At 50.6% G+C, this 70902-nt stretch overlaps 1 protein-coding gene across 1 annotated transcript; it reads left to right on the top strand.

Annotated features, from left to right (window-relative positions):
- The first annotated feature begins 10581 nt into the window (after nt 1-10581).
- On the top strand, nt 10582-54866 carry GALNT15 (polypeptide N-acetylgalactosaminyltransferase 15). The gene is made up of 10 exons (XM_052648452.1): nt 10582-11710; nt 31838-32007; nt 33887-34091; nt 38301-38468; nt 43121-43238; nt 45352-45546; nt 46258-46389; nt 46754-46858; nt 50636-50779; nt 52733-54866. Exons 1-10 carry the CDS (start codon nt 11184-11186, stop codon nt 52877-52879), a joined length of 1911 nt encoding a protein of 636 aa, XP_052504412.1. The 5' UTR covers nt 10582-11183; the 3' UTR covers nt 52880-54866.
- The last annotated feature ends 16036 nt before the right edge of the window (nt 54867-70902 follow it).

The raw sequence follows: 70902 nt of genomic DNA on the forward strand, positions 1-70902 counted from the left end.
TTTCGGGAATGCTTTTGTTCAGAAAGCAGGGAGGCTGGGTAGGATATCCAAGATTTCTTCACTTTCTTCCAGCTGTGTGACTATTGGGAGATTCTGTGTAAATGGCTCAGGCACAATCTCCATTTTATAACGCATGTCCAGTTTCCATCATAGACTCTTCGTGCTGAAAAATCTCTGGGGAATGTTTAACCCAGCCCTTCCTTCCATGAACACATAGAAATTTGTCCAGGTTCACACAGAGGATAAGCCACAGACTTTGGATTACAATTCAATCTGCGTCACACCTGTGGCCAACCGAGAACCAGGCAAACTGAATTCAGTTCTAAGGGGCAAGGGAGGGATAAATTAGGGGTTTGGGATCAAAATATACACTCTGGTATATATAAAATAGATAATCAAAAAGGACCTACAGTACGGCCCAGGGAACTATACTCAATGTTTTATGATAACCTATAACAGAAATGAATGTGAAAAAGGAATATATCTATTTACATATATGTGTATAATTGAGCTTTGATGTACATCTGAAACTAATACAATTTTAAGTCAATCATACTTCAATAAACATTCAACAAAATGAAATACTAAAAAAATTAGTTCTAACTTAAGACAAACTTTCAGAGACTTCCTCCAAGCCCTTTCCAACCTCCTCAATGCATTCATTCAAGGGACATTCACAATGCCGTCCATCCTCCAAGCATCGCAGAGTTGCCCAAGGCATCTATGCCCCAAACCATCTGGATGAACAGCCTTCTGAACACATAAAGGAACACAAGTCCTAACGGAAAGTCCCGCAGGCAATGAGAATTCTCTGTTTGGGAATCCAGCTCTGCCTTCTCTCTATGGGCAGCCTTCCCATTTCTGCCTGCCCCATTCTTGCATATTAGCAGAACACTTCTGTCAAGAGCTGTCTCCAGCTTTGTACACACACTCTCTCTCGAGGATCATCTCGTATTTGCTAAAGCCTCCTTTAGAGACAGTCTCACTCCTGTAAATTGGGACTCTGTGCAAGGCACATCCAAGGGGTGAAATCCAGCTGCCATCTGAGGAACGGTTGTCCCTATGGTCTTCCTCCACCCACGTGTCCTACCGTGGGCCACCATCCCCTGCCAGGTCTTGCATAGTATTTGGGGAGAGTTGGGTGCTAAACTGATGGCATCTGGATCATATCAGATTTTTAAATGTCAGACTAAATGTATTTTCTCATCTTTTCCCAAAGGCTAAGATTGGACTGCTCATAAATCTGTCTCCTCTCTCTCTGCATGGATTTTACACTGTAGATGTTCACAGATCAGCTGTTTCCAATGCCTTCCTATCTCAAATGGCAGATAAAAATGGAAAAGCTGAGGCTCAGCCAACATGCCAAGAAGACACGAGCTGCAGGCGTGTGACCCATTGTTTGGGTGTTCAAGATGACAGTAATGCTGCCTGGAGTTTATTTCACATAGACACCCTGCTGTCTCCAGCTCTGATCCAGCCTACAGAAGGGAGAGAGAAGCTTTAAAAAAAATGATAATAAACAATGAGGTCACAGCCCAGAACATCCCAGCCTTCCGGGACCCAGCCAAACCAAAACAATCTGAGTGGCAAGAGAAGCCGTGTGGGTCCGTTGAGTCAAGGGATCATGGCTGGTAGAGCCAAGTGGGACGGGACTCACAAATAGGGGAGCTAATTAAGAACCACGGCTTAGAGCTGAAGAATCTCAGCACCAGTCCCAGACTGACGTCTATGCTAGGTTCTAAACTCCAGCGACTCAAGCAGTGTCCACAACTACCCTCTCTGCTGAGCTGTGATTGCAGAGCCCAACACAGCACGTGGAATATCATGTTCAATAATTGTTGACAGACTGATTGCATCCATAGAAAATAACTGAGTGTTCAGACTCACTGAAGGAATGAAAGAAGGGGGAAGGAAGGAAGGGAGAAGGGAAAGGAGGGAAGGAAGGAGGAAGGAAGGAAATTATTAAATCTCTGCCTAAAGCTAACAAGTCAAAAAGCTGGACTCTGTTTCTCACAAGTCAATCCCTTCAGCTGCTGTACACGTTGCTCTCAACATTATAAAGCCCTCCCGTTGATGGAGCCAAAATCCGCCATGTTGTAACTCCCTCTTGGCAGGCCTAGTTTTCTCATCTATGTCTTCCTGGCTCTTTCTAGAGGGTCCTTCCCAGAAGGAAGCAGACCTTCTGCATTCTCTGTCTGTTAGTGTTGGAAGCTTGCAGGAAACCACAGGGTTTTTAGCCACAGAATCACAGGAAGGGAGAGTCTGAAGAAATCAACAAGTCTGTTTCGTCTAAGAATTCATTTGCTCTGGTTTCCCCAGGCATCTGTGGAATGATGTCTTTACAAAGACCTAGGTCCGCCATCCTTGTTACCAATGCCAAGAGCAAGCCTTCCTCTACCAAGATGGTGGCCACAGAGCAATGAGGCCCATGGACGCTTTGGTGACCTCATCACATGTCAGTTAAGCTGACCCACGTTTCCCAGATTGATCTTTCTTGCATGTTTTTAGCAAGACTGGTTACACTGTTTTCCTCAGTTCAGATATCAGAAAGGATTCCCTAGACTCCACAGAATATACTCATGTTCCGTTCAGTTCAGTTCCGTTCAGTTCAGTTCAGTTCAGTCCAGCCACTCAGTCGTGTCCAACTCTCTGCGACCCCATGGACTGCAGCACACCAGGCCTCCCTGTCCATCACCAACCTCTCGAGCTTGCTCAAACTCATGCCCATTGAGTCGGTGATGCCATCCACCCATCTCATCCTCTGTTGTCCCCTTCTCCTCCTGCCTCATGTTAAGGCTTTTATTTAAAGCCAGAAGATCCAGTCCAAGGAAAGAAAGAGAACGCAGGGCAACAGTGTGGCTCTGAGACACAGGATCTGTACACCGAGGCCCAGACTTTGTCCACACAGACTGCACCGAGTCTCTGGATTGGACTGCTGACCTGTGTGAGGAAACTTGGCTTCAGGAGAACTCACTGAAAGGGGCTGTGGCTATGCCAGCCAGGCTTCTCAAAACTGTTGCCATCCACCAGCAAAGAAGAGATCCCTGAGGCTTGCCAGGAGAGTTTCAGACCTCAGACAGGGCATCACACACCTCATTGCCTTCACCTTGATCTTAAGTCAAAAACCAGATGTTCAGGTGTCCCCAGAAGTGAAGGGAGGGCTGTTCCGATCTCTCCGCAGGGGGGCACAGGGGAGGTTTTTGGACAGAAGGGAAGAAACAGACGTGTAGGACATGCAAGTTGTTACTGATCTGCTGACTCGTCTGCCCAAAGTAGTAGGATTTTCCCTGAATCCTCCTTCAGCATCTCTGCTCTGATTTCTGGGCCAGGGATCGGCATTTAGATTCATGACAAAGGGCCCGGCTTCTGCAGGATACCCACACGGCCCACGTAGAGACAGCAAAGACGTCAGTGCCTCTGCGTGGGGGTCCAGCTCATGCTTATGGGTTCCAGCTTGTTCTTGATATTCTTGTTCTTCCCCCCATTTGGTATTATCTTTCCTTCATAGCTGCCTGTCCTGACTTCAAGCTTCAGCATCAGGTGTGAAGACAGCAGCCTTGCAGAGACCACCTGCCAGCTCCCGGAGCAGAGATACGTGAGGCCATATCTCTGTGACAAATCCTGCATCCCCCGTTTTTGCCTCTCGGTGGATCTGTTTCTCCGGCTGACTCCTGACCGCTGGCTGATGGTCTCTGGGAGCACAGTCCTCGTCCTCCCCTCTCCCTCTGTGTTGCAGGATAATGCCACGTGGTGGCCAATTCCCTGGGCTCTGCCTCCACACACAGGACCACTCAATTTGCAAGCACCTCTGACCATCTCTGGTTGGCGTGCAGGTGGGAGGCTGGGAGGGCAGCCCTGTTCTCAAAGATGGAGGAGGCTGACTGTCTATGCAGACCAGCAGGTCCCAGGCGAAGAGCCCAGGAGGCTCAGCTAATTTCTCACAAGAAGAAAAATGCCAGTGACGAGAAACGGCTGGAGAACTCCACCAGCCACAGGGAATGGTGATCCTTAGGTCTCTCAGAAGCCTCAAGGCAAGAGAGCAAGATGAGCCCACTGCACAGACATGAGGGTGCCTTGTCACGTGGGTGTCGGGACAGACGCTTAGGCCCTCTGCACTCCGGGAGGCTCGGTGTGCTCAGGACATGATGATACGCTTTCTCCAGGCCCATACCCAGCAGCTGGGATCTCGGGCACCTTCCATCCGAGAGGCTGCAGACCTTAGAGCTGCTGCTGGCTTGCTGCCACATTTTGTTCGGCTTTAATAGTATAGTTAGAAGTTTTTTAATTTGTTGCCAGCTTTTACAAATTTGGGATTTCACATTTTTTTAAAAAATCTGCATTTCCCACTTTTCTTGAAAAAAATCAGATTTGGCAAGTCTAGTTCCCATCTTCCAGCATGGCAAAAATTGGCCATAACTGAGAAACAGCTGTTCTTGTTAGACAGCGAGAGATACTCCCCGCTTCTGCGGCCTCTCAGCCTACTGCCCTGGCTTACGTGACCTGCCCGCTCCTGGGGGCTCCTGAGTTCACAGGCCCGCGCCCTTCCACCTGCGGCTCACACGCGCTCAGACCCGCCCCCGCTGTAGTGGGCGCCCCAGTTGCCAGCGTCCGCGCCTCTCTGCCTGAGGACGGCCTTTGGCAGTCAGTAGCTCTGTCTGCTCCCCAGCAGGCCATGAGCGCCCCTCCGCAGCCGTCCTCCGCTGATGGGGTTGGTGCGTACACACCCCAACTCCCCCTTCCTTGGCTGCCGTCACTCTGAGGCAGGCTGCTTTCTGACCCCCAGATATCCCCCAAGATGTTATGCCCCAGATACCCACAGTAGTAGCTGCCCTGATTACGTGCCCTTCAAAGCCTGCCCACCTTCCCTCTCTTCCCCTCTCCCCTCCCTGAATAAACCATCTGTTCAGTTTTTTTGTGTACAGTAACAAGACCTCATATGAGTGTTGTTCTACCAAGCCGCTGTGAATACTGGCTTAGAGAATACAGAACCACTCACTGCTTTCTGGCCCTCTGGTCAACCAATAAATGCATAACCTTGCCTTAACATAGTATGTTCAAAGACACCTTATTTAATATATATTGTGGATTCATGAACATTAAACCCACTGGAGCTCGCGCCGGAATGAAGCTCTCCTAACTCTTGCGTCCCCCCATAAGGCTCATCGCAGCCTTCTGAGCTTAGGACGCTAGCGGCACTTCAGCGCTAGGCTCGGGGCCGTTTTAAACAGCAAAATCGCCAACACAAAACACGAAAAGGCGTAAACACAGCACTAAATAGAAAAAGTCAACATTTGCGCCGCTCTGTGCGTGTCCGCAAATGATTCTGAGGTTACAGACCAACTGCAGTAAGTAGGCGAAATCACAAAAACAGAATCCATCAGGACCCCCCCGCCCGTGCCCACTTCTAGGGGACCCCGAAAGAAGACATCTCAGAGGTATTTTCCTCCTCAAGTAAATCAGGGTCAACTAAAAACCCTGGAGGAAATGCAACACAGTAGTTTCAGGACTTGCCATCCGGTAACAGGCAGGTGACCCATGAGAGAGGAAACCAACGAGGTGAGTCCTGGGATTTCCCCAGCGTGTTGCCTGGAGACTGTTTCCAGGCTGCAGTGCAGGAGGGTGCAGCTTCTCCGGATAGAACTGGGGGCGGCCAAGATCTCAGGAGGTGGAGCTTGGAGCTGGGAGACCCGGAGGCAGGGGTGTTACAGGCCTGGGGGCAGAGTGCTGGGAGCAGAGAGCTGTGCGCAGACGGCTCTGGGGACCAGCGAGAGTCAGAACCTGCCTGTGGCGAAGCTCACCAAAGCCAGGGAAAGGAGCGCCTGGAAGAGCCAAGTGAGGAATCCCCGGCGCTCACACAGGGTAGGCAGCAGCCCCGCACCAGAGAGGAGACCCTCGACATGCACGGGACGCTGGGAGGGGGACTCAGCCCTTGTCTCAGCAGTGGAGACGCTGACCCTCAGTTAAACACTGCTCCAAGGCCAGACCTTCTGGGGAAAGCTCAACAATATAGAAATACAAAAGTATCTGGTATCCAACAAGATAAAAGCATCTGGCATCAAATTAGAAATGACAAGGCATGCAGAGTCAGTAAAATATGACCCGTGACATGGAGGAAAATGAACAGAAACAGATCAAGAATATCGAGTATTGAGAAGCGTCCCAGAGATATGGAGAAAGCAGGGGCGATAAAGCCACACGTGGATGGGTCTCCCTGAATGGGCGACTCTGGGGTTGACACCCAAGTGGAGAAATAAGCCCTATGGCTGGACCTCTGTGAAAAGAGCTCTCAAGCAGGGCAGAGGGTAAGTGTAAAGGCCCTGCTGTAGGCTGAGGCTGGCCAGCCTGAGGTCGGTGTTACTGGGGCGGGGCGGGGCGGGGCGGGGAAGCGCTCTGCCCCAGGGTGGACACCCTGCACCCTTAGGCCTCTGAGAGCCCCCGGGAAGGGGAACTCTCTCTCCCATCATCCCCAACCCCCAGAGGTCCCTACATTCTAAACCACATCTCCCAGGGGCTTCCCAGTGGCCCAGTGGTTACGATTTCACCTTCCACTCCAGAGGGTATGTACGGGTTCAATCCCTGGGCAGAGAGCTCAGATCCCACATGCCTTGGTGCCCCAAAAACAGAAAAACAGAAGCACTATTGTAGCAAATTCAATAAAGACTTTAAAAACGGTCCACATCAAAAAAAAAAAAAATCTTAAAAAAAAAAAAAAGACCACATCTCCCAGAATGCCTGCCTCTCGAACCTGGAAGTCCCGCAACTCCCACCCCCAGGACATCCTGATGTGGGATTTGGAAAATACGGTCCAATCTGTCAATTCCTATGAGCTGCCCGCTGGGGGCTGGGGTGTTGCAAACAGTTGTTTAGGACCCACTCATTCACCTCTGACTCTGAGTGGCTTCAGGGAAAACAAATATGAGCACAGATACACACACACACACCCCCAGAGTCCAAAGGAAAAACATTTTTTTCCATGAGATGTTTTATGCTCACAATCTAAGATCAAAATCAAATCAGAAAAAAAAAATGAGCAATCCATTTCAGGAACCTGCCCCACCCTAGTTCCTCCTGCAGTTATCAAAAGAGTCACTTCTCATGGTGATGGTTCCTTACCCTCCACCAATCCCGTCCACCGGATGCCTGACCTCTGAGCTTGCCAATTCCCCTGCTCTCTCTTGTCTCCATAGGTTTAGTTCAGTTGTTCAGTCGTGTCTGACTCCTTGTGACCCCGTGGACTATAGCACACCAGGGTTTCCTGTCCATCATCAACTCCCAGAGCTTGCTCAAACTCACATCCATCAAGTCGGGGATGCCCTCCAACCATCTCATCCTCTGTCATCCCCTTCTACTGCCTTCAATCTTTCCCAGCATCAGGGTCTTTTTCAATGAGTCAGTTCTTCACATCAGGCAGCCAAAGTATCAGATTTCGGCTTCAGCATCAGTCCTTCCAATGAATATTCAGGACTGATTTCCTTTAGGATGGACTGGTTGCATCTCCTTGCAGTCCAAGGGACTCTCAAGAGTCCTCCAACACCACAGTTCAAAAGCATCAATTCTTCGGCACTCAGCTTTCTTTATAGTCCAACTCTCACATCCATACATGACTACTGGAGAAACCATAGCTTTGACAGACGACCTTTGTTGGCAAAGTAATGTCTCTGTTTTTTAATATGCTGTCTAGGTTGGTCCCTGGGTTGGGAAGATCCCTGGAGAAGGGAAAGGCTACCCACTCCCGTATTTAGGCCTGGAGAATTTCATGGTCTGTAAAATCTGCTGCTGCTGTTGCTGCTAAGTCGCTTCAGTCGTGTCGGACTCTGTGCGACCCCATACACGGCAGCCCACCAGGCTCCCCCGTCCCTGGGATTCTGCAGAAGAACACTGGAGTGGGTTGCCATTTCCTGTAAAGTCTATGGGGTCGCAAAAAGTCGGACATGGCTGAGTGACTTTCAGTTTCACTTTCTTTCAAGGAGCAAGCATCTTTTAATTATATGGCTGCAGTCACCATCTGCAGTGATTTTGGAGCCCAAGAAAATAAAGTCTGTCACTGTTTCCATTGTTTCCCCATCTATTTGCCATGAAGTGATGGGAGTGGATACCATGATCTTAGTTTTTTGAGTCTTGTCTAACTCAGTGAAACTATGAGCCGTGGCATGTAGGGCCACCCAAGACGGTCGGGTCATGGTGGAGAGGTCTGACAGAATGTGATCCACTGGAGAAGGGAATGGCAAACCACTTCAGTATTCTTGCCTTGAGAACCGCATGACCAATATGAAAAGGCAAAAAGATAGGACACTGAAACATAAACTCCTCAGGTCAGTAGGTGCCCAATATGCTACTGGAGGTCAGTGGAGAAATAACTCCAGAAAGAATGAAGGGATGGAGCCAAAGCAAAAACAACACCCAGGTGTGGATGTGACTCGTGATGGAAGTAAAGTCTGATGCTGTAAAGAGCAATATTGCATAGGAACCTGGAAAGTTAGGTCCATGAATCAGGGTAAATGCAAGTGGTTAAACAGGAGATGGCAAGAGTGAACGTTGACATTTTAGGAATCAGTAAACTAAAAGGGACTGGAATGGGCAAATTTAACTCAGATGACCATTCTATCTGCTACTGTGGGCAGGAATCCCTTAGAAGAAATGGAGTAGCCATCATGGTCAACAAAAGAGTAAGAAATGCAGTACTTGGGTGCATTCTCAAAAATGACAGAATGATCTCTGTTCATTTCTAAGGCAAACCATTCAATACCACAGAAATCCAAGTCTATCCCCCGACCAGTAATGCTGAAGAAGCTGAAGTTTAACGGTTCTATGAAGACCTACAAGACCTTCTAGAATTAACACCCAAAAAAGATGTCCTTTTCATCATAGAGGACTGGAATGCCAAAGTAGGAAGTCAAGAGACACCTGGAATAACAGGCAAGTTTGGCCTTGGAGTACAAAATGAAGCAAGGCAAAAACTAACAGAGTTTTGCCAAGAGAACACACTGGTCATAGCAAACACTCTCGTCCAACAACACAAGGGAAGACTCTACACATGGACATCACCAGATGGTCAACACCAAAATCAGATTGATTATATTCTTGTTTCCATCACTCCCTCCAAAATCTTTAAAAGCCATATCTGTGCTGCTGGCGTCTGATTTTACATCTTCAAGCCAGACCTGTCCCCCAACCTCCAGGTATATATACCCCCATGTATCCATTCATCTAGCTGCCCACACCTCCGCTTCCTTTAGCTGTCGAGATGCTGTCTTCAATGATGCATGTCCCCCGCTGAGCCACCTTGTTCCTCTGCACCACCCCCCCACCCCCCGCCTGCTCCCAGCCTTCCCATCTCCTTCGAGGGCAACTTGATTCCTCCAACTGCCTGGACCCAAAACTTGTAACCATCCTTGACTCATATGTCTCTCACCCACAAATTCACCAACAAATCTTATGAGCTTTTCCTTAAAATACGTGCCCAAGCTGAGCACTCATCTCTGGCTCCAGGGATGCCCTCGTGTCTTGCTGCAGCAACACCTCAGTCGGTCTCCCTGCTTCTGCCCTGCGCTCCCACTGTGTACCTTCAGCAGCCAGAGCGGTCCAGTTAGCGTCCCAGTCCATGGTGTCTGTCTTCTGCTTACAGCCCTCCAAGGGCTCCCATCTTAGAGGAAAAGCCCAAGTGCCCACAGTGCCCCCCAAGGTCCTAAAAGATGCCCCCCTTACCTCTCACCGCATCCCCACCCGCCCACTCTGTTCCAGCCTCGCGGGCCCTCTGCGAGTCCTCAAAAGGCCAGGCAAGCTCTCGCCTTTGCACCTGCTGCTCCTCTCCCAGCACCGAGCTGCCCAGTCCTCCTCCTTCAGCAGAGCTCCTGGGGCCCCTTCCTCACTCCGGGTGGATTGCGCACCCCCAGCCCCTGCTCTCCAGCCCCCTGCCTCTGTCTTCGCCTTAGCACTATCGCCATCTCCCCCACTGTAGGTCTCAATTGTGCTCGTCAGTCCCACCAGGCTGTAAGTTCCGCAAGACACACATGTTGCTGTTTTATTCGCTGTGATCTCTGCGCCCAGCCCCCGGGATAGTTTCAGCAGAGGGTGGAGGCTCATCCTTATGTGTGGTTTGAATGAAGGGAGTTGACAACGGAGGGAGTGTGCCCCTTCTGTTTCAACATCCCTCTCCCTGTCCCCACCTGCTTGGTGGCCGAGGCCCGGCGGGCATTCAGGGGCTCCAGAGGAGCTTGTTATGGGAGCATCTCCACCAGCTCACCTCCCTTTCAGAAGGAGGAGGACGGGGGTCCTCAGGAAGGGAGGGGGGGCCCAGCCTGGCTCTCCGGGGTCACCTATAGGAGACTGAGGATGCAAACAGGCCCCCAGCTCCCTGTATTTCCGTCCCAAGAACAGCCTTCTGGGAATCAGGAGGGAATCCTCTTTCCCGCCGCTTTGGGTGGGGAGAGAAGCCTTCCTGGGATCAGATGCAGATCGGACCTCCCCGGGGTGTTCCCGCTGGGATTGGTCCCAGCAGCGTCAGTGTTTGTTTTCCCCGGGTCGTGTTCCCGGGAACAGTGAGGGCTTTAGGACCAGGAGCAGGGCGCCTGCCCGCCCGCCCGCCGGCCCGCAGCGTCTTGGCCGAGCGCGGAGCGATGTGTGAAAGCAAATTAGCCTGCTCCGGCTTCACATCTGTGGGTCCGACCCGACCTGAAGGGTCCAAAGGAGGACGGGGGTCAGCTCTGCCGGACTGAGACCTCCCGGCTTCCCCCCCCCCAGACACCCCACAGCAACCTGACCCTTCATGCAAGCGGCGGGGTGCTGGGAGCGAAACACGTGGGACTCGCCCCCTGAGCAGAAAGGAATTATTCTTTCTCCCAAAGAGGAAAAGGGCATCAGGGTTCGATCTGAAGTTCCCCCCTCCCCGGCCCCCCGTGGATGGGCTTTCGGAAGGCAATTAAAGGCATCCGCTCAGAGAGGACCTGGGCTGGAACCTGGGTCGGTGGTTTTCTGATTATCAGTGGCAACCAGTCTTACACACGCTGCTGGCAAATGTCAGCTGCGGGGAAAAAAGGACCAGGTTAAGTAAGCTGGCAAAAAAGGAAAAAAAGCTTCCAAGTGGACCCAGGAAGCCAGGTTGCGCTGCCAGCGTGGAGGACCCCGGAGCGGGAGGAGACAGTGAAGTGGCCGATGGCCTGTTGCGTTTGGCAGCTCCGCGCAGCATGCTTGTAAGGAAGCGGCGCAGACACGGACCCTGCCGGCGGCAGGCGCTGCTCGCCCTCCTGGCTCTGGGGTGCGTGCTGCTGATGCTGGGGGCCCTGCACCCGCCCCCGCACGCCCTGCCCCGGGCGCCCCCAGCCCCCCAGGCGGCCGGGCGCAGCCCCCAGGCCGGCTACCGCCTGGACTTTGGGGACTCCCAGGAGTGGCTGCTGGAGTCCGAGGAGGAGGACCAGGAGTACGGCCCCCTGCCGCCCCTCGTCTCCCTGCGGGAGGACCAGCTCCTGGTGGCCGTGGCCTCGCCCAGGGCCGGAAGGAACCGGAGCCGGGGCGGGCGAGGCGGCGGCTACCGGCTCATCCCGCGGCCGCACAAGCAGCAGGACCCGGTGGCCGCGGAGAGGGACTGGGCGGCCGAGGAGGAGGATGGGGAGGACGGAGAGGCGTCCGAAGAGGGGGAGCGGACCGCGCTCAGCCGGGAGGAGGCGCCCAGTGCCCGCAGCCCCCGGCACAGGAGGGGCTCGCGGCATCCGCTGTAAGTGAACCCCGGCCGCTCCTTCCCGGTTCCCGGAGGGGCGCAGACGCTCCGCCCGCCGCCCCCGCTGTGGCAGCGGCGCTTCTCCAGGTGCGGTCCCCGGACCGGTGGCATCACCTGGGAACTTGTTAGAGCCGCAGAGGCAGAAACCCCGGGTGCGGTCCGGCCTTCTGTCTTTAACCAGCCCTCCAGGGGAGATCCACCGTCCTAGAGACGGAGAAGGAGGACTCTTCCCTATCCTTTCTCTTCCCCACCGACCCGGGTTCCAGTCCCTCTGTCTCTGGATCTGCCCGTCAAAGGTATCTCTAACCCCGAGGGGCTTGAGAGCCGACGTTCCCCGAGACGCTTCCAGGACTAAGAGACTCCAGCACATTTTGATATTCTGAGTGTTGGGCTTGGTTTTCTTTTGGATGAAAGTAACGACTGCAGTTAATATTTATGTGGATCTTGCCATTGCTTGGCTTTAATCAAAGAGCTTTTCATGTATCGACTGGTAAAGGCCTTACAGCTTAGCGAGACGGGTGCTAGCTCTGCTATCGTGCCTATTTTATAGGTATGAACACGGAGAAGGCAATGGCAGGCCACTCCAGTACTCTTTCCTGGAAAATCCCATGGACGGAGGAGCCTGGTGGGCTACGGTCCATGGGGTCGCCAAGAGTGGGACACGACTGAGCGACTTCACTTTTTCACTTTCTTGAGGCACAGAGAGGCCAAGTGACTCGTCCACAATCACACAGCTGGGAGGCGCCGAAGCAGGGATTTGCTCCAACCAGCCCGAGCCCCTCCCTACACTATGCCTTGCCCCTTAGTCCACTAGACGAGGTGGACCGTGCAGGATCCAGGAGCTAGAATACTGCGCTGATGCAGTCTGACCTGGCAGGGTGGCTCCGTCACCTCTAGGACCACCCCAGGAGGCAGGTTGGGAGATGTGATGACCCACAAACGGTGCTCAGGGAGACGGTGGGCTCGTCCTGGACGCCCTGCGCTCCCCACCATCCCCAGCATCCAGGGGCAGAGCAGCCGGGTAGCTGGGTACTTGGATCCCTTCCTTGTAGGCACGGCTCTTCCCGGAGCCCGGAGAGTTTCCCAGGAAGCAAACCCACCCTCCGCGCCTCTGGGTGGGAGGGGCGGAGCGGGGGCAGCAGGGAGCGGGGCCACGTAGTCCTCGGAGCCTACGGGGCTCCTAGCCCGCAGGGGTGGGCAGATGCGCAGACTCTGGACCTCAGCGCCTCCTTCAGGTCGCAAACCCCCGCCCTGCTGCTTGTCTCCAGGTCTCAACCGAAACAGCTCCTTTCGGGAAACTCCCAGAACCCGCCAGGCCCGCCCTGTCGCCGTTTGGGGCTGCCAGCCGCCTTAATTCATAGCCCTCGCTACAGCTGAGGGTAAATGGTCCTTGATGTTGGTTCATTCAGTGCCTGCTTCCCTTGCCATGCGGTGAGCCTGGAGAAACGACTGCTGAATGAGCCGATATAGCGTCTTCTAATTCTTTGCCGCATCTTTTCATGGGCTTCCCAGATGGCTCAGATGGTAAAGCATCTGCCTGCAATGCGGGAGACCTGGGTTCGATCCCTGGATTGGGAAGATCTCCTGGAGAAGGAAATGGCAACCCACTCCAGTACTCTTGCCTGGAGAATCCCACGGACGGAGGAGCCTGGTAGGCTACAGTCCATAGCGTCGCAAAGAGTCGGACACGACTGAGCGACTTCACTTCACTTCATTGGCCTAGAGCAAGAATGTTTTACTAATCAGACACACGGCCTCAATCAAGAGTCTGTGATTGTGTGTGTGTGTGTGTGTGTGACTGGGTGTCTGCCTCGTGCAAGGTGAACGCACTGCGTTGTGTGTTGCATGGCTGCAGTGTTGCGTGCTGTGTGCAGTGTTAGTGGTGTGCACAGCTTCGGGTGCTGCGCTGTCACGTTTGCGTGTGTGTCTTCAGGGTGGCAGGGTTCGTGTGTGCACACGTCGTGATCGCATGGCGTGTGCACACATCACACATGTTGTACGTGTGACATTGTGTCTCATTGTGATGTGAGGCTCAGGCTGCATACTTTTGTGGTACGTGTGCACGCGTGCCGTGTTGTGACTGTGTTGCACATGTGTGATCCTGTGAGTGCTGTGAAGCACATGGATGTGGTACGCCGCGTGTCGCACACGTGGCATGGTGTGCGCCTGCGCTGCGAGGGTGTGCGTGTGTGTGCTGTGATGGACGGCTCGTTTGGCGTGTCTGTGTGGTCTGTGAGCATGTGTATTTGTTGTGAGTGTGCCGCTCATGTGTATTGTGTGCGTGTGCTGAGTGTGTGTTATAAATGTGTTGTGCAAGTGGTGCGTGTGTACTGTTGCGGGTGCGTTGTTGGTGTTGTGCTTGTGGCCTAAATGCACGGGTGGGTGTTGTCCATGTGATGCGCATAGGTGCATGTGTGCACGGGTGTGTGTGCACCACTCTTGGTCAGAGTGACCAGCTGCCTGGGTTTGCTGGACGGTCCTGTCAGGAAGCCGCTCGGTCCCGGCTCGTCCGTCGGGCTGTCTCCCCTCCCCCAGCAGGGCTCTTTCCGGAGGTGTGGGCGCCCTCTCCCGGCTGCGGTCTGTCCCTGCAGCCGCGAGCCGGGCCCTGGGTCCCCAGCTCCCCCACCCCCCAGGGGCACCCCGGGCGCTAGCGCCTCCCCCTCCTCGCGGGGCTCCCGGATGACAACGGGTTCTCACCCGTTGAGAGGCCCCAACCCCACTTCCCTCCAGGGTGACGGGACTTTAAAACCGGCCCCAAGCGCAGTCCCTTAAAGAACAGCCATCTCTGAAGCTCCTCTCCTGTGTGTCTGAGGACATTGTATTCACCAGGTTGCACAGAGCGCGCTTCTCAAATTTCATCGTGTACGCAGATCCCCTGGGCATCCTGTGAAAGTACGCAGTATGACATATTTGGCCGGCGGAGGGGAGGGGAGGAAGCGCCAGAGATGCAACATTTCTGTCAGGCTTCGGGCTGATCCCAAGACTGCTGGTCCACAGACCACAGTCTGGAGCAGCGAGGGGCTTTATCACTGGTTCTCAAATATATGTGCATGTCAGATTCCTGCAGATTGCTTGTTTGAAAAAAAAGGAGATTTTTCAGACACCATTGCTAAAAACTCTCAGTGGTTCTGAGTTGGAGCCCAGCAATCTGAATTTTTACAAGCCGGTACTAGACAGCTGAGGGTGAGTGCGAAGCTGAATCTGCCTCTGTGTTCTGACACTGAGCTAAACATTGGAGAAAGAGTTTGGGGTGAAGTAAACAAGAATAGCTTTATTGCTTTGCCAGGCAAAGGGGACCCCCGCAGGCTAATGCCCTCAAATCTGTGTGTCCCCCAACCTGGAGGAGGCATCGAGAAGGTTTATAGTAATGGTTCAAAGAGGGCGTGAGCAGCTCAGGGACATTCTTCTAATTGGTTGGTAGTTGGGTTTCCCTGGGGGCTCCGTTGAAGAATCCGCCTGTAATACGGGAGATCCGGGTTCAATCCCTGGGCTGGGAAGATCCCCTGGAGAAGCAGAAGGCTACACACTCCAGTCCTCTGGCCTGGAGAATTCCATGGACTGTATAGTCCACGGGGTCACAAAGAGTCGGGCACAACTGAGCGACTTTCCCTTTCACTAGATAAGCAGGAGTCAGCATCATTAACACTCTGGTTCCAACTGGTCTGGGGTCTACATGCTTGTGGGCAGTGAACAGTTAACTTCTCCCAGCTGGAGGGGGTTTCAGTTTCTGCAAAACAGTGCAAAGATATTGCTGTGTGCATCCCTTGATGGGGACCCGCGACCCTGGCCCAAGGCTCTTGACTGGTTCGCCCTGCTCTAACGTCCCTCCCTTCTCCCCTAATTGACAACTGCTTGAATCCGCCCCTTGGCACTCAGGGAAGGCCTCGGAGGCTGAATGAAGGCTGCTTCCTGTAATCAGAGGAATAGGGGAGACAGAAAGGCTTCGTGCCCAGGAGGCCCGCAGAGCCCTGCTGGGTGTCAAGTGGAGAGGCAGTGGGGTTCTGGATGTTTCCACAGGGGAAATAGTACTGGGATTGGAAGATAGAGAAGAGAGGCCGAAAGGAATGCAGTCGCTTTCATGGCCCGGGGTTTGTACTTGAACACAAACGGCAGCTCAGCTGTAGCCGGCTCTGCGCTACTTGCTTACGCCGACTTTGTGTTTATGGTTTGCTCTGGGTTTCCTTGGCTGTGTACCCACCCCATGACTAAACCATACACCCATGGGACAGTGGCCCCGGGGTTGAATTCTGGACATGACCCCTTATTGTGTGACCTTGCGCCATCACTCAACCTCCCTGAGCCTCAGTTTCCCCAGCTGTGAAGTGGTGATGACGGTAACATCCTCGCGGAGGCTTGTGATGCAACTGAGACGGCACGTGTGCCAACTCCCCCTGGTGTTCAAGTCCAAACGGAAGACGCCCTTGGCGTATTCTCAAGGGTAGGTCCAGGGAGTGAGCTGGAAAGAAGCTTGGAGGGGCACCTGTGGACTGCACACATTGTCCTTTCTCTGACCCATGAATTATCTTCGGTCCCCTCTGGCTGCCAAATCACAAACTTGGAAGCTCTCGGAATTACCTGGAAAGTCTTAAAAAGGATTCCTGCCCGGGTTCCACTTGCAAGGATTCTTAAATAGTCAGTCTGGGCTGAGGCCTGGGCGTCCCCTGGAGTTGTGACATGTTGTCAAGAAGGAAGGGGTGTGGCTCTCCACAGGGTCACGTCAGTTTCTGACAGGAAGCCAGACACCGCAGGATGGCTCTGCCAGCTGGGCTGCAAACGAGGGCAGCTGCCAGGGCATCAGTAAATCTGAGGGGGTGGGCCCAGCCCTAGGGCAGGTGAGGAGACCACTACTGATTTGGTAGGAGCTGGGAGCAGGGAACAGTCAGTAACTGGGCAGAGATGGGGGCGGGAGCCCAGCTAATCCCCCACCTGTAATGAGAGGGAAAACAAGCCTGTGTGTGTGCTGCCTGGCTAGTCAGGTCACAAAGGTACCTGTGATCACCAAGCCCCCCAGGTCCAGCAAAGCCACGGCCAGGGAGGGCACCTCTCTGCATCTCCACTCTGGATCCAGCCCCCACAAGGGGCTGCAGTGTAGACTGTGCCGAGTGCCATCCTCTGAGATGGAACACCCAGTACCCGGGGTGGGGGGGTCCTGCCTTGTGGTTTGAGGGTTAGATCAGAAGTGGTCAACCTACATCTTATCTTTTTTAATTGCTAGTGAAAGTTAAAGTCGCTCAGTCGTGTCCGACTCTTTGTGACCCCATGGACTATACAGGCCATGGCATTCTCCAGGCCAGAACACTGGAGTGGGTAGCCGTTCCCTTCTCCAGAGGATCTTCCCAACCCAGGGTTTGAACCCAGGTCTCCTGCATTGCAGGATTCTTTACCAGCTGAGCCACAAGTGAAAGCTAGTGTTTATTTACTCCAGAGCCACTCAAAGTGTGGGGCTTCAGACCTGCAACATCGGAAATGCAGAGTCTCAGGCCCACTCAGCCCTATTGCTGGAAAATCTGTTTCTAACAAGATTCTCAGGTGATTTATGTTCATGTCAAAGCTTGAGTAACACTGATGAGAGTTACAGTTCACAGCGCTGCCTGCATGTGAGAATCAACTGGAGGGTTTTATGAATGACCATGGCCAGCTCCTCCCCCCAGACTAACCAACTGAACACAGCCCACAGGGACTCACTGTCAGAGATTCTCGTGTGCAGCCCTCATTAGTCCAAGGCAAGGGAACCAGGGTCAGAGCAAAGCCAAGGGTGCCTGGAGCCCCTCAGAGGAGGCTGGGAGACTTTGGAGATCCCTCCACAGAGAGAAGAGGGTTGTGGGCACCTTGTGTGGCTTGTCTCCTCCGTGGGCAGTGACAGGCTGGCAGCCTCAGCCTCATATGTAGGCTCAAGCCTGTCCACACCTCTCTCTCATCTGTAAGCTCTTTTGTCTGTCCCTCTAAGGCAGGGGTGCTCAACCCCCAGGCCAGCAACTGGCACCAACCCGTGCCCTGTTAGAAAACCAGGCTGCACAGCAGGAGGTGAGTGGTGGGCAGGCAAGCAAAGCTCCATCTGTATTTGCAGTGGCCCCCCGCTGTTCGCATTACCATCTGAGCTGAGCCTCCTGTTAGATCAGTGGCGGCACTAGATTCCCATAAAGTGAAAGTACTGAAAGTGTTAGTCGCTCAGTCGTGTCCGACTCTGTGTGACCCCGCGGACTATAGCCCACCAGGCTCCTCTGTCCATGGGGATTCTCCAGGCAAGAATACCGGAGTGGGTTGCCATGCCCTTCTCCAGGGGATCTTCCCGACCCAGGGATCGAACCTGAGTCTCCCACGTTGCAGGCAGATTCTTTACCATCTGAGCCAGCAGGAAAGCCCTAGATTCTCATAAGTGAAAGTGAAAGTCACTCAGTCATGTCCAACTCTTTGTGACCCCATGGACTATACAGTCCATGGGATTCTCCAGTTCAGAATACTGGAGTGGGTAGCTTTTCCCTTCTCCAGGGGATCTTCCCAACCCAGAGGTTGAACCCAGGTCTCCCGCATTGCAGGCAGATTCTTTACCAGCTGAGCCCCCAGGGAAGCCCAAGAACGCTGGAGTGGGTGGCCTCTCCCTTCTCCAGCTAATCATCCTGTCCCAGGTATCGAACCTGGGTCTCCTGCATTGAAGGCGGAGTCTTTACCAACTGATCCATGAAGGAAGCCCTAGATTCTTATAGGAGCACAATAAATGTAATGTTCTTGAATCATCCCCAAACCACCCCCCTCTCCGGTCCATGGAAAAATTGTCTTCCATGAAATCGGCCCCCCTTGCCAAAAATGTTGGAGACCACTACTCTAAGGCATCGTCCCCAGTCCGTGTCCCAGCAGCCCTGGCCCCAGGCCTGGCCTGGAAATTGTGGTCTCCACGATGAGCTTCACCAATTAGGGGCACCATGGCTGAACCCAGGGCTTTTCATAGAATGCATGGCATTTGTATCATTATCCTGTTCCTATAGACAGCCAGCCTGTACACCTCTTGAGAGCAAGAACAGCATCCACCTTCATTCACTGAATAAATATTTCTTTGTGCCTGCACGGATTCTAAGTCACTTCCGTCAAGTCCAGCTCTGAGTGTTTGGTTAGCGACTGTTGAAGGTGGGAAGGTGAGCAAGCCCCAACCCCACCCCTAAGGAGCTTAGGATACCCTGAGGGCTGCAGACAAGCAGCCAGCTGCAACATGGGTGGGGGCAGGGCTGAGACAGGGAAGCCCATCTCAGTGGGGGACCTCGACTGATTTGGTAGGAGTTGTGGAGCGACTTAGCACGCACAGGGGTCAGGAACTCCAAACCAGCTTTAGAAAACCCAGCAGAAACCTTTCTACTCTGGCCAGGCAAGGGGAGGGTAGATAAGGGTTTGCGTCACAGCCGGGCCATCTGGTGCGCGGCTGTGGCTCCTTCTTTTCAGAATCAGCCTCCAAATGCATGTTCTGAGGTCATGGGGGACCCCAGAGCTGCAGAAAGCCAGGCCGTGCGTCTGTGTGTTAACACAGATCCAGGCTCTTCTGATCTCTGAATGTGAAGTTTGTGTGCACTGAGCAGCTCTCCCGAGCCAGAATGATCCCTTTTAATCCAGGCAGCAGCTCTGGATTAGAGGGAGGGTCTCAGCCTCCCGGTGTTGGCTAATTAGCGGGTATCATAGTGGAGCCAAGATTCAGAGCCACGTTGATTTGGTTCCAAAGCCCTGGGTCCTTCCTTCCTCCCTGCTGCCGCTCAGAAGGTGGACAAGTGAGCTCGAGTGGGCTTTTGGATACTTGTGTGATATCCACACACTGAGAACATAAAACATGCACCAGGCGTTTGGTTGAAGGACAAAGAAAGCAGCGCCATCACTTAATAATAAAAGCAAGCGTTTCTTCTGAAAGCGCCTCATCGGACCCGGTCACACCCGAGCATTGCTTCTCAGTGTCCAAGAGCTGTTTCTCTGCCCTGCTTCACCCTGGCAAAGCCGTGGTACAGACAGAGCAAAAAAAAAATAAAACCCCACTTGACAGAAAGAACCCCGGTCACCCCAGGAGGGAGGGGACTTGCCCAGGGCCCCTGCATGGACCACTTACCTTTGCTCCCTTGTCTGCCTTCTACCTACTCAACTCGCTTGATGGACTTGAAGATACATCATGAAATAGAAAATTGCTCCTAACATCCTGTTTAGTCAAGATAAAGGGAAGTGTACTTGGGAAAATCTTCCTTTCTGTTCCTGGTACACGCCAAGCCCCTGCCCACCTCCAGTCCTTAGCAGAGGCTGTGACATCCTCCAGGAACACCGTTCCCCACCACGAACACCATTCCCCACCAGACACCTTCCTGACGGTGCCCCACCCACCCTCAGGTCCTGGCCTCAGCTGTTGAATAATTCTTTGGTTTTCTGTTTAATGGGATATAAAGTCCACAACATCAGAGGCTCTCTGAGCTGGGGTTCCCTCAGAGGCAGACCCCAAGGCAAGGATTTGTTTTGTCCATGGTGCCAGGGAGCCCTGCTTGGGGGCTGGGACGGTGAGGCAGAGAATAGGGGACAGCCGACAAAAAGCGGTTTTGCAGGCGGTTTCCTCTGTGGGCAGCTGAGGCTCAGCCCTGAAGGGGCAGCTGGTGACGGCAGTTGCTGCCCCTCGCCTAGGGTCTGGGCTGCTGGATTTTAATGCACCGACTCCTTTCAGGCGCCGACTGCAGGCAGCTCCCGGGGCTGGAGGAGGTGACTCCGCAGCTCTTCAGGCACTGGTGCGTAAGGGGAACATCTCTGGCCATCAGAGAAAACTGCCAGACGGTTGAAAGTCCAGCTGTGCTGTACTCTAGGATATCTCCCAGGGGATATGGGCGGGAGCATCACACAACTCTGCTTCAAGGCTCTTATCTACGATGAGTCCCCTACATGTGAACAAGTTCTGTTCCAAGAGCACATTTCCAAGTCCAATTTGTTCGCAAGTCCAACAAAGTTAGCCTAGGTACCCAGCAAACACAATGGGCTGCATAGAACTGTTCAGTTCAGTTCAGTCGCTCAGTCGTGTCCAACTCTTTGCAACCCCCTGGACTGCAGCACGCCAGGCCTCCCTGTCCATCACCAACTCCCGGAGCATACTCAAACTCATGTCCGTCAAGCTGGTGATGACATCCAATGAGGATGAAATGGTTGGATGGCATCACCAACTCAATAGTACTGTACTGTAACAGGTTTATAATACTTTTCACACAAATGATACATTTAAAAAATCACAAAAAGTAAAGAAATCATTTCTAATCTTACAGGGCAGTACCTTGAATGGTACAGTAGTCCGGTACAACAGCTGGCACACAGGGGCTGGTGTTGGGTGAACGGGCAAGAAGAGTTGCTGAATGGAGGAAACAGAGGGGGCAGGAGGCGGTAGAGCTGAAGGTCGTCAGCCTTGGGAGATGGAGGGCGAGCTGCAGGGTCACTCGCCCATGATGCTGATGGCACAGGGTCTCGTTCCCTGCTGGAAGCAGATGCACACTCACATCTTTGAAGGTCTGCAACTTGAAGACTCATATGGAGGGGACTTATGAGTTTAATCCACCTCCCAGTCCTTATACGTAGTAGGTTGTCAGTCAATAACTGTTATATGACTGGATAGAAAATGGAAAGTTGAGATCAAAGAGAAAATTAGAGTGAAAATAGGCAGTCAATGACTAGGGAAGTGAAAGCGGCTCAGTCGCTTCCGACTGTTTACAACCCCAGGGACCATACAGTCCCATGGAATTCTTCAGGCCAGAATACTGGAGTGGGTGGCCTTTCCCTTCTCCAGGGGATCTTCCCAACCCAGGGATTGAACCGGGTGTCCCACATTGCAGGCAGATTCTTAACCAGCTGAGTCACCATTTTCTTACTCTGAGCTTCCTGGCGGCCAAAGTGAAACAGGAAACACCATAAATATCGAGACCTTTGTTGCTCAGGAGGAGGACACACATCATGTCCTCAAAGGAGGAAAGGATTTTCCTGGCACTTCTGTCTTGAGAAAATTTCCTCCAGAGTTGTGTGGAGGGGACAGAAGAAAGTGCTGGAGGAGACCACGCCTCCACAGGTGTTACAGAGACCATGATGCAAAGCAGTTGTCATGAAAAGCTTTTTCACTGTTCTCTGAGAAAAGCTGAGAGCATGGTGCCAAGCAAGACTCCACAGAAGCAAGTTTCTAAGGCAGCCAAGACAGTGGGATCAAAGGAAGTTGCTTTCTGAGGACTTCACTAAATCAGTGTAGACAGCCCGGAGAACTTGATGAAACAAATGGATTATATGTTCTTCAAATAATCCCCTCCCATCACAGTCACTGGAACGAACACGAGCTTTCTGACTGAATTCACAACGTTCTGTTAGCACTTCAGTCCAAGATGCCAGTATACATATACTGGTCAAGAGTGCAAGGTGTAGAGAGTCACACTGACCATCAGCTATTTGCTGGGTGTGCAGGCATGCTAAGGCACTTCAGTCGTGCCTGACGCTTTGAAACCCCAGGGACTGTAGCCCACCAGGCTCCTCTGTCCATGCGATTCTCCAGGCAAGAGTACTGGAGTGGGTTGCCATGCCCTCCCTCGAGGGATCTTCTTGACGCAGGGATCAAACCAGCGTCTCCTGCAGCTCCTGCATCGCAGGCAATTTCTTTACTGCTGAGCCACCGAGGAAGCCCCGTTTGCTGTGCAACTGTAAGCAGGTCACTTAAGCCCTTTGGGCTCCAGTTTTCTCATCTTCAGAATGGACTGCATATACCTTACCTAGAGATACATACGTACCACCTCAGAATTTAGTGACTTAAAAGATAAGTAAATTGGCCTCCATAAAATTTTTAAATGTTTTTCAAGAAAGTAAAAACACAGCCCAGAAATGGTAAAAAGTATTTGCAAATCATGTATCTGATTAGGAACTTGCCTCAGAATGTATAAATACCCCTTACAATAAAAATAAAAAGATATCCTACTTAAAAATAGGCAAAGGATTTGAATAGACATTTCTCCAAATAATACATAGGAAATTACCAAAAATCACAGGAGCTGATGCTCAAATCATTAGTCAGTGGAGAAATGCAAATTAGAACCACAGTGAGGCACCGTTTCATCCCCACTGAAATGACTAAATTAAAAAAAAAAAAAAGACAATAGCAAGTGATGACAAGGCTGTGACAAAATTGCTGGAATACAAAATGGTGCAGCTGTTGGGATACAGTTTGGCAGTTCCCCAAAATATCAAACATTCATTTACCACACAGCTCAACAATGCCAGTTCTAGGTATATACCCAAGAGAATTGGAAACACGTGTTCACATGAAAATCACACATGAATGGTCATAGCAGCACCACTCATAATAACCAAAAATGGAAACACTCAAATGTCCATCAACTGGTGAATGGATAGAGTGAGGTCTGCTCAAACAATGGAACAACATTCGCCGGTGAAGAGGAATGAAGTAGTGATACATGCTTCAACACAACGAACCTTGAAAACGCTGCGCAAAGTGAAGGAGGTCAGACACGAAAGGCCGCAGATCATATGATTCCATTTACATGAGGTTTTTAATCTTCCCGTAGTCCTTAACGGCCACTGTACATCTTATCCTCATTTTACGGATGAAGAAGCTGAGGTAGTCAGGCTCTTGGAAGGTTTACAGGAATCGATAATAAACAGCCTGTACTGGAAGGTTACTTATGAGTAGGGCACTGGTCTAAGCACTTTATATGAATTCACGTATTTGCTCCTTCCAACAAACCCATTTTGCAGATTAAAAAATTGAGAGTAAACTGCATGCTTGAAAAGGACTTATTGGAATCAAGGAGATTCTGAAAAACAAGCATTGGTTACTACAGAAGTGACTGAGCCTGTGGATTTGGAAACTGTTGAAAGAAAGGATGGCTATTAGTAAGCATAGGTCTCTCGTCCGAGTCACAGAAGGACAGCTCTGGGATTTGAATTCAGTGTCAAAGTCTGATATGCACTCCTCCTGAGCATCACCAGCTTGATGGATATGCGTCTGAGTGAGCTCCAGGAGTTGATGGACAGGGAAGCCTGGCGTGCTGTATTCCATGGGGTCTGAGCGTCTGAACTGAACTGAACTTCCCAAGATTCCCTCAACTGTCAGGGTGTTGGAGCTCTCAGGGAATCCCCTCCCACACCCCCCCTCTGCCTCTGTGCTACCACATGGCCCCGTCTGGCCCCCTCCATGAGACGTGGTGCTGTCCAGAGGCTGATGAGGCCGTCGCTGGAGTGATGACCTTGGACCCCAGCAGCCCAGGCATATATCTGGAGCCTCTTCCTTCCACGGGGGTCTGCACAGCCTGCCCAGCCCATAGACCCCTGTTCTTGTTCACTCCACCCCCCAGAAGCAAAAGAATCAATCCTGGCTCCTCTGAAGAGCATCTTGCAGGCCCTAAGACACAGGCCTGACCGAAGCTCTGTCTCTGCTATTTTGTGCTGCTCTCAGAGCCTCGGTGGGAGAGTTGGCCTGCCCCCAGGAGCCCATGCCGGTCCTCCTGGGAGCACCACATTGCCACCGTGGTTGTTTTCAGCTCGCAGCCCCGGCAGCTCTGTGGTTGCCCGATGAGGTATTCCAGAGCCATCTGCTTATGTCCTGAGGACGTGTGAGCCTCTTTCCCTGGAGCACGTGGAGGGTCCTCTCTGAGCTGCTGCCAGACACCGGCCTCCACGGCTCAGGGAGCCCCCACCCCCTTAGCCTTGAAGAGTTTCCAGAGCTCGCTTGCTTTTCAAAGTCCTCGAAGCCGGTTGAGTTCATCCCAGCCATGCACCCTCCCTGTCATCTCTTCACCCCTCTCTCTCACCAGGAAGACAGAACACAGTCCTCTCTACTTGTAAAATCTAGAAAACTCTGGACAGGACGTGGAGGGAGAGGAGGACAGGCCTATGAGACTGTCTTCGAAAACCCCGCTCCCCTGTTTCGCCCTCATCCCTTCTCCCTGTTCTAAGAGTCAGGAGCACAGCATTTCAAGGCTTGCAGGAGCCTGTGGGGTCCATCCTGCAGTAATGATATCTTCTGAAGGAGGCCGTGAATGCAGAGCACTCGCTCAGGGCCAGCACTGTTGCAGGAAGGGGGACCCCTTCCAGGCCCCGAAACTGGGCTCTTGTCTAACACTCGGAAATGAACTGTCCGAGGAGACACGTGTGCTGACAAAGCAAGAGATTTTACTGGGAAAGGGCGCCCGGGTGGAGAGCAGCAGGGTGAGGGGACCCAGGAGAGCTGCTCTGCCGCGTGGCTCGCAGTCTCGGGTTTTATGGTGATGGGAGTAGTTTCCGGGTGGTCTTTGACCAATCACTCTAATTCGGAGTCTTTCCTGGTGGTGCACGCATGGCTCAGCCAAGATGGATGCTAGCGAGAGGGATTCTGGGAAGTGGACGGACACGCAGTGTCTCCTTTAGGCCTTTCCCGAACTCTTCGGGTTGGTGGTGGCTGATTAGTTCTGTATTCCTTACCAGGATCTCCTGTTATAAAACAGCTCATGCAAATAGTTACTATGGTGCCTGGCCAGGGCGGGCGGTTTCAGTCAGGGTGCTTCCCCTAACAGCACCATTCTCTCTCTTTTTTTTAATTGGAGTCTAGTTGCCTTACAATGTTGTGTTGGTTTCTGCCGCACAACAAAGTGCATCAGCTATGAGTTGAGTGAGTGAGTGAGTGAAAGTCGCTCAGTTGTGTCTGACTCCTTGCGACCCCATGGACTATACAGTCCCTGGAATTCTCCAGGCCAGAATACTGAAACGGGTAGCCTGTCCCTTCTCCAGGGGATCTTTCCAACCCAGGAATCAAACCCAGGTCCCGCATTGCAGGCGGATTCTTTACCAACTGAGCTATCAGGGAAGCCCTCTCTCCAGAGGATCTTCCCAGCCCAGGGATCAAACCCAGATCTCTCACATTGCAGGTGGATTCTTTACCAGCTGAACCACAAGGGTAGCCCAAGCTGTGGCTCAGCTGGTAGAGAATCTGCCTGCGATGCAGGAGACCTGGGTTTGATCCCTGGGTTGGGAAGATCCCCTGGAGAAGGGAAAGGCCACCCACTCCAGTGTTCTTGCCTAGAGAATTCCATGGACTGTATAGTGCGTGGGGTTGCAAAAAGTCGGACACAGCTGAGCACCTTTCACTTGTTGTTCACTTTCACCACAAGGACACACGTGTGCACACAGGTGCGCACACCCACACATGCACACGCACACACACGCGTGCGTGCATTGTTTCCTATCCTCATATTCCATGGACTGGGGATAGAGCAAGGGGTCACTCCCTTTGGATGGTATGGCTGTGTTCTGAAGTGATGGACTTCAGTCCCTCTGAATCTACACCCGTGGGAACCCCATATGCAATCCTCTTTGTTCCCAACTCCTCTCCTATCTGACTCAGAAAACAGCCATCATGCAAGCAACTGCCCAAATAATGTTGTGGGGTTTTTCTGTACCCACTGAGTTCACTGTGCTAAGACTTCTTTTCAGTAGCCATCAGAAGCCCGTTTCTGGGACCCTCGGGTTTGCCAGTCCTGGTATTGTTCCACTTCCAATGTGTTATTTGAATAGCCCTGAAGTCAAGCTGCGATCATATATAGTTCACTATTTTGTTCATCTCGGGGATGCTTCTAAGAATACTGTCATCTCTTTAAGAGGGCCTTCTTTCTAGAGTCCACAGGAATTTCTCCTTTTAAAAATCTGCTAATTTGGTTGTCACTGTGCTGGGTCTTCACAGCAGTGCAGGCTTGTCTCTAGTTGCCGTGAGCGGGCGCCACTCTCTAGGAGCAGTGAGCGGGTTTCTCTTGCAGTGGCTTCCCTTGCTGCGGGTCCCGGGCTCTAGAGCACAGCTCAATAGTCGTGGGCCTTGGGCTTAGCTGGGCTTCCCTTGTGGCTCAGTTGGTAAAGAACCCACCTGCAATGCAGGAGACCCCAGTTAGTTGCTCCACAGCATGCAGGATCTTCCTGGATCAGGAATTGAACCTGTGTCTCCTGGACTGAGCCAGGAGATTCTTTACCACTGAGCCAGCAGAGAAGCCCTACAGTCCATCAGAATTTCTTTTACAAATCAGTGCTATATTTAGAAACAGGTGAAATCTAAATAAGGTCTGTATGTGACTTAACAGTATTGAACCATGTCAGATTCCTGGTTTTGATAGTTGTGGGTGGTGGTGTACAATGCTCTCCCTGGGTGGAGCTGGGTAAAGATAACATGGGAATTCTCTGCACTACTTTTGCAACTTCTTGTGGGTCTTAAATGATTTCAAATGGAAAAGTTATCAATTGTATAAAAAAAGTCTACCTGGTATGTAGCTTTTCTGACGGTAACAATTCTGTAAATCTCCCGTTTTACTTTGGGTTCCAGGAAGCTTAGAGTCAAATTTTAAATTCTCTCTAGAAATACCAAGGCTCTTTTGACCTACACATGTACATCCTTTTCCAAATGTTGACTTTCCACTTGTCAACTAAAGAAAAAGGCACAACCTACTAGAAATACCAAGGCTTTTTTGACCTACACATGTACATCCTTTTCCAAATGTTGACTTTCCACTTGTCAACTAAAGAAAAAGGCACAACCTAAGCGTTGAGAGGTGTGTTTTATTTGGGAACCTTACTGAGGACTGTAACCGGGGAGACATCAACTCAGACAGCTGAGGAACTGCTCCCCAGAAGTAAGAGAGGAGCCAGATATAGGAGCTTTTGCTGGAAAAAAAGAAAAGCAAATAAACCATGGAGTCAACATCGAATGGAGTCGAACATCAAAAGATTACTGCTAATCACAAAAAACAGACATCTGGAGTTAATGATCTTAGTGCTTTGCTCTGTGTGGGAAGATGCGAGAATCTGGGCTCATTGGAATCATTTCTTAGATGCTCATCTTCAGTAGCCTGTTTTCCTTTATCCTGAATCCCCTCGGGGTACACGGAGAGGTGGGGGCGGGGGAGGAGCTGCACTGTCTGACGGGTGCAACATTCTTTTTTTACGGGACCAAAAAGTCATTATTTTGTTGTGCATACTTCTTCGGAGTGACTTTGAATCAGTTCAGTTCAGTTCAGTCGCTCAGTCGTGTTCGACTCTTTGCAACCCCCTAGGCTGAACCACGCCAGGCCTCCCTCTCCATCACCGACTCCCGGAGTTTACTCAAGTCCATTGAGTCGGTGATGCCAATGAACCATCTGATCCTCTGTTGTCCCCTTCTCCCACCTTCAATCTTTCCCCACATCAGGGTCTTTTCCAATGAGTCAGTTCTTCACATCAGGTGGCCAAAGTATTGGGAGTTTCCACTTCAGCATCAGTCCTTCCAATAAATATTCAGGACTGATTTCCTTTAGGATGGACTGGTTGGACCTCCTTGCAGTCCAAGGGACTCTCAAAAGTCATCTCCAGCACCACAGTTCAAAAGCATCAATTCTTCGGCACTCAGCCTTCTTCACAGTCCAACTCTCACATCCATACATGACCACTGGAAAAACCATAGCTTTGACTAGATGGACCTTTGTTGGCAAAGTAATGTCTCTGCTTTTTAATATGCTGTCTAGGTTGGTCATAACTTTTCTTCCAAGGAACAAATGCCTTTTACTTTCATGGCTACAGTCACCATCTGCAGTGATTTTGGAGCCCCCCAAAATACAGTCTGTCACTGTTTCCATTGTTTCTCCATCTGTTTCCCATGAAGTGATGGGACCGGATGCCATGATCTTACTTTTCTGAATGTTGAGCTTTAAGCCAGCTTTTTCACTCTCCTCTTTCACCTTCATCAAGAGGCTCTTTAGTTCTTCTTCACTTTCTGCCATGAGGGTGGTGTCATCTGCATATCTGAGGTTATTGATATTTCTCCAGGCAATCTTGATTCCAGCTTGTGCTTCTTCCAGCCCAGCATTTCTCATGATGTATTCTGCATATAAGTTAAATAAGCAGGGTGACAATATACAGCCTTGACGTACTCTTTTCCCAGTTTGGAGTGACTTTGAGTACTTTATGAAAAGAAATAGTGTATAAATACAGAAACAACATTACAGTTGTCACAGCCAGCTTACGAGACATTCGCGTGCTTTGTTGCTTCATCATCTAAGGTTTCTGTTTTACCTTTATCTGAAAGCACTCACCTAGAACCCCTCCCTCACCATGTAGCATCTTTCCCAGAGAGTCACAGGCGAGTTTCTGGTGCATTGAGAGCTCCAGCTTCAGCTGGGACACATCCAGCAGAGGGGTGTCCAGCTGGTGAGCAGCTAGGCTGATCCCCAGGCCAGCACAGATGCCTCTAGATGTTAGAAGTCTGAGGTCCTTGAGACAACCCCAGTTCAAATGCAAATGCCTCTCTGAGGACAGATGGGTGGTTTCAGCAGCTACAACCTGGAAAGGCGTGCTCTAGCAGTGCATTTTTAAAAATTGCCTTTGTGGACAGGTGTGAACTGCATGCTGCTTTATGGGTCAGGCTGTTATTAGAGTCCACTCCACTGTGGTTCACTCAGAATCCTCACAGACCCCATGCTCAGCAAAAATAAAGCAGAGCAATCTCTTCACCTGGAGAGGAAGGTGGGAACATGTTGGTCTCCCGGCAGAGATCACACCATCACACCATCACACCATCACACACACACACACACCCATTGGTCCAGTCACAAACCAGCAAAAGGGAAAGGGTGTGACTGCTGTGAAGGTATAATATCCAGCTCTGCCAATCACTGGTCATGTGGCTTTGATGAGCCTTGTTCCCTCTGAGCCTCAGTTTCTTCATCTGTAAAGTGGGGTGAGGTGGTTCAAGCTACACACTCAGCAGGCAGTAATGTGCATAAAGGGCTTGACATAGCATCTGGCATGTTGTTACTGCTCTTAAAGGTTCAATCCTTGCCCCTTCTTCAATAATAATTACAATATTAATCAGAATAATAATTAGCATGTAGAGAGCTCTGATCAAGATGGCAGAGTAGAAGAACGTGGAACTCACCTCCTTCTACAAATACATCAAAAACACATCTACAGGTGGGGCAGTTCTCACAGAGCACCTCCCAGGCCATAACAGAAGACCTCAAACTCCTGAAAGGACAAGAAAGGTTTCTATGCAACTGGGCAGGATGAAAGGGGAAAGGCAGGTGAGTGGGACAGTTCCTGGGTCTCTGTGATGGAGCCGAAAAGAGGAAACATTCCTGAACCCTGGGAAGCCCCTTCACCAGTGGGGAGCTCAGAAACAGAGCTTCAGAGGCTCAGAGGCGAGCCCAGCCACCAGCCCGCGGCAGACAGAGCAGAGAGGCCTGCACAGATGGTCCAGCCACCAGGCTGGGCCCCCAGCCTGAGACACAGGTCTGCTGCTATGGACTGGGGCTGGGTGCTGAGACTCGGAGTTCAGAGGCCTGGCCTGGGGAGAGGACTGGAGTTGGCTGCTGGGAGGCAGCCTGAAGGGCCTGGAGCATGACCCAGCTCACCAAGGGGTGTTCTTGGAAGAAGCTCAGCCCTCCACAGTAGCAACACACATTGCTAAGTAGCGCGCCAAGGGCAGGGCCACTATAGCAGCTGCTGTGTCCATGCACTGACCCCTACCTCCGCGGGCTCCTAGTGAGTGCCTGACCCCTACCTCCGCGGGCTCCTAGAGAGTGCCCCCAGCCACGGCTCAGGGGCTCAGTAGCAGATGGCACAGGCTGCCCACACACAGGAGGGTGGATGAAACCACAGCTGAGCCCCGGGGCCACACTACCTGGGAAGCAGGGCTGGAGTTTTTCCCCCTGGGGTTGTGTGAACCATGGATTTACACCCCTGCCCCTGGCTTTGTAAAGTCAGCACCTGTGTCATCTGACAGACACAGATCTACACCAAGACAGATGAGAATTAAAATGGCAAAAGTTAAAGGGAGGATGACAAGGAGACCCCATAAGGCCATCAGCTGATTTCTCTACAGAAAAGTTGCAGGCCACAGGGGAGTGGCAAGATATATACAAAGTCCTGAAAGGGAAAAAAATTGCAATTAGGATACTCTACCCAGCAAGATTATCATTTAGAATAGAGGGAGAAGAAAGAATGTCTCAGACAAGCAAAAACAAAAAGAACAGAGCAATACTAAACGTACCCTAAAGGAAATATTGCAAGGTCTTCTCTAAATAGAAAATAAGTAAGAATCTATAGGAAAGAGAAAATTACAGTTGGAAGGTAAATCATGTAAATAAACCAGTACACAGATTTTTAAAAAAAACAAAAAAGGATTTTTCTGTGAAAGTGATGACAACCACAATGAACAGCAAAAGGATGAACCTGAAGATGTAAAATCATAAAATCATCAAAATTGTAAAATGTGGGGGATGACTAAGAACATACAGTTCTTTTTTCTAGAATGTGTTTGAACCTGTATGACTACCAGTCTAACAGAAGAACATATAGGAAGGGATTAATGCATTTGAAAAACAGAGTGATCACAAATCTGAAACATACTACAGATCCACAAAAACCAAGAAGCAAAGAACATAAGCTTAATACAAAAGAGAGTCAGCCAGCTGCAGAATGGAAAAGGACGAGGAAGAGATGCAAAATCAATGGGAAACCAAGGTTTAAAATGACAATAAATACAATAATTACTTTAAAAGTCAGTGGGCTAACTGTGCCTCTAAGTGTGCCGCATCTGAAAGATATAGAGTGGCAGAGTCGGTTAAAAAACCGAAACAAGAGCCCACGATAACGCTGCCTGCAGGAGACCCACTTCAGGGCAAGGGACACACGTGGAGTGAAGTAAAAGTTACCGTGTAGAGTGCGTCAGACGCTATGCTACACTGTAGGAATACAAAAGAAAGGAATCAGCGTCCCTGCTCTTAAACAGATGATCTTTCGTGTTGACAGGACACTTCTGTGTATCTCGTCCTGTTAAGGCCTCACCCCAGCTCTCAGAGGTGGGTGATCTTGTCATTCATTCCCATTTCACAGACCAGGCCAGTCGTCTGCTGAGGATGGTGGTGACACCTCTCGGCTGCTAGGGAAGGATAAACAATGCAAAGCGGTTCTCGGAGTCCGAGGCCTGGGAGACAGGGGACAGCACGTCTGTGAGGGCGTCATGGGTTCTCTTTAGTGGAGATTCTGAGACAACCCAGGGAGAGAGCCGTCGAGGTGGGAGGAGAGCCACTGGCTAGAGCCGCCCCGGCTGGGGCTCCCCTTCCCCTCACGCCCCGCCTCTCCTCCCCGCAGATGCCTGCAGCAGCCGCCGCCCGCGGACAGCCTGCCCACCGCCAGCGTCGTCCTCTGCTTCCACGACGAGGCCTGGGCCACCCTCCTGAGGACCGTGCACAGCATCCTGGATACGGCGCCCAGGGCCTTCCTGAAGGAGATCGTCCTGGTGGACGACCTCAGCCAGCAAGGTGGCCGCGGGCTTCCTGAAGGCCCTCTCGGGAGGGCGTGGACCCTGGGGGGGCCGTGCACAGACTGGGGTTTGGAGCCCGTGTAGGCGGGAGTCCCCGAAGCGGTCCCGCAGACGGGGATTCGGGTGCAGGAGACTCATCCGGGTAGAGCCCCAGAGGCTCCGCCCCCTGTGACACCCACAGGGTGTGACGCTGGCTGCAGGCGCGGAACCAGCAGCTGGAGGGTGACTGCGCTGCCCTCTCGTTGTTGGCTTTTTTGACCGCACTGCACGGCGAGCGGGATCTTAGTCCTGCGTCCCTGTATTGGAAGTGTGGGGTCCTAACCACTGGACCGCCAGGGAGGTCCCTTGTACTGACCTTGATCCTAACCACTGGACCGCCAGGGAGGTCCCTTGTACTGACCTTGATCCTAACCACTGGACTGCCAGGGAGGTCCCTTGTACTGACCTTTTCCGTAAGGCACTTGAGCCCTGGAGCATCTGCAGATTCGGTGTCTACGGTGGGTGGGGGGACTCCTGGAACCAATGCCCGCACCCCGACTCTGAAGGGTGACTGTCCGCTGGGCTCTCCATCTCTGCCAGTTTGCTCATCTGGGGGCACTCACACCTGTCCCTTTGCACAGTTTTTCTGATCTTGAATATGCTGTGCTGTGCTTAGTCACTCAGCCACGTCCCGCTGTCTGCAACCCCGTGGACGGCAGCCCACCAGGCTCCTCCGCCCATGGGACTCTCCAGGCAAGAGTACTAGAGTGGGTTGCCATGTCCTCCTCCAGGGGATCTTCCCAACCCAGGGATGGAACCCAGGTCTTCCGCATTGCAGGCAGATTCTTTATCAGCTGAGCCCCCAGGGAAGCCCAAGAATCCTGGAGTGGGTGACCTATCCATTCTCCAGAGGATCCTCCCCACCTAGGAACGGAACCTGATCTTGAATACAAAGCCCAAAAAGCCTCTCTCAACCTGTATGCTCTGTAGGACTGTCATTCCTGAAGAGTGTGTAGGCTTTTGATTTCAGTCTCTAGCCTCCCATTTTCTCTCCATTGCTCACTCCCCCACAATTGCAGGTAAGACCTCTCTGGCCGGTGCCACCCTTCTGGGGGCCGCCTACAGTGGCCCCTCTGTCTTTGACTTCCTTGACCCCTGTGTCTTAGTCAGGTACGCTAGAAGCAGAGCCTGAGATGGGGACTCATGTGTATGTTATTGGGGGCAGGGCGGTGCTCTCAGGGGAACACTCTAGGGGAGCAGGGAAGCCTGGAGGAGGCAGAAAAAGTTGAGCTAAGGTGCGGTGTCAGGTGAAGGTCAGCCACGGCCTATTCCCAGGTGCACCTCAGCATCTGTCTTGGCTTGAAGCAAACCGTGGGCTTGGTATTCAGGCAGCGGTCAGTCATTGCCAATCCACCCATCACCCACCTGCGGTGAGGGGTGGCATTCTGCCCAACTCCCTGCTATTTGCAGGAGAGGCGGCTCTGGTCCCCTGGGTTCTGGTCCCCTGGGGCACGTCTTCAGGGAAGGATGGGGACTTCAGTTGGTGGCCAACTCCCGGCAGCTGGGCACCTGCAAACCAAACCAGCAAGAGGGTCCCAGCGGAGCGGGGTGCCAGCAACGTCTGCTCCAGCCTCGCTGCTGCCTGTGGAGAATGTGAGCACGTTCTCTTCTCTCCTAGCTTCAAGACGCCATGTCTCCCGGTTTTTACCAGAGGGAACCCTGATCCACCCAAAGGAACTAGGCATTTCGCATCTTAGCGACAACCACCCCGTAATGTAGGCAATGCTCGCCACCGCTCCCAAGAGGGGCCTGTTAGCAATGATCCTAGTGATGGTCATCGCACCCTCGAGGGCTGTGGCATCCCGTGACCTCACTGACCACCCCCCTGTTGATTCCAGGACAACTCAAGATGGCTCTCAGCGAGCACGTGGCCCGGTTGGAGGGTGTGAAGTTGCTCAGGAGCACCAGGAGGCTGGGCGCCAGTGGGGCCCGGATGCTGGGGGCCGCCAGGGCCACCGGGGATGTGCTGGTCTTCATGGATGCCCACTGCGAGTGCCAGCCGGGCTGGCTGGAGCCCCTCCTGGCCAGAATAGCTGGTGACAGGTAACTCACCCCCAGAGGCTGTAAAGCAGGAGGCGGGAGAGGGAGAGATCATCTACAGCCTCAGCCACTCACAGAACACACCCCACCTCCCCGGCCACCACTGCCTGAGCCGACTGCAGCTCCAGTGCCCAAGCCAGGGAGGAAGGGTCATGGCCAGAGAAAAGGGGAAATTTCCAAGGGCAAAGGGTCAGACCCCCCTCTTAGGGATGTTCCTGGCTCAGGATGCTGACCATGCTGTTTCCCATGGAAGAAGACTGATCCAGGCTTCTGCCTTAGGGATACCTAGTTCTTTAAAAATATGTGTATATCACTTTATAGTTTACAAACAGCTCCTGGTCAAAGTGCAGGGTCTGGGATGTCTTCATTCTATTTTTTTTTAATAGACTTTATTATTACAACAATTTTTGGTATACAGCAAAATTGAGAGGCAAGAATGCTGGAGTGGGTTGCCCTTCCCTGCTCCAGGGGACCTTCCCGACCCAGAAATCAAGCCTGGGTCTCCTGCACTGCAGGCAGAGTCTTTACCAACTGAGCTGTGAGGGAAGCCCCCAGTTGAGAGGAAGTTACAGAGATTTCTCATGTATCGTCTCCCTCCACGTGTGCATAGCCTTCCCCGTTTCAGCATCTTCCATCAGAGTGGTAAGATGGTTAACAATTGATGAACCCACATTTACAAATCAAAAGCATCCAAGAGGAATGCCTAGTTCCCAAGGTCACCTAGTTATCAAGGTCGCCTAGTTCCCAAGGTCATGGTCACCTAGTTCCCAAGGTCACAGTCACCTAGTTTCTCAAGGTCAAGGTCACCTAGTTCTCAAGGTCGTCTAGTTCCCATGGTCATCTAGTTCTCAAGGTCGTCTAGTTCTCAAGGTCATCTAGTTCCCAGGGTCACCTAGCTTCCAAGGTCACCTAGTTCTCAAGGTCATCCAGTTCTCAAGGTCACCTAGTTCTCAAGGTCACCTAGCTCTCAAGGTCACCTAACTCTCACGGTCACCTAGTTCTCAGGGTCGTCTAGTTCCCAGGGTCACCTAGTTCTCAAGGTCATCCAGTTCTCAAGGTCACCTAGTTCCTAAGGTCACCTAGCTCTCAAGGTCACCTAACTCTCAAGGTCACCTAGTTCTCAGCTGAGGTTGAGACTGCTCCGTATTTGAGGGCTTAGTGATGGAAGGCAGTCTGAAGAACCCCACATTTGTGTGTGTGTGTGTGTGTGTGTGTGTGTGTGTGTGTGTGTGTGTGTTGAGGAGCAACAGGGGATTAAGATGCCTCCAGCTCTGCAGAGCGAGCCGCCTTCCTCTGGTCTGTGGCCCAGGAAAGCTCTCAGCCCTGTCCTGCTCTGTCCCCCTCGGCAGACAGAGTCCCGGGAGGGCCAGCGTCAGTCTTGGGGTCACACCTGAGCAGCAAAGCTCTGGGAAGAGAGACTGTAGAGCTTCTTGCTTCTTAGTATAAGACACTTCCCACAAACACTGAGAATTTGCATGAACTTCCAGAATGACTTTCTACATCACAGAGCAAGAGGACCATTCAGGCCGAGGGGAAAAGCAAAGAGTGGTGAGGTAGACTAGGGTTGTTCCTCCTTGGGGTGAAAGCTTGGTGGATGAGTTTGCAGCTGTAGCTACCTTTTGGCTCCCTGGACAGTGGTGCTTTGGTTGACCTCACATATTTCAGTTAGCTGGTGTTTGTTGACAGCTCCATTGAAACCTAAATGCTTGACCACCTAGAGCTTAGAAAGGCTTAGGAGAGGATTGACCTCAAGTCTGCCTGTGAGTTAAAACTCAGTTCACAAGTGACAGGATGATGGAGTGAGTCCTTTCCTCACTCCTTCCAAGTCAGACAGGGAAGCTTTGCTATTTTGCCCTAAGTGAATTCTAAGAACTCCAGATACATCTGTAGGTTTGAAACACGAAGCTAAATATAAGGCTGTTTTTTTTTTTTTAATCACTCCTTTTCAAGTCTCTCAACTCCAATTTCTTCCTAATTTAGCCCTGATCAAGCAGCTGCTCTGGTCCATGGGAATAAAAAACAAAACAAGGAAACATCTTTCATTTTATTCATTGACATTTTAATCTTCATCTTTACCCAAAGTGTATTCAAAAAGGCTTATGATGAATCATTTATGTAACTGGCTAAAATAGAAGAAGGAAAAGATGGTGTTGGAAACTGGGGGTAATACAGTTACTAGAAATGAGATTTGCATATGACCCTGAGCCTCCAGCAAGGCAGAGCAAAAAGAGAAACTTTAGGGTGATCATTCTCTGATGAAAAGGGAGGTACAACTTTTATCAAGAAGGACACAGCTGAGAGCTCTGGGACAGACATTGTGTAGACACTTGAACGCAGTTTCCTCTCTTGTCTTGTTACAATTACCAAGACGGCACAGACTCGATGGGACTCTTCAGAACTCAGCCACACGGCTTCCCTGGCTCTTGACTCTGAAATTCCACAAAATGCTCTGCCAGTTGCCAGATCCATCCGCTCTGCACAGCTCTTTCAACAGTAAGCACACCTGGGAGCGCATCCCCCTGAAATCCTTGCCGGTACTTCTCAGCTTCTTCGGTCAATGCACAGTGCTCCAAAGTGGTGGAGGCCAGAGGTCTCGAGTCACCATCACCTTCCAGAGGGCAGGGAAAACATATCAGGATTCTTGTTGTAAATATAAGCCCTGTGACCCTTCATGCCAAGGCCGGTCACTGGAGGCCACAGATTAAAGCAGATCCTTGAATGCCAGGACCACTCTGGCCCTCTCCATATGGGCTGGGCTCGTGCCAGCCCTGGCCGTCTCTGAAGTGGATGGAAAGCGATGGGAGGGTAAACAGCATGGCTGGCATCTCTTTCCCAGAAATATTCCTTTTCTTAGACTGGTAGCTGCCAGCCAGTCTAAGACTTTTCTTACCAGTCTAACTGGGTAACCCCTGAGTTCATGCCTAACTCATTCCAAGGTACAGCTTTTAGAAGAAACTTCCATGAAAGGTGATGAAAGGAAAAAATATGTGACTGAGATATGACTAGGTGGAGGGCAGCTGCTGGTACACCTGAGTGATGCGTCAAAAGGCAGGGTTTCCAACCTGTACCGAAATCTGTGCCAATTTCCCATAGCGCCTTCTCTGAGGTCATGTAGTCCTGAGCCGAGCAAAAAATCTGGGATATAATACAACGCCAACAGCTACAGGAAATGAACAAGGGAATCTAGTTGAGGACTTCGCTGAGAGACACCATGTACTCATACACACGCACGTGCGCTCGTGCACGCATGCACACACACACACACACACACACACACGCTTTAACATCAAGGAAACTTCTGGGGCTTGACAATCCTGGTTTCTCAAGACAACCCAGTTTCATGATCCAGGTAGGAGCCAGAACTAGACCCGAGAGCAGGGGCCGTGAGCCCTCTGCAGTTAAACACAATATTTTGTATATGTGCATACGATTATTTTCTGAGGAGGGATCCATTGTTTTCCTGTGATTCCCAGAGGAATCAAAGGCCTCCAAAGAAGTCAAGAGCCATAGTCCTAGAGTATTACAGCTGAGAAAGAAAGGCCTTTCTGGGAAGTAGTTCCGCCTCCCATTTTACAAATGAGGAAACTAAGGCCCAGAGAGGCACAGCAGCTGCCTCAAGGCCACACAGCGCACTAGCGGCAGAGCTGAGCCTAGGTCACCGTTCCTCTATCTCTCAGGTTTGTCCAGAGAGGGTGTGTGTGTGTGTGTGTGTGTGTGTGTGTGTGTGTGTTTATTTTTATGGACAGAGAGATTTTTAAAGAAGGGGGCAGGAATAGTCTTTAATGAAATGGGCCCCCAACTCCCTGTGGAAAAATGTATTTTCTAGAACAGTGCTGTTCAGTAGAAATAGAACAGGAACCACACGTATAACAAACATTTCTAGTAGCCCCACGGCAAGATAAAGAGACAGATGATGTTAATTTCAACAAAATATTTTAGTAAACCCAATATGTCCAAAATATTATCATTTCCATGTGCAATCAACACGATGATTGCTGAGATGGGCACACCATTTTTCATACGGAGTCTTCTCAAGGCCATGCGTGTTTTACAGTTACACCACATCTTGGTTCAGACACCTGATATTTTTAGGAGCCCAGTAGCTGCGTAACTGGTGGTTGCTGTACTGGGGGCTGGTGTCTAAATTATGTTTCTGCCCCCCCAGCAAATGGAGGGTGTGTATCCCTTCTCTGACCTCATGGTTCCTTCCAGGAGCAGGGTGGTGTCTCCAGTCCTAGACGTGATTGACTGGAAGACTTTGCAGTATTACCCCTCCGCGGACCAGCAGCGGGGAGTGTTGGACTGGAAGCTGGATTTCCACTGGGAGCCTTTGCCGGAGCGCGAGAGGAGGGCCCTTGCCTCCCCTGCCAGTCCCTTCAGGTGAGGCTCCTTCCCCAGCCAGCTTCGCCGCTGCCTAGGGATGGCTGTTATTATCCTCACATTGCTTTACGAGTGGAGTCCGGCGAAATTTCCAGACCATGAAAGTAGAAAGCAGAAGCACCTTATCTGGGGTCTCAGTCCAGCTCCGTCTCACCAGGAAACTCTGGAGCTGCTCAGGCCTCAGATGCTTTCTTGGTAAAAGGGAAGAATTCAGCTGGGTAAATGCTAAGACACCGGAAGTCTCAAAATACGTCCAGCTTTGTGGTTTGCTTCTCACGTGTTTGACTTTCAGACAAATATCCTTTGTTTAACATAGGATACGTTATGAAGAGCTTTTATTAAGAGCCTGGACTCTGGGTTGGGAATTCTGAAGGGAGCTCTGGTGTTGGCTGTTTGCTTTGTGGTGTCCGGGGCCTCAGCAGGATCAGACTAGACTGGCTGGAAATGACTCAAAGGCTCGGGGCAGGACTCCCCAGAGTCCAATGGTGGCCTTCTCTGGGACCCAGTGGGAGCTTCTTCCCTGTTCTCTCCATGAGATCCCTGCAGGCGGGTCCCTGGGGCTTCCTATACCCTGGCACTGAGTTCAGACAGCAAAGGTCCCAGAAGAGCCAGGCAAAGCAAGCTGTCATCTCCTACCCTATTTAAAAAATAACGTATTGAGGTGAAATTCATATAATGTAGAATGAACCATTTCTAAGTGAACAATTCAGTATATTCACGATGCTGAGCAACCATTGCCTCTTTACAGTTCCAAAACATTTCCCTTTTTCTAAAGGCAAGTCCCTTACTTGGTGTCTCCCATTGTCCCCTTTCTTCAGCCGCTAGCAATCCCCAATCCACTGTCCGTCTCCATAGATTTATCAATTCTGGATATTTAATACCAAGGGACTCACACAGTAGGTGACCTTTTGTGTCTGGCTTCTCCCACTTATCTTGATGTTTCAGAGTATGTACCCCCTTTTATAAGCAAGTCTCAGAGGTCACCCGGGGTCACTTCCTCCAAAGCTACAGGCCACCTAGGTTCCCAGGAGGGAGACGTGGCCCTCAGTCGCAGTGGGGTCGACGTTGCATTGTAGAGAGAGCCCAAGGGACAAGGATTCTGCCGCCGTTGGCCTGCCCAGCACGAAGCAGTCACCCAAGCTGTTTCTGTGTGCCTAGTTTATGGACACAAAATGAGGCGTTAGTCACAAACAGGGCTTCCAAGTGCCTACCCGAGAGCATATGACTCTAACAGCTGACCTAAGCCACCAAGCTTGGATATGCAAGAAATATTTTTTTATTTTCTACTAACTGAACTTAGGTAATTTTTCTCTCGATCCCTGTTTCCTAACAGCAGAAAACTTCTGGACAAATTGGACAGGTTCAGTGATAGCTTAGTCATCTCATCACTGAATCTGTCATCCGGGCGTGCCCACCCTTCCATTCCTCTGGGTGGACTTTGGGCTCCAGGCTTCCGTGGGTGACGCTGGTGGGAAGGAAGGGCTCCGCTTCAGGCTCTGGCTGTCCTGTGTTGGATTCACCATGATGTGTGCGCTTTCACTGGCTGTGGCCGCAGAGGGGGCTGGCACATGGGTCCCGCTGGCCTGCACCCTCCACATGGCGTCTGCCGAGGTCCCACATCTTCTTCCAGCCCACACTGGCATGCTGATGGTCCGGGAGCCTCTAAGGAGCTGCACCTACCACTTGCCTCCCCGGGCACCACCTAGACCCTATCTCCTAGGGCCAAGGGCCATCAGGGGGGTCCTGAACTCCCAGCGCAGCCAGCTGGGAGGTGGGCCATGTGCCCTCCGCTCTCTCATCCCCAAACAACAAGCAAGGGATCCTCCTCCTCCAGGAACTGCCCTGAAGGTGTCAAGGTGGATACGAGGTCCTTCTCGGGGATCTATCTGAATCTCTGTGTCTTGGTCTCCCCTCGGGCTCTCTCTTCTCTCCCTGGGCCTGAGGATCTTATCTAGTTTGGGCATAGAAAATCCTGGCTCTGTGAGGATGAGCCCTCATCTTAGGCCTAGACTGCAGCTTTGCCGTTAGACTTCAAAACTCAGAGGCTGCTGTCTTTGTTTTTGGCTTTGGGGCCACGTTGTAGTCAGCTCAGCAGTCATATCAAAAAACCACAGGTTGGGCGGCTTAACCAACGTGAGATTTACTTTCTCACATTGCTGAACCTCATTTAGCCTTAATTACTCCTTCAGAGGCCCCATCTCCAAATACAATACACTGTGGGTTAGGGCTTTGACATGTGAATTTGGGAGGGACACAGACATTCAGTCTGAAACCGGCCCATACCAACCTTAGGCCTCGTATCCCCAGTGGGGAAGGGTCATGGTACTGAGATGCAGGTGTAAGGGGTGGCGTGCGGAACCAGCTATGTTTTACCTCCTTCCACCATAGGTGTGCGTCCTGAAAGCACAGGGAGCTAATTCTATCTGACTTCATTACTGGCCTGTCAGCGTCTTCTGAGCCCCTGTTTCACGCCAGACACTCTGTTGAGCGCTGTGAACCCAAAGAATCGAAAGAGAAGTTTCTAGACCTCTTTGAGTTATGGTGTGGGAGGATGGTAGATCTCAGCATTATGAGGAGCGCTGGATAGGTGGGTCCACAGAAAGTTAAGAGAGAGGCCTGCTTGAGGGAGCAATTTAATCTACTCCAGCCAAAGCGAAGGGATTCCATTCAAGAGAACAGACTCCTCAGATGACCTTTGCCCAACTTGAGGCAAAGGCTCCTTGACTCCAGGCACCAGTCCTCTCTGGAACCTTCTTTTAGGCCTCAGGGTCTCTCTGATGCCCAAGGTCACTGTAGTCACCTTGACCCACCCAGTTTGACCTACCATTGGCCAAAGATGGCGCCTCTCCTGTTCCAGCCAAGGAGAATCCAGTCACCTTTGCAAGGGGCGGCTGCTCCTTCCCTGAGACCCAGCTGCTACCCGGCCCCTGTGGAGGCCTCAGGCTCCCTGTGCGGGGCCCAGATCTCTTCTCACACACATTCATACGTTTCTAACTGTGTCTCCCCCACCTTGGATACTCTGACTTCATGGCCTCTCTCATCAGTCTGGCGAGAGAGCATGAAAGTGGAATTAGGATGAGTTTGGGTATAGGTTATACACAGATGGCAAGAAACTTCCAGAAAGGATACCATCATCTGTACATTTGCAATGGTAGTGTTAAGTGATATTTATTGAACATGTGCTTAGTTAATGCTATAAACATATTATACATATCAGCTGGCTCAGTGGTAAAGAACCTGCCTGCCAATGCAGGGGACACAAGAGACACAGGTTGGATCCCTGGGTCATGAAGATCCCCTGGAGGAGGGGATGGCAACCCACTCATTTTCGTGCCTGGAGAATCCCATGGACAGAGGAGCCCAGTGGGCTTCAGTCCATAGGGTCACACAGAGTCCGACACGACTGAAGTGACTTGGCACGCACATAATTCTGTGACGCAGTTACTGTTACTAATTACTATTATTAGTCCCATTTCCCACATGTGAAACTGGAGGTACACAGAGATTAAATTAGAGATGAACCCTCCAGAGGTTGCCCAGTTGCATGAAGTTGTTAAGCGGTAGATCCAAGGTTAAACTTGGAGGCCAGCCTCCTGCCACAGTGCTCTTCATGGCTCTGCTCTGCTGTGTTTTAAAGTCAAGTTTTAAATACAATCTATCATTGCCAGGTACATAAAGGCTATACAGATACCCGTGTCAGCTCAGGACAGGGCTTGCTGCCAAAGGCATCATAAAAAGCACTTGAGTTTCAGAGATCTTTGGGTTTTGGCAAGCAGGTGTACTTCACATGACATTTCTTTTAGTCCCCCAAAACTCTATTATGAAGCACCATTATTGTCCCCAATTAGAGGTGATGAAATTGAGCCCAGAGTGGTCATCTGTCTCATCCAAGATCTTTCAAATTGTAAGTGGTAAAACTGGAAATAATTACACTATTGGTTTTTAGTGTGGTATAACTTTGTGTTTTCAACAGCCCAAACGTCAGTAGTTTTGTTCATGTAAAACTATTGTCTTAGTAATTAAGAAACTGTGAACTCTGAGTCATCCACTCCTGAGGCATACCTAGCATTTGGCCATATTGAAATGTGTACTCTTTTGAATGAAGAGATTCTGATCCCGAAGCCTCTGGCTTGGTCCTCCTCAGGGAAACTCTTCTGCAGGATGTTGCTGTCGTCTTAATTCCCTCTCTCAGGGATTCCAGTTTTCTGTGTTTTTAAGGAACGTGTATTTCCCCCAGAGCCCTTGGGGACTTTTCTATTCCAGACTCCCTGTGGCATTCGTCTTCGGGGCTGCGTGGTCATGAAACAGATAAGAGTGCGAGGTCAAGAGTGAGGGCAGGAAGAGGCCCGCTGGCCGCTTTGGTCCAGACCTGGTGCTGCTGGCCTCAGGGCACGTTCTTCCCGAAGACCTCACCAGAGAGGGGGCCCTCCCTGAAGGAGCAGAGTCCCAGGATGGGGGATAAAAGGTCCAGGCGTCCGGAGCTCTCGTTTCACGCAACCCCGGGACCTGTGACATGCTCGCTCGGCTCCAGCCTTGAGGCCTGACGGAGGCCGGAGCCCACTCTCTGGGCCCCCGGAACAGCCGCACCTGCCGTTCCCACCCCAGGCGCTCCGGGTTCTGAACTGCGGTCTGTTCCCACCCTCTCTTCCCAGGAGCCCCGTGGTGCCTGGCGGGGTGGTGGCCGTGGACCGACATTACTTCCAGAACACCGGAGCGTACGACCCTCTCCTGTCACTGCAGGGAGGTGGAAACCTCGAGCTGTCTCTCAAGGTACGTCCCGGGCCACGGGAGGCCCCGGAAGTTCTCTGGAGCCGTGGGTAGGGTCACAGCTTGGAGGTCAAGGATGCTGCTTCAGACAAACACAGAGTCCTCATCGGGGGGCGTCCCACCTGGTTTCTCCTCCTCTGTCCTCTCTCTTGACTTCGCCACAGCCTCCCTCCTGAGCCCACTTGTCGAGCCTGCTCACAGGAAAGGGTGTGTCTTCAGTCATCTCCGCCTGATGCAGAGCTTCCTGGGTGTCCTCCGAGGCCAGCGCCCTTAGCACCTGGAGAGTTTTCACCGTGCCCGCTGGCCGAAGCAAATACCGCACAGTTCTGTGTGCTCAGTTTGATCCAAACAACATAATGGGACTTCCCTTGTAGCTCAGTTGGTAAAGAATCTGCCTACAATGCAGGAGACCCGGGTTCGATTCCTGGGTTGGGAAGATCCCCTGGAGAAGGAAATGGCCACCCACTCCAGTATTCTTGCCTGGAGAATCCCATGGACTATAGCCTGCCAGGCTCCTTTGTCCATGGGGTCGCAAGAGTCAGACACGACTTAGCAACTAAACAACTTAATAAGTTAATCAGTTTTTGTCCAAACAGCATAGCCCCACTGTGCACCACACAATTTCTCAAGCCTTGGATCGGATCGGACCCTTCACTCTCATTTCCTCATTGATTTTTAGCCTGATTTTTCACCACAGCAACCCCTGAAAACCCAACCCAGCGAAGACACACAGCATTGCAAGTACAGCAATCTGAGGTTGAAATCAGTTTGCAGAACATCCAACAGATGTCACTACGCTTCTCCTGAACGTTGAAAACAGCCCACTCAGCCATCTCAGTTCTGGCACCCTGGGGTGCCTTGGCACACAGTTTGGAAAGCCCGTGGTTTGCCTTCTTGGTGTCTTTAGGTTCTGCCTATCCTAGGCAGGTTTTCGCTTTCCTCTTAATTCCCAAGTAGGGAATAAGAGACTTCCTGTCAGATGAACTCTAGGCACTTGGGAGGAGGAGTGAGTGGAGAGCAGGGAAACTCCCAGAAGTAGGAAGGACTGAGGAGAGCTTGCTTCGATCTCCACACGAATGGCTCCTGGTAACTGCAGCAGGAGACGTCACGAGCTTTTAGAGATTCCCTGGCCACTAGGGGTACTCTCTCCCCCCAGGAAGCAGCCTTGGGAGAGGCCAGGTGTTAACAGCACGAATGCATCCTCCAAGTGCTGAATCTGGGCACGTGTTTCAGGAGCAGGGCAGGGACGTTCAGGCAGTTTCAGGGGTTCAGTTCAGTCGCTCAGTCATGTCCGACTCTCTGCGATCCCATGAACCGCAGCACACCAGGCCACCCTGTCCATCACCAACTCCCGGAGTTGACTCAAACTCATGTCCTTCGAGTCAGTGATGCCATCCAACCAACTCATCCTCTGTCGTCTCCTTCTCCTCCTGCCTTCAATCTTTCCCAGCATCAGGATCTTTTCCAATGAGTCAGTTCTTTGCATCACGTGGCCAAAGTATTGGAGTTTCAGCTTCAGCCTCAGTCCTTCCAATGAATATCCAGGACTGATTTCCTTTAGGATGGACTGGTTGGATCTCCTTGCAGTCCAAGGGACAACACCACAGTTCAAAAGCATCAATTCTTCGGTGCTCAGCCTTCTTCATAGTCCAACTCTCACATCCATACATGACTACTGGAAAAACCATAGCTTTGACTAGATGGACCTTTGTTGGCAAAGTAGTGTCTGTTTTTTAATATGCTATCTAGGTTGCTCATGGCTTTTCTTCTAAGGTGCAAGCGTCTTTTAATTTCATGGCTGCAGTCACCATCTGCAATGATTTTGGAGCCCCCCCAAAATAAAGTCTGCCACTGTTTCCACTGTCTCCCATTGTTGCCGGGGTGTGGCCCCTCAACCCACAGATCCCGGCCCGGGACCACCGCCCTCGTTCTCCCCACCTTGCCCCTACCCGCCTGCGCAGAACTCTCAGATCCGGAAGCTCTGTTCCATCCTGAGAACTAGCGTCACTGTGCGCTCGTGAGGTTGCGGGCATTTTTCCAGCCCCTCCCAGGGTCCCTCGAGTCCCACATCTCTGGAGAGGAGCACAGAAGTGTGCGTTTTCTCCTTTCCTGGCAGACCTGGCTTTGTGGAGGCTCCGTGGAAATCCTGCCCTGCTCCCGGGTGGGGCACCTCTACCGAAATGAAGATGCCCACTCCCAGCTTGAGCGGGAGGCCGCCCTGCAGAACAAGATCCGCATCGCTGAGACCTGGCTGGACTCCTTCAAAGAAACCTTCTACAAGCACAGTCCAGAGGCCTTGTCCCTGAGCAAGGTAAGGGGGGAGCCCAGCAGAGGCTTCTGTGCCCACCCAGTGGCCCCTCCCGTGCTGGAGGCTGGGCCAGAAGCACCTCCCCATCCGCCTTGAAGGGCAAATACAAGCTTCCAGCTGGTACTTCCATGGGGGCCCTCTCAAGGCGCTCCCCCTCCCGGTGGGGTTGTCCTCTGTCTCTCCCAGGGTCTCGGGGAGGAGGTGAGGGGGCGCGGCGAGGGGAGCAGTGGGAGGAGGACGCGGTCACAGCCGGTCCTGGCCTTGAATCCCCCGGTGTCTGTGGGGCGGGGTCTGTCTTCACATCTAAGGATGCGGCCGTTCATCCTGGGCCCAGAGGAAAGACTGGGTGGGGAGTAATTGTTGAGATGGGCCCCCGAGGGCCCTTTTACCCCAGGGAAAGTGCTCGGGGCTATGCAATTACCCCAAGACGTGAAACAAACAGAAGCATAGAAGTAAACGTAGAGGACCTCCCCGCAAAGGCCCAGAAAAATAAACCTTTCATACATTTGATGAAATGTCCACAAACGGCATTTTCAGCTGGCCCACCAGCATTCGGCACAGTTCTGCTGGCAGGACACGTGGATGCTACTTGGCGCGGGACGCGGCCCGCGGTGACGCGCGCTGTCCGCCTCCCTCAGCTCCCTCCCAGACCCCCGTCCCTCCCCCGCGTGAGCTCTGATGTAAAGCCGCTGCCTGTGTCTCCCCCCTGCCCAGGCCGGGAAGCCGGACTGCACGGAGCGCCAACAGCTGCAGAGACGGCTGGGCTGCCGGACCTTCCACTGGTTTCTGGCCAACGTCTACCCCGAGCTGTACCCACTGGAACGCAGGCCCAGGTTCTCCGGAAAGGCAAGGCATGAGAAAGACAAAGGGCGGAGGAGGAGGAAAGGGGGCTGAGCGGCTTCCCGGCCAGGGCCTGGGTTCAGAGGCTCTCCCCCCGCCCCGGGCACCCAGGCCGGGCCCAGCGGGGCCTCCCTGCGGGGCATGGCTGGGCTGTGCCGTAACCCGCCGCAGGGCCCCTCACCCTGGGCTGCGTCCACGGCCTTCAGGAGGCCCGGCCCTTAGGATCGCTGGTTTGAGCTTGACCTCCCTCGCGTCTGTGACCCGCACGTGGGCCTTGAGCATCACTGCAGAGAGTGAAGGAGGGGAATGCGGCCCACAGAGGGCATCTTTGCGCGGAGGGTAGGATTCACCCCCGCGTGTCTGCTTACAGCTCCACAACACTGGACTGGGCTTCTGCGCAGACTGCGCGGCGGAAGAGGCGGCCCCGGGCTGTGCCGTGATGCTGGCCCCCTGCAGGGACGGTGAGCCGCAGCAGGTGGGTGGCCAGCGCTCCCAGACCCCCAGGGCGTCTTTGCCGCGATGCCCCTCTCTTCCCCTGGGGGCCTCTCCTTTCCCGGGTCCCGCGTCCTTGTCTGTGCCTGGGGCCCCACTCTTGTGAGCCGCCCCCAACCTGTCCCGAGCCCCTAGACCAGATGTGGAGCCGTCAGAGAACCAGCCTCTGAGCTCAAGGAAAAGGGTCGGGCTGTTTCGCCAGTGCATTCGGCTGACAGATAAGGAAACGGAGGCTTGGAGGGTGGCTAGCCCAGGGGCGACCAAGGCAGGCGTCTCCAGAACCCCTGTGGGTAAGGGGCAGTGGGCACAGGGAGGTGGGCAGCGGCCGTTCTCACTGAGGAGCGCCTGCCCCGGCCACAGGCATGCCTCTTGTCTTGTGCGGAAGTGGATCCAGCATCACGAGGTCATCCAAAACCATAAAAGACACTGGAAATCCAGAATTCATGGGAAAGACTCCCATTAAAAAAAATAAAAAATTGTTTACTTACTGGCCAAGCCTCACAGTATGCAGGATCTTACTTCCCCAACTAGGATCAAACCCATGCCCCGACAGGGCAAGTGTGGAATCCCCACCTCTGCCCTGTGAGGGAATCCCCTCTTTTTCTTTTTATTGGAGTGTAGTTGATCTACAGTGTTGCCTTAGCTTCTGGTGTATAGCAAAGTGACTCAGTTCTACATATATACATATTTATATTCTTTTTCGGATGCTTTCCTGTTGTAGCTTATTACAGGATATTGACTATAGCTCCCTGAGCTATACAGTAGGGCCTTGCTGTTTATCTATTTTATATATAGCAGTTTGTGTCTGCTAATCCCAAACTCCTCATTTATCTGTTCCCCCCTACCTTTTTCCCTTTGGTAACCATAAGTTTGTCTTCTCTGAATGTGGGTCTGTTCCTGTTTTGTAAACATACCAAATGAAGTAAGTCAGACAGAGAAAGACAAATATCTTAAGATATCTCTTATGTGTGAAACCTAAAAGATGATGCAAATGAACTTATTTACAAAATGGAAAAGTTCATCATTTAAATTAAAAATCTATAATCGGAGATCAAAGAAAACTTATGTGCAGGCAAATTCTCACCAGGGCACCTTTTTGAAACCAGTTCAAGACCAGCTCAAGACCATTAGCCAACTAGAACCAGAGATGGGGACAGTAGGTGACCAAGCAGGGTCTATAGGCACAGAAGCCCTGAGGAAGTGAGGAGACCTCAGAAAACGTCCCCCATTTACCGTCCATCAAACCTGTGACTCGTGACTGTGTTCCTGAGACTCCAGGCTGTTGGCGCTGAGTCCTGCCTCTGGGGGCCAAGACTTCCAGGCCAGAGGGGGCTCTTAGGGCAATACAAGAGCCGTGTGTGTGTGTGTGTGTGTGTGTGTGTGTGTGTGTGTGTGTGTGTGTGAGAAAAGGCTGGATTTGGGCAGACAGCCTCGTGGCCTCAGTGGCCCCCGCCCCACTTGCCGGAGGAGAGGTCACCCAGCTGGCTGCAGGTCTCAGAGCAGCAGCTTCACTCAGAGCATGTGGTCTGTGAAACTCCTCCCTCGGGGAGAAGGGCTTGCACTCCACAGTCAGAAGGGAGGCAGAGGGTGGAAACGCCCCTGGGGAAGGGAAGGGAACAACTCTGCTGGGGCGGGTGCGCTGGAGACCATCCTCAGATTCCCGGGGGCTCCCTCTGCAGCGAGGCTGGACCCTGGGGTAGCTGGAAGGGCGGGCCACCCCAGGACAACAGAAGCTTATGACCTGCTACTGCGGCTGCTAAGTCGCTTCAGTCATGTCCGACTCTGTGACCCCATGGACAGCAGCCCACCAGGCTCCTCTGTCCGTGGGATTCTCTAGGCAAGAATACTGGAGTGGGCTGCCATTTCCTTCTCCACCTTATGTCCCGAGGGGTGGCCAAAGGGAACGATGAACACCACCGGCAGGCTCTCTCCCGCAGGGGGAGGGTCTCCTTGACCCTGAGGTCCTGCAGGTGGGCGCATGCGGCCGGCAGGACAGACTAGGAGATCCTCAACGAGTGAGGGGGAGGTTAGAGGCGGAGGGCGCTTCCAGCATCCTGTGGGCTCCTGGCTTATCAGGAAGGGCTTCTTCTGTGTGAGGGCGTTTCTTCTCTTCAAATTCCCATCACACAAATACCTGCCCAGGTAATGGGACGCCCCTGTGACTTTGGCCAAGGGTTGGTGGGTTCACTTCTTTTCACAGCTTGGATGATAACCTCGAAAGTCTAACCCGCCCCCAAGTCTCTCTGCTTCCAGCCTGTGATGGGGCTGTTGTATAAAGCTCTTCTACCCCAAAGGCCTCTATTAAAAGCGAACAACAAAGTGTGAGTTCCTGGAGATACTGATGGAACGAGTCAGATAAGCCCCCGAGAGCCTGGGGCCAAAGCAAGAAAATGCTTTGGAGGGTCCAGCCCTGCAGGCAGGACCAGCGAGGCTCTGGGACCCCAGGCGAAGGCCCTGGGCCTGCAGGACTTGTCGGGAAGCAGGCAATCAGGATCCCTTTGTCCCCTTCTGGTTTTACTGTCTACCAGTGTTCTAGAACACACCGATGGGCACTCACTCCTGGCCCAGAGGACAGAGAGAAAGCGGTAGGTGAGGAGGCCTTATGACAGTGGAAGCGCCTCAGCTTCTGACTGTGTGACGTCAGGTAGGCTTCTTAACCTCTCTGAGTCTTGTCTTCCTCATCTGCAAGTAGGGATAATGGTCTCCCTCGTGCAAGAGGAATGTTAGGTTTTGGAGTTCGTTAAGACTCTTGGGCTTCCCTTGTAGCTCAGTCGGTAAAGAATCTGCCTGCAGTGCAGGAGTGAGTCCTGGGTTCGATTCCTGGGAAGAGTCCCCTGGAGAAGGAAATGGCTGCCCACTCCAGTATTCTTGCCTGGAGAATCCCATGGACAGAGGAGCCTGGTAGGTTCCCAGTCCCTGGGGTCGCAAGAATCAGACACAACTTAGTGACTAAACCACCACCAAGATTTTTGGTGGGGAGGTGGGGATTAGCATCGGCTTCTGTATCCAGAAAAATTGTGAACTAGCTAAGCTGAATCCACCATATGCTGTATTAAGAATAAGAAGAAACACACTCTTTTATGTATAAGGAACTAAGTTTATAGCAAAGAGAAATCTCCAGGGACCCTCACAAAACACAGGGCATCCTTCCTGGCGTCACCTGAAAGGGAAAGTGAGAGTTGCTCAGTCCTGTCTGGCTCGTTGCGACCCCATGGACTATGCAGCCCATGGAGTTCTCCAGGCCAGAAGACTGGAGTGGGTAGCCTTTCCCTTCTCCAGCGGATCTTCCCAGCCCAGGCATTGAACCCAGGTCTCCCGCATTGGAGGCAGATTCTTTACCAGCTGAGCCACCAGGGAAGCCCAAGAATACCGGAGTGGGTAGCCTATCCCTTCTCCAGCGGATCTTCCCAACCCGGGAATTGAACCGGGATCTCCTGCATGGCAGGCAGATTCTTAATGAGCTAAGCTATGCGGGAAGCCCGATGGCTTCGCCTATGTTGCAGGAAATAGAATAAGGGAGGAGACTGTCAGAATGTATAAATGTGAGTGTCACGGTAACTGGATTGAGGCGGCGTCAGAGGTCAGAGCTAGTCCAACACGGTATCTGTGGACCTGACTATGAGACAGGGCCTTGCTGACTCGGGCGGAATCTGAAGCTTGCCCCCAGACCTTGGCCCTGTTGCGGTGAGCTCTCCTCCCCTTATCCAGCTTTGGACAGGGTCTCCTGCTAGCAGTGCTAACGGCTGTTCCCCTATCCCAGCGCCTGGAGCACACGGGCCGGAGAGCCATCCACTACGGCGGCCCAGGGCACCTGTGCTTTGACGTCAGGCGAGAGCAGGTGATTCTCCAGAACTGCACCGAGGGGGGCCCTGCCATCCACCAGCAGCACTGGGATCACCAGGAGGTGAGTGACCCACCCAGGAGGAGTTCATGGGGCCTCTGGTGGGCACGTGTCTGGCTCTTCCGAGAGGTCAAGTATTACCGCACTAGCCTGTGTCCCTGGGCTGAACTTAATGGTTTGGCACTAAGGCCTCGGAGGGCGGTGAAGCCGACCTTGCAGCCGAGTTATCCGCCGGCATCCAGAAAGGTGCTAATTTCCCAGGTCTCTGTGTCGCTCAGTCTTCATGCACTGGAAAGAGGAGACCCCCTAGCTGTAAAGTTTATCAGCTTTAGGCCTCGAGTAGGACTGTGGGGTGCATTACAGATGCTGCCAAACCCCATTGGTGGTGTGCTTTTAGGAGCAGAGGAAAGGCCCACCTCCTGTTCCACAATCACATAGCTGGTGGTGTAGATCGTACTTTCTTCCTTTGCTAATTTCGTGCTGAGCATTTCATCATTTTCAGAAGACTTTAATTCCCATTACCCCAGAGAGAGGCTCTAGCTCCTTTCCAGAGGTCAGTATCCAATAAAGAGGAAATAGGAGGAGCCTAAGTATTTAGGCAGAGTGGGCAGATTAAGGGTTGGAAGGAGACAGTATAAACAACTGTCTACATTGTTTTTCCTTCACCTCAAATCCCTTCTGACGTGAGCTAGGGTGTAAGTACATGAAAAAACAAATTAATACACACATCTTTTTAAGTGTCTTATCTTCCCCTTTTGCTTGGAAATAAGGGAGGTTAAATAACTAATCAGAACTCCATGCATCAGCGCTCTTAGAGCAGGCTGTGAAAGAGGAAAATCAGATAGTCTAAGACTTAAGCTGAACTCACGAGAAACGTTGAGAACAAAGCTCTTGGGGCTCTGGCGACAAGTGAACCCAAGGCTCAGGGGCCCCACACATGCTCAAAGAATTCTTGGAAACCAAGTTAAGGCCCTTTATGTATGATCGTAAAGGATCATTCTAAGCAAGGCCTCTGGATAAGATAGATTTAGAAATAGCATTTAAGCATAATGTGTAAAAGATTAGTGACTAAGATATACCCAGCATCTTTCAGGCATTAAAAAGTAAGACTTTAAAAAAGTATTCTCATCCAGCCATAAAAAGAGATGAGGTACTGTCCATAGCAACACTATTCACAATAGTCAAGAGGCGGAAGCAACCCAAGAATCCAATGATTGACGAACACATAAACAAAATATGCTATGTACACACAATGGAATATCATTCCATCTTAAGGAAGAAGGAAATCCTGTCTTTTGTTTCAACATGGATGGAACTTGAAGACATTATTCTAAGTGAAATAAGCCGGTCACCAAAAGGCAAATACTATATGATTACACTTAATATGAGGTGTATAGGGAAGTCAGATTCATACAAACAGAAAACAGAACGGTAGTTACCTGGCCCGAGAGGAAGCAGGGAAAGGGAAGCTGTCATTTAATGGGTTTTGAGTTTCCGTTTTGGAAGAAGAAGTTCTGGAGATCTGTCTCAACACAGTGTGAATATACTTAACAGGAATACATTTTACACTTAAAAATGGTTAAGATGGGAAGTTTTATGTTAATATTGTTGTTGTCATTGTTTAGTTGCAAAGTCGTGTCTGACTCTTTTGCACCCCTATGGACCGTTGCCCACCAGGCTCCTCCATCCGTGGGATTTCCCAGGCAAGGACACTGGATTGGGTTGCCGTGTCCTTCTCCAGGGGATCTTCCTGACCCAGGGATCCAACCTGTGTCTGCTGCTTGGCAGGTGGATTCTTTACCACTGAGCCACCTGGGAAACTTAGGGCTACATAAATTATATTACAAAGTAGCCAAAACACTCCAATTCCCTATCAGGCCAGTTGACAACACTTTTATCATTCTCTTAATGACTAGCACAAATTTTAGGTATTTCTTTCTTTGCTGACTGATCGTGAGGGTCCGACTGATTTTCTTTATTTCTTTATTTTTTTTTCCTTTTCTTCTCTCCTTTCAGAATGGAATGATTGTTCACATTCTCTCTGGGAAATGCATGGAAGCTGTGGTGCAGGAAAACAATAAAGATCTGTACTTGCGTGAGTGCGATGGAAAAGCCAGCCAGCTGTGGCGATTTGACAACGTCAGCACCGTGGATGAACGGTGAACGCCACCCGCAGAAGGAACACAGAAGCGTGGCCATCGCAGTCCAGCCCAAGCGAACTGCAGGAGCACGTGCCTTTCACGAAGCAGGCCCTTTAGGTGTGTGCGGTGGCGAGAGCAGAGACGCAGCTCCATGAATGAATACGGAAAGTCTTTTCTTCCTGCCTTTCTCTCACAGGCCACTGTCTGTTTTAGACAAAAAATATGGACCCATTGTCTCATTGTCTTCATCACTGGTAAATGATCATAGCATGGTACAGAAGATTCTTGGTTTTTTTTCCCCCGCAACTGACCAGTATGCAATTCCTTTTATCTCTGACTGAGGAAAGAAGGGGCTTCTCTGGTGGCTCAGCAGTAAAGGACCCACCTGCCGGTGCAGGAGACGTGGGTTCCATCCCTGGGTTGGAAAGATCCCCTGGAGAAGGAAATAGCAACCCACTCCAGTATTCTTGCCTGGAAAATTCCGTGGACAGGGGAGCCTGGCGGGCTGCAGTCCATGAGGTCGTAAACAGTTGGACACGACTGAGCAACAACAAAGGAAAGAGGCCTGGGAACATCTTCAGGATACAAAATCCCTACTGATCAGTTTATTCTAAACTGCCTTACCTTGGGCTGTCTGTGTCGACAACCGTAAAAATGAAAGAGTGAAGAAGGTGCAAAGTTCTGCCATCCAAACACTTGAATAAGTTTATGAAGACAAATTTCATGTTCATTGGTTGAACCATAGCTCAGATGAAGGAAGCAAGCTACTCAGAGAACACAGGGTTACAGAGACTTCTGCCCAGTTTTCAGCTCAGCCTAGCAGCTGCAAAGAGTCAGTAGACCTGGGATAAGATGTTTTCATGTTAATGAGAATGTTCTCGGGACTTTCTACCTCCATTCACCCTTGCCCTCACTGTTCTCTAGCTTGATTAACTATAATCAGATTCTCATGCAATACACTTCACTATAGTCACTGGTGTTGGGTCAGCTTAGACTGAACACTCCCACAAAAAAGAAGTGTGTACAGTTGAGAAACTCCTGATGTCCTCTTACCAAGTTTGCGTTGACTGGATCAGAACAAGCAACTTTTGCAAAGAGGCAAATCTCCCTGGGAGGGAGATGCCAGCATCTGAGTCAAAATTCCTTTGAGAGGAACTAGAGCGGGGTGTCGATGTCCATGAGGCTGAAAGGGCTGGGTCTGAGCCCCCAGGAAATGTCTGGCTACCCCCAAAGGGGCCCACATCTGAACATTCAGCCATAGGAAGAACACATCTTCCTCAGGGCAGAGTCCATGCTGGTGAAAGCCGGATGTCTCTCATGCTGTGACTTGGCCCGTCTAAATGGGACTTAAGGGTTGTTGAGTGGGGTTGGTTCTGCGATTAAGAAAAAATGGTGCCCATTTCTCTTCCAAATGGAGTTCCCTCTTCACATGGTCAAAGAACTCCCCTCAAAGATGTTCATCTCCTCTGGGCTGTCTCGGGATACAGATAACAAACACTGAGTTTCAGATAACAAACACTGAGCAGGAAGTGAGGGCTTCCAAAAATATCCGTCATAACTATGCATCTCTTCTCCACCTGTTGAAGTTAGTGGCATGCTGTATTTTTCCTTCCTCAGAATACACTCTAGACTTGGGCAAAGAGCCACTGGCCACATGTGGCTATCTAAACATAAATTCATTAAAATTAAAGAAAATTTAGGCTCAGTTCCTCAGCAGTACTGGCCACATCTCAAGGACTCAAGAGCCACTGTGTGGGAGACTACAGATAATAGCACATTCCATCATGAAAACAGGCCTATTGGATAGCACTGATCTAGACAGACTCATCATTCCATGGAAAGAAGAGATTCAACCACCATCTTCTTCTTTCAGACTTGTTTATGTTCCACACAAATTCTCCTATATTCTGAGGCTGAAACAGTGCTAAAAATTCTCAGATGACAACCTCGGGAAGGGTGTTAATTGTTAAAAAATAAAAGCTAAACTAGACTTCTGTTTTAAAAATGAACATTGGTATTGGCATTGTTTGGTATTTAAAGTTGCTGGAATAAATTAATATAATTAAATGAAAGGCTGAATTGAATTGTATAAGTTGTACTTGACAGTAATTTACAAAAGGACCCAGATGGCTTATTGCTTAATTGGTTGAACAAAGTAAGAATGTGGTGTTTCTTGCTTCCTTAACCATCCCCATGATTTATTACTTTATTACAGAAATGGCTGTCAACTCAGTCCCTGACTGGTACTTAAAGACCCTTAATTTAAACAAAACAGATGCCTCCACTTAATTCTCAAAGAAATTCAGCCTTCTCCTCATCATAGAGTAATAGTATTCAAATCCTCTCCTCTATGGACTCAGTTCTGATTTTATTTACAGTGATCAGTTTAAAAGTGGAGAACCCTGGCAGTCAGAAGATTTGATTCCCAAGAGTTTCACTCTGAATGTTGTAAGACTTAATTGTTTGGGTTTTAAGACTGAATTCACCATCATTAGTAAGCAATGATCTAGGCAGATTCATCATCCCATGGAAAGAAGAGATTCAGCCACCATCGTCTTCTTTCAGACTTGTTTATGTTCAACACAAATTCTGCTAATATCCTGAGGCTGTCCCGCTGTGGGAACAGAGAGTTTTCAGCCAACAACGTTAGAGTCCAACACTCTTTGTGCTATTTCACAACGAAAGCAGATGTCATCCCTAGAGGGGCCCTGATCTATTTCCTCTTTGGTCTCAATGCATTAATCCCACTGGCCAACTTAGAATCGCAACTCCCACGAACATCAGAAAGTCCCCCAGGACAGAGCTGATCATGTGTCAGTCACTGTGCCAGAATTTGACATCATTGGAGGTCACGTTATTGTGCCCACCTCAAGGGGAGCCTTCCGCTTTGCACTGAGAGGCCGTGAAAAAGCCAGCTGGGCACCAAACGACCTGTGACCAGTCACTAAATCCGGACACTGCCGTGGGCTGCGTGATGGGCACAGCCCTACATATTGTGGACGCTGCTGATGCTTGTTCCATAAAGGCTCTGTTAGAAATGCAGCTTGTTGGGCCAAAGCCCAAAGCGCCTACAAGTCCTGCCCTGATTGTTCAAACACTTGGATTTGGGCATATTTTCAATAATTATGTTGAGCACAATAACTAAGGAGGTGATATTTCCAGCATTCTAGAACCCTCTGCTATTTCTTTGTTAATTATATGCCAATCTCCAATGTTTCTGCAATCTCCTGGTGGCTCAGATGGTCAAGCATCTACCTACAACGTGGAAGACCCAGGTTCCAGCCCTGGGTCAGGAGGATCCCCTGGAGAAGGAAATGGCAACCCACTCTAATACTCTTGCCTGGAAAATCCTATGTGTGGAGGAGCCTGGAGGGCTGCAGTCCATAGGGTTGCAAACAGTCGGACACAACTGAGCGACTTCACTTTACGTCAATGTTTCTGCAGTTTCAACCTCCTCTGCTGTGAAACGTGCTCTTTAAATAGGGAAGTGTGTCCTTAGCATGGCTTCAATATTGTGAGGATCTTTGCTGGTGTGGTAGATCTTTGCACAGGTCTGGGATGTCGATATTTTCTCATCACCAAAGTCTCTACATTATACCAATATGCCATGCTCTCATGACATCAAAGCAGGTCACCTGACTCTTTTTGGGTTAAGAACAGAGTTGGCGTGGTTACTTCACTCCCTGTGATAGTTTACAAGCTCAGCCCAAACAGATCAGTGTCATATTTGAAAATTGTTGTTGTTGTTCAGTTGCTAAATCGTGTCCAACTCTTTGCGACCCCATGGACTGCAGCACGCCAGGCCCCTCTGTCCTCCACTATCTCCCAGAGCTTGCTCAAACTCATGTCCATCGAGTCAGTGATGCCATTCAACCATTTCGTCCTCTGTCATCCCCTTCTCCTCCTGCCTTCAATCTTTCCCACCATCAGGGTCTTTTCAAATGAGTCAGTTCTTCACATCAGGTGGCCAAAGTATTGGAGTTTCACTTCAGCATCAGTCCTTCCAATGAATATTCAGGACTGATTTCTTTCAGGACGGACTGGTTGGATCTCCTTGCAGTCCAAGGGACTCTCAAGAGTCTTCTCCAGCACCACAGTTCAAAAGCATCAGTTCTTTGGTGCCCAGCCTTCTTTATGGCCCATCCCTCATATCTGTACATGATTACTAGGAAAACCATAGCTGTGACTGTACAGATCTTGTTGGGAAAGTAATGTCTCTGCTTCTTAATACACTGCCTAGGCTTGTCATAGCTGCTTTTCCAAGGAGCAAGCATCTTTTAATTTCATGGCTGCACTCACCATTCGCAGTGATTTTGGAGCTCAAGAAAATAAAGTCTGACACCACTTCCAGTTTTACCCCTTCCATTTGCCATAAAGTGATGGGACTGGAAGCCACGATCCTAGCTTCTTTTATTGTTGAGTTTCAAGCCAGCTTTTTCACTTCCCTCTTTCACCCTCATCAAGAGGCTCTAAAGTTCCTCTTCACTTTCTGCCCTTAGAGGAGATGAAAATTTCTGAACCATACAGCTAACTCACAGTCAAGTGATATTCCAGAACCCTTGACAAACGCTAAATGAAGATGACAGGGCCAATTCTACTGCAGCTTGGACTTATGAAAGCCTCGTAACTTTACAGTAATTTGTGACCAGCGGGTGGGGCACCTTTACTTCACTGGGCGACCTTCTTGATGGCACTGTTGACCCTCCTCCTCTAGGAATTGGGCAAGGGTGGTGATGCTTAATGCTTCACTTAAGGCCCAGAAGAGCCTGGAAAGCTGTTTTCAAGCCATGACTAGTACAGAGGCACCAGTGACCCTGCTCAGAGGGTGGAGAAGTGTCTGTTATGGGGAAGGCAGGCAGCTGTTGGATCACCCACCCCACACATTCCCCAAGTCTAGCCACGTGGCCACACCAGGAGCCACCTGCTGCCTCTACAGGAGTCCACCCCCGACTGGTGGCAGGAGGACACTTGACCTGATTGGGTCAGTCAGCACATTCACCAATACTTTTCCACGGAGACTAAGAAATTAGTCTCCCTGGGAGAGACATAAGAGACAAGGTACGACTCTACGAAAGTGATAGTGACGTCACTCAGTTGTGTCCGCCTCTTAGTGACCCCACGGACTGTAGCCTACCACGCCCCTCCATCCATGGGATTTTCCAAGCAAGAGTACTGGAGTGGGGTGCCATTGCCTTCTCCAAAGAATCTATGAGAACTAGACAAACCAGTTTATCTCTCAGCTTTTCAGCAGTTCTCAGCCTCATCTCCTCTCCTGGGAGAACCCACGGTGTGAAGGTGCAGAAATACCATTGTCTGTGGACAGAGGACGACAGGCTGCTAAAGCTGCTGCTGGAAGTGCTGGCGGAGGGCCCTGTCTCGAGGAGGCAGCTGGGGCCCAGGCAGGCAGGCAGCCGGTGGAGAGGATTATGGTGAACCTCTGTGTGTGCGTGTGAGCTCAGTCGTGTCCAACTCTGTGCCTCCCCGTGGACCGTAGCCTGCCAGGCTCCTCTGTCCATGGGATCCTCCAGGCAAGAATGCTGGAGGGGGTTGCCGTGCCCTCTGCCAGGGGATCTTCCCGACCCAGGGATTGAACTTGCGTCTCCTGCGTCTCCTGCATTGGCAGGCAGATTCTTTACCACTGAGCCATAGGAGTCTTCTGGAGAAGATCCAGGACCTGCGGCCTCGGAAAAGAGCCATAACTAACAGGCAACCGTGAGATTCTATGATCAGAAAACAAATCCCGAGAAAGCCCAAAATTAGATCCTCTCAATCCTAAGTCCCACAGTAAAGTTAAAACACAGTTAACTAAGAAAGAGATGCCAAACTCACCCTTCCTCACCAGTCTGTGATAGCGACAGAGTGTTCTGGCCCCACCCTCCTCCCTCCAGCCTGTCAGCCTCAGGGAACGAGCAGCAGCCTGAGGGTTTCCCTGTGAGAGCTCAGTCACCGCAGCCGTGTCCAGCTCTTTGAAACCCTGTGGACTGTGGCCCACCAGGCTCCTCCGCCCATGGGATTCTCCAGGCAAGAATACTGCAGTGACTTGCCATTTCCTCCTCCAGGGGATCTTCCCAACCCAGGGATCGAACCCGTGTCTCTTACGTCTCCTGTGTTGGCAGGCGGGTTCTTCTCCACCAGGGCTTCCCCTGGTGGCTCAGAGGTTAAAGCGTCTGCCTGGAATGCGGGAGACCTGGGTTCAATCCCTGGGTTGGGAAGATCCCCTGGCGAAGGAAATGGCAACCCACTCCAGTATTCTTGCCTGGAGAATCCCATGGGCGGAAGAGCCTGGTGGGCTACAGTCCATGGGGTCACAAAGAGTCAGATACGACTGAGCAACTTCACTTTTTTTTACCACTAGCACCGCCTTCTTTGCCTGTGGGTTTTCTTCAAAGATAAAAAGGTTGCTTTCTGATGTGGGGAAGGCCCGATGTGCCTAGGAAGTCACCCCCCCCCCGCCCCCCACCAGGAGCAATCCTCAATCAGTGACTGACGAGAGTTCGAGTATAAATACCTCAGCTCCCCATCTCTCCAGCAGGACAGCTCTGAGGTGCAGATTCTACACCATTTCCCAGAGTTTACTGTGGGGCTAAGCTCTGAGCACCCAAATGATAAATGGCTTGATTGCCTGCAATCCTTTCCTCACACCTCAACTTCCTAAGCTCACCTTCCAGACAAATCACTTGCCCGCAAATCCTTATCTCCTTGTCTCCTAATAGGGAAATCCACCCTTGAATGTATGGCCTGTCCACTAAAAGTTTCTACCTACAAGAGTTAGTTTGCTCATCAAATTCCATTCTTTGCTTATTTATAGTACTCCCACCCCATGCGCCAAATACTCCTACTCCCTTGGACTGAAATTTTCTCTCCAAACTGCAAGACCAGCCTATGGGCTTCCAGGAAGCTGTGTCCCAAGAGAAAGAGACTGAGGAAGGGGCATGTGGTCGGTCCTCATCCCAAGCTTATCTAAACTATTAGGTGTCCCTCCTCCGTGAGGACTGATGAGTGAGAAGCAGAGAGAGGCCACTCGTGTTCCACTAATTGATGCCCCTCCTTGTGGAAACCTGAAGCCTAGGGAAGCAAAGTTCCCCTGCAACACAGAAAATTTCCCTCTCATATTCCAGTTATTTTTCAGTAACTGGTACATACCAGCATTAGAAGATATCAGGTATCCCCTGTAAGTTAGGAGTAGAGAGCATGATAGCTCTCCAGAAGAAAGTGGAAGAGAAGGGTCAAACAATATCATGAACATCCAAAGAGCTGCTGCTGCTGCTAAGTCGCTTCAGTCGTGTCCGACTCTGTGCGACCCCAGAGATGCCAGCCCCCCAGGCTCCACCGTCCCTGGGATTCTCCAGGCAAGAACACTGGAGTGGGTTGCCATTTCCTTCTCCAATGCATGAAAGAGAAAAGTGAAAGCGAAGTTGCTCAGTCGTGTCCGACTCTTAGCGACCCCATGGACGGCAGCCTATCAGGCTCCTCCGTGCATGGGATTTTCCAGGCCAGAGCACTGGAGTGGGGTGCCAGCGCCTTCTCCATCTAAAGAGCAAGATGGTCAAAACCATTTTCCTAGTGGAGTCAGGAAGGGTTACCAGAGGGATTTTCAGAATTGCGTCTAGTCCTCAATCTAAAACTTCATTTCTATCACCCTAAACTTTCAGCCAAGCCTTCCGTACTGACCGTGTCCTGTGCTGGAGGATGGGAACCAAGGAACTGGGTTGAGCCCCTATCTGGGACAGAGCCCAGAAAGAGCAGCCTCTGCAGGCCAGACAGATCCAGAAAGGCTGGGCCTCTGGCATCAGGGTGACACTGGTACAGAGAACAGACACCAATTCTAGCCGCACATCACCGCACAGGGCCGATCAGAATAAACGCACTTGGGCCAGATGGCATTTTAAAATTATAACTTAACGTTTTAAATTATATTTAGTATTTATTCTTTTTCTACAGAGGGCTAGATAGTAAATATTTTTGACTTTGCAGCCACACGGTCTCTGCTCTGACTACAACCCTGCCCTTGTAGCACAAAAGCAGGCAGGGTCAATAACAGATGCACATCCCTGTGTCCCAATAAAACTTTATTTACAAAAACAGGTGATGGGGCCAATGTGTCTCACAAGCCTTGTTTACCACCTCCTTCCAGCTGCAGAAGGATAAAAATGATAGATCCTTTAAAAACAGAAAACCGTTCCCAAAGAAACTGTGACTAAAGGTGGAAAGTTTAAAAATAGGGTGTTTTTACATTATAAATAACCAAAAAGGAAAGAAAACACACGAGGGGAAAAAACAGGATCTAACTGTAAACAGACTCCAATCCTTTTTAGAATGAAATAGAAATAAACAAATGACTTATTTTTAAAAAATCAAAATATAAAACATTGACACTGTAGCTGTCAGCTGCCTTTCCTTGGATGCACAGATGCCTCGCGCCTTCCCTGTTGACAGTCGGGCAGGGCCAGCTCCCTCAATGAGACCATGGACAGCATCAACAAGGAAGGGGGGCTGCTAAGGAGCAGAGTAGTTCTCAGCATCTCAGCCAAGCCAATGGGATTCAACTGCAGGAACAGATGAAATCTGACGTGTTTCTAGGTTACGGTGGTGAAGACACTCACAAAGGACAATGTACACCCTCCCTGCCTTCCTCCAACACGATTCCCTTGCAACTGGGAAGTGAGGACAATCAGATATGAGCTCCTGTATGGAGCAAGAACCACGGCCTCTGTGTGTTTACATAAACTCTGATCCTTGGCAGCCCATTCAGCCAGACTTCAGCATACAAGCCAGAGTCAAGCCAAGCAGAGGGTCTCCCAATAGCAGGGCTCGCGGCCAGGCTGTACGAGGCCAATCAGCCTCCCTCCTTGTGCTCCTGAGCCAACACAGCCACACGGAGTGTGTTGAAAGGCCAGACCCAGGGGTACCTCTGGCCTGGTGCAAGCTACATTCAAAGCTGCCAGCCCGTCATGCCCTTTGAGAGCTGGTGCCCGCATGCCCAAGGCTGGCTCCTGATAAAATAAACAGCCTGGGGACGCCTCCTTCCCGCACACACGGACAGCTCAAAGCACCCGACCCCATCTCTGCTCTGCACATGGCTGACCCGGCCTGTCCAGAGAGCCTTCACCAAGCACAAGGGACAGGCGTCCTCATCGCTCCGACCGCCCAGAGAGAGGCACCGCTGAGCACACTGACCTGCTGCAGAGAGGTCTTGTTTTGTTCCCCCGTGCTGATCAGATGCCTCGTGGAACGGGAGGATGAGGAGCCCCTCTTCCTACTCTTTACTGGGAATGCTCTTTTCTTCTCCAGTCAGCTCTTAAGAGTACCCTTAACCTCTCTCCACAGAGGCCTGTGCCCACGGCTCTAGGTGGTGGTTGCTTTGCTGGGTGGTGGAGCTGCTACCGTCTCTGCAAGGCTCCAGCCCTTGACAGGGACATCTCCGCACAGACCGTCTGAGCAAAGGCCTCCCAGCTGGTTGAGCCTCCAAGCTCCCTCCTCAAACCGGGCTGCTACAAGCTTGCATTGCCTTCCTGCCCAGCTGGCCTGAGCCTAACCGGTGGGGCCCGGATGGGAACGTGGTACCAGTTGCCTTACGATGGCCCTGGTCCAGCACTGCTAGTCAGTCTGACTCACAGTGGAAGTCTATCCCAGAATGAGCAGCAGGCTTTCTTCAGCAAAGAGCCATGGTCTGCGCTTCCTCATTCCCCCTTAAAAGTGAGTAAAAGCATTAGTCACTCAGTTGTATCTGACTCTTTGCAACCCGATGGACTGTAGCCAGCCAGAGACTCCTTTGTCCATGGGATTCTCCAGGCAAGAATCTGGAGGAGGTTGCCATTTCCTTCTCCAGAGGATCTTCCCGACCCAGGGATCGAACAAATTCTCCTGCATTGGCAGGCAGATTCTTTACTATCTGAGCCACCAGGGAAGCCCCCGTTCACTCAGTCACATCCAACTCTTTGTGACCCATTGAACCGTAGCACGCCAAGCCTCCCTGTCCATCACCAACTCCCGAAGTCCACCCAAACCCATGTCCACTGAGTTGGTGATGCCATCCAACTATCTCATCCTCTGTCGTCCCCTTCTCCTCCTGCCCTCAATCTTTCCCAGCATCAGGGTCTTTTCCAGTGAGTCAGCTCTTTGCATCAGGTGGCCAACATATTGGACTTTCAGCTTCAGCATCAGTCCTTCCAATAAATATTCCGGACCGACTTCTTTTAGGATGGACTGGTTGGATCTCCTTGCAGTCCAAGGGACTATCAAGAGTCTTCTCCAACACCACACTTCAAACGCATCAATTCTTTGGCGCTCAGCTTTCTTCACAGTCCAACACTCACATCCATACATGACCACTGGAAAAACCATAGCCTTGACTAGATGGACCTTTGTTGGCAAAGTAATGTCTCTGCTTTTGAATATGCTGTCTAGGTTGGTCATAACTTTCCTTCCAAGGAGTAAGCGTCTTTTATTTTCATGGCTGCAATCACCATCTGCAGTGATTTTGGAGCCCCCCCAAAAAAAGTCTGACACTGTTTCCACTGTTTCCCCATCTATTTGCCATGAAGTGATGGGACCGGATGCCATGATCTTACTTTTCTGAATGTTGAGCTTTAAGCCAACTTTTTCACTCTCCTCTTTCACTTTCATCAAGAAGCTCTTTAGTTCTTCTTCACTTTCTGCCATAAGGGTGGTGTCATCTGCATATCTGAGGTTATTGATAATTTCTCCCGGCAATCTTGATTCCAGCTTGCGCTCCTCCAGCCCAGCGTTTCTCATGATGTTCCCCCTTAGCACTTGCCAAAGGGCTGGATGCTCAACTCCATGGATTCTATCACAGAGGGAAAACCAGGAAGTGTAGTACAGACGAATGATGTTTCAAGAGATTGGAGCGAAATCAAGTAGAAAAAACTTTCTACACTAACTAGGCAAGAGACAATAAGACCTCTGTGACAAACACACGTACCCATCATCAGAAATAATAGTCATAACCGCCACAGGTGATAAATCTGTGCCTAACCCTTAACTCACATTATTTCTTGTTATATTTACAATAGGCCAACAAAGTGCTGCTGCTGCTAAGTCGCTTCAGTCGAGTCCAACTCTGTGCGACCCCATAGACGGCAGCGCACCGGGCTTCCCATCCCTGGGATTCTCCAGGCAAGAACACTGGAGTAGGTTGCCATTTCCTTCTCCAATGCATGAAAGTGAAAAGTGAAAATGAAAGTGAAGTTGCTCAGTCATGTCTGACTCTTAGTGACCCCATGGACTGCAGCCCACCAGGCTCCTCCATCCACGGGATTTTCCAGGCAAGAGTACTGGAGTGGGTCGCCATTACCTTCTCTGAGGCCAGCAAAGTAGGTACCATTATAATCCTCATTTTATATTATCCCATTCTATAGTTGAAGAAAGAAAGGCTTACGTGGATGAAGCAATCTTCCCAAGGCCACAAACCAAGAAAGGGATGCAGTTAGATCACAAACCCAGGTTTTCACCTGCTTCCAAGGTCTTTATTTTCAACCTCCACATTGTATTGATAGTTAACAGTGAGTGAACAATGTTGGATTCATGATCTCCGAAGAAGAAGATTTAGCCAGAGACCAGACTTGATCACTCAAGAGCATTTGTGTAACAGAGTCTTATTAAAGTGTAAAAAGGGACAGAGGAAGCTTCTGACAGAGACATCAGAAGAGGGACATCAGCAGAGCGCCCCCCTCACTATTCTTAGCAGGCCTTATACACTTCTACCAGACCCACTCCACAACATACACCTTAAATTAACAAGGTTAGAACTAACAAGAGAAAGGTCTTACCAGACCCACTCCCACAACACACGTCTTAAGATAACAAGTTTAGTCAGAAGGTTCTTGTTAAGAAGAAAAAACATGTCCTCGAACAAGATACATTGCTGTTATATAATCATTAGTACAGAGGACTTTATTTTTTGGGGCTCCAAAATCCCTGCAGATGGTGATTGCAGCCATGAAATTAAGACGCTTACTCCTTGGAAGAAAAGTTATGACCAACTTAGATAGCATATTCAAAAGCAGAGATATTACTTTGCCGACTAAGGTCCGTCTAGTCAAGGCTATGGTTTTTCCAGTGGTCATGTATGGATGCGAGAGTTGGACTGTGAAGAAGGCTGAGAGCCGAAGAATTGCTGCTTTTGAACTGTGGTGTTGGAGAAGACTCTTGAGAGTCCCTTGGACTGCAAGGAGATCCAACCAGTCCATTCTGAAGGAGATCAGCCCTGGGATTTCTTTGGAAGGAATGATGCTAAAGCTGAAACTCCAGTACTTTGGCCACCTCATGCAAAGAGTTGACTCATTGGAAAAGACTCTGATGCTGGGAGGGATTGGGGGGCAGGAGGAGAAGGGGACGACCGAGGATGAGATGGCTGGATGGCATCACGGACTCGATGGACGTGAGTCTGAGTGAACTCCGGGAGTTGGTGATGGACAGGGAGGCCTGGAGTGCTGCGATTCATGGGGTTGCAAAGAGCTGGACACGACTGAGCGACTGAACTGAACTGAACAGAGGACGTCCACGCAGGGATGCCTTTTGTTCACCTTTTGATTTTGAGGGGAGGCTGTGTGGCTCAGCTGAGCCTCAAGGGAAGCCAGTGAAGTGAGTGAAAGTGGCTCAGCCGTGTCCCACTCTTTGTGACCCCAAGGGCTGTACAGTGCATGGGACTCTCCAGGCCAGAACACTGGAGTGGGCAGCCTTGCCCTTCTCCAGGGGATCTTCCCAGCCCAGGAATTGAACCCAGAAATCCTGCATTGCAAGCGGATTCTTTACCAGCTGAGCCACAAGGGAAGCGTGCTTTTGAACTGTGGTGTTGGAGAAGACTCTTCAGAATCCCTTGGACTGCAAGGAGATCCAACCAGTCCATTCTGAAGGAGATCAGTCCTGGGTGTTCATTGGAAGGACTGATGTTGAAGCTCCAGTACTTCGGCCACCTCATGCGAAGAATTGACTCATTGGAAAAGACTCTGATGCTGGGAAAGATTGAAGGCAGGAGGAGAAGGGGACGACAGAGTATGAGATGGCTGGATAGCATCACCAACTCAATGGACATGAGTTTGAGTAAACTCCAGGATTTGGTGATGGACAGGGAGGCCTGGTGTCTGCAGTTCATGGGGTCGCAAAGAGTCAGATATGACTGAGTGACTGAACTGTGTGGCTCAGATGGTAAAGTGTCTGCCTGCAGTGCAGGAGACCCAGGTTCAAACCCTGGGTCAGGAAGTTCTCTTGGAAAAGGAAAGGCAACTCACTCCAGTATTCTTGCCTGGAAAATCCCATGGATGGAGGAGCCTGTTGAGCTACAGTCTATGGGGTCACAAAGAGTTGGACACAAATGAGTGGCTTCACTTTCACTTTCACAGAGCTTAAGGGGAAACATGAGTTGTTTTGTTGTGTAATCATTAGATATGGGCTTAAAGAAAGTTTTAAAGATTGTTGTCATAACAACTCAGAGTTTAAGAAAAGAACGTCTTATGTGACTAAGACAAAGCAATGTATATAAAAAAAGTTTGTCCCTTTCTCCTCCTTGAGAGCCCTGGACCCCTTCCTCCTTGAGGGCCCTGGACTCCTTATCAACCTACTGAAGGATTATCTCTCTCAGTATTGCCTCCCAGTGTTTGTTACAATGACCTAAACAGGAATGGGTGAAAATAAGAGTCAAGTTGTTTTAGGATCTACCAAAATTTAGTCAGTTTAATGAGTTTGAAAGCAAGTCAAAGAATAACTGGCTCCCAGGGGATGATGAAATGGCACTCTCGAGTCATTTCACATGCCCTGTTCAAAGGCAGGCAGTTCCCCACTGGTTGCAACAGCTCACAGACCTCACTCATCGACAGGCTCTTGCTGCCTTCCGCTTGCCATTCCTGTTGGCTTTGGATTCTGGCATCCATCCCTTCGTGGTTACAGGACGTCCATCCCAACACCTACCATGATGTCCCTGCCCCAGCATCCCAGGTAGGAAGGAAGAGAGGTTGCAGAAGGATGCTCTCCTCCAACATCTTTGTGTTGAGAGAGCTCTTCCCCTGACCTGCCCCCCACTCCCTATCAGCAGACTTCCCTCTGCCTCGCTGGCCAGAGCTGAGTCACACAGTCACGGAAGTGAAAGCGAAAGTGAAGTTGCTCAGTCGTGTCCAACTCTTTGCGACCCCATGGACTGTAGCCTACCAGGCTCCTCCCTCCATGGAATTCTCCAGGCAAGAGTACTGGAGTGGGTTGCCATTTCCTTCTCCAGGGGATCTTCCCGACCCAGGGACTGAATCTGGGTCTCCTGCATTCCAGGCAGACATTTTAACCTCTGAGCCACCAGGGAAACCTACAGTCACAGAAAGTCCCTCACAAAGAGGAGAGGGCTGGGCACCCTGCCGCTCGGAGCTCCCTGGGGCTCTGCTGGCCAGAAGACGGGAGGTTGACTGGGGCAGGGCCTGTGTCTGCCGCTGAGCCAGTGCCTCTCTCAGGCAAGACTGGGCTCTGCTCCTGCCCTTTATCATTACGAAAGGAAACCCGCAGCACCCTGAGCCCAAGACCTACGGCATGCTGTGCCCACAGCTCCTGGGTGCTGTCCAACCGGCTCTGCCCCCACCTCCCAGTGTGGGGTGCCTGCCATGCAGGTCCCGCCCCCCACCCCCGGGGGCTGCTCAGACAAGCTGAGAGGTGAAGGTGTTTGATCTCTTTTCTCACACACCTTCTGGAAAACACTGTGGCCCTGAGCACCGGCCCGTAAAACTCTTTCCCTTTACTCCCGTCTCTGAGAGGCAGGTTTCCATTTGCTTTCTAAACGAAACATAAACAGCAAGTAAGTTCAGCTTCTGAACATGAGGAGGGAATGTCCCTTGGGATTTACAATGACTTTCCTCCTGTTTTGTGTGTGATATAGGAATTGGTTTGGGGGATTTTATTTAAAACAACAGTTTCAGCCTCCTAACTCATCTGCTCCTCATGAGCGGCAGAACTCATTACAAGGCAGTTGTCAAGGGGCCTCTGGATTTCCTCAAGGCTTTCTCATAAGGCAAGTGCTTAAGACAAAATCCTCTAGCCCTTTGGTCCTAATCCTCGTCTTCTTTGCCCAGTGATTAACCAGAAGGTGCGGCATCTGCTGACACCCACGAGGACTGAGCTGGCAAAGTGAAAACCTTTCTGTGCTCTGACGAGTTTCAAAGGCTGGGCTTGAGCTTCTGAATGGTAAGTTTGCTGTTTGCTTCCCAGATTACATTGCTCTTTCCAGAGTGAATTCTAGACACTTCAGGTCACTTTCTAAATTAAAAAGAACCAAGTATTTCTTGAATCTCTGTCATGTACCAAGGACACGGCTAGGTCCTCGTCTGTGTTTTGGGGAAGCTAAGCTTGCATGGCCTTGATGAGCCACCCATGAATCAGAAAATTGCAAAACATCATCTTCACTGCCTATTATGTCAGCGCAGACTCAGATGGGTTTGGATATGTACTCTCTGGTTTCTGGGAAGGCAGAGCTATTTCAAAAACAATTCCAGGAAAGTAAATGAACAGACTTCTTAAGTACACTTGCCAAGTGGGACACAAAATAGACTTACGTTTGTAAATAATTACTTTTTCCAAAGTTGCCACAGCAACAGGCCCAGCATCCAGTGACCCTTCAATACCTATGTGTGATGTAATAATTCACCTATATTCAAATAATTCCCAGGTGTTTCTCCAGCCTCGACTCCTCCCTTGAACCTCAGATTCATTCATTCAAGCACCTTCAATCTTTCCTACAGTTCAAGTGATCTCGCTAAAATGCTTCCCTTGATGGAATCCCTTCTATGGCTCCCCCATTATTTTCAGAGTAATACCATGGACCCCCAACATAGCGTGCCTACAACCTCCTTCCTAGCCTGGGCTTTAGCCTCTGGACTCGCTAGCTGCCCCTCATCCCACTGTCTCCAACACATAGTCCCTAATACAACGCTCTTTCTTTTGTACCTGCTTTTGCTATGCTGTCCCCTTTACCAAGAATGCCCTTTTCTAGGGAACCCTCCTACATTGTCAGCAGGAATGTAGGTTGGTGCAGCCCCTTCCTCAAAAAACTAAAAACTATAGGACACTGATGAAAGAAATTGAAGAGGACACAAACAGATGGAAAGATACACTGTGTTTTGGATTGGAAGAATGAATATTGTCAAAAATACCCAAAGCAATCTACAGATTCTATGCAATCAAATTACCAACAGCATTTTTCACAGAACCAGAACAAAAAAGTCTCAAGATTTGTATGAAGACACAAAAGATCCCAAACAGAGAAAGCAATTTTGAGAAAGAAAAATGGAGCTGGAAGAATCAGATTCCCTGACTGCAAACTATCATACATAGCTATAGTCATCAAAGGAGTATGGCACAGGCACAAAAACAGACATATAGATCAATGGAATAGGACAGAAAGCCCAGAAATAAACCCACACACCTTTGGCGAATTAATTTACAACAAAGGAGATAAGACTATACACTGGAGGAAAGACAGTCTCTTCAATAGATGGTGCTGGGAAAACTGGACAGCCACATGTAAAAAAAGGAAATTAGAACACTCTTCAACACCATACGCAAAAATGAACTCAAAATGGATTAGAGCCCCAAATGTAAGCTTGGACACTAAAACTATCAGAGGAAACCAGAGTTGCAGCCGTATCTTCATTCCACCTCCCAGAGTAATGGAAATAAAAACAAAAATAAACAGATGAGACCTAATTAAACTCAAAAGTTTTTACACAGCAAAGGAAAGTATAAACAAAACCAAAAAACAACCCACAGATTGGGAGAAAATGTTTGCAAATGATGTGACCGACAAGGGATGTTTCCAAAATATACAAACAGCTCATGTAGTGTAATATAAAAATAAACAACCCACTCAAAAAATAGGCAGAGGACCTAAATAGACTTTTCTGTAAATAAGACATGCAGATGGCTAATAGGCATATGAAAAGATTTTCAACATCATTAATTATAGAAAGTAAAGAAAGCGAAGTCACTCAGTCATGTCCAACTCTTTGCAACCCCATGGACTGTAGCCTACCAGGATCCTCCATGCATGGGATTTTCCAGGCAAGAGTACTGGGGTGGGTTGCCATTTCCTTCTCCAGGGGATCTTCCCAACCCAGGTGTCGAACCCAGGTCTTCTGCATTGTAAGCAGATGTTTTACTGTCTGAGCCACCAGGGAAGTTCATTAATTATAAGAGAAATGCAAATCAAAACTACATTGGGATACCGCCTCACACCAGTTGGAATGTCATCATCAAAAAATTTATAAACAATAAATGCTGGAAAGGGTGTAGAGAGAAGGGAACCCTCCTACACTGTTGGTGGGAACACAAATTGGTGTGGCCACTGTGGAGAACAGTATGGAAGTTCCTTAAAAAGCTAAAAATAGGGCTGCCATCTGATCCTGCGGTCCCGCTCCTGGGCGCACACCCAGAGAGAAACGTGATCTGAAAGGCCGCGTGCACCCCAGTGTTCACGGCAGCACCGTGAACAAAGGCCAAGACAGGGGAGCAACCGACATGTCCATCAACAGATGAGGGCGCAAAGAAGGCACGCACGTGCAGACCACAGTGGAATATTACTCAGCCATAAAAAAAGAATGAACAAAGCTATTTGCAGCAACATGGGTGAACCCAGATATCGTCATACGGAGTGAAGTAAGTCAGAGAAAGACAAATATCATATGGATACTGCTTACATACTGAATCTAAAAAAATAATGATACAAATGAACTTATTTGCAAAACAGAAATAGACTCACAGTCTTAGAGAATAAACTTATCATTTGTTCCCTACTGGGGGAAGGGGAAGCGGAGGAGAATTAGGGAATTTGGGATTAGCAGAGGTAAAGTGTTACATATAGAATGAATAACAACAAGGTCCTGCTGTAGAGCAGAGGGAACGGTGTTCGATAGCCTGTGATAAACCATAAGGGGAAAGAACGTATACATGTGCATAACTAAATCACTTTGCTGTACGATAGAAATTACAGCATTGTAAATCAACTATACTTCAATAAAATAATTTTTTTTTAAAGAGTTCCCTTTTCTCCTCCTATCA

The sequence above is a fragment of the Budorcas taxicolor genome, chromosome 1, assembly GCF_023091745.1.
Source record: "Budorcas taxicolor isolate Tak-1 chromosome 1, Takin1.1, whole genome shotgun sequence".
NCBI lineage: Eukaryota > Metazoa > Chordata > Mammalia > Artiodactyla > Bovidae > Budorcas > Budorcas taxicolor.

Bases quoted from the DNA above. Each gene is read 5' to 3' on its own strand.
- GALNT15 (XM_052648452.1), top strand. From the start codon at position 11,184: ATGCTTGTAAGGAAGCGGCGCAGACACGGACCCTGCCGGCGGCAGGCG. The intron at 32,008-33,886 runs GTGGCCGCGGGC...TGTTGATTCCAG, and splicing joins GGACGACCTCAGCCAGCAAG to GACAACTCAAGATGGCTCTC. The intron at 34,092-38,300 runs GTAACTCACCCC...GGTTCCTTCCAG, and splicing joins GCCAGAATAGCTGGTGACAG to GAGCAGGGTGGTGTCTCCAG.